The sequence below is a fragment of the Toxorhynchites rutilus genome, chromosome 2 (genome assembly GCF_029784135.1).
Source record: "Toxorhynchites rutilus septentrionalis strain SRP chromosome 2, ASM2978413v1, whole genome shotgun sequence".
Classification (NCBI taxonomy): Eukaryota; Metazoa; Arthropoda; class Insecta; order Diptera; family Culicidae; genus Toxorhynchites; species Toxorhynchites rutilus.
The window spans coordinates 162,635,912-162,693,469 of NC_073745.1; the positions used below are offsets into that span (position 1 = coordinate 162,635,912).

At 40.4% G+C, this 57,558-nt stretch overlaps 1 protein-coding gene across 3 annotated transcripts; it reads left to right on the forward strand.

The window, feature by feature from the left end:
- Nucleotides 1-565: 565 nt before the first annotated feature.
- On the forward strand, nucleotides 566-30,723 carry LOC129765111 (serine/threonine-protein phosphatase alpha-2 isoform). 3 transcript variants are annotated; one of them, XM_055764988.1, is made up of 8 exons: nucleotides 566-931; nucleotides 1,182-1,313; nucleotides 9,389-9,605; nucleotides 10,022-10,307; nucleotides 27,701-27,848; nucleotides 27,913-27,978; nucleotides 28,963-29,036; nucleotides 29,892-30,723. In XM_055764988.1, the coding sequence occupies exons 1-7, from the start codon at nucleotides 877-879 to the stop codon at nucleotides 28,998-29,000; spliced, it is 942 nt and encodes a 313-aa protein (XP_055620963.1). In that variant the 5' UTR covers nucleotides 566-876; the 3' UTR covers nucleotides 29,001-29,036; nucleotides 29,892-30,723. The 3 variants fall into 3 exon arrangements, with proteins under 3 accessions (XP_055620963.1, XP_055620962.1, XP_055620961.1); XM_055764987.1 differs by lacking the exon at nucleotides 29,892-30,723 and having other exon boundaries at nucleotides 28,963-29,101; XM_055764986.1 differs by lacking the exon at nucleotides 29,892-30,723 and having other exon boundaries at nucleotides 567-931; nucleotides 27,913-29,101.
- Nucleotides 30,724-57,558: the final 26,835 nt, after the last annotated feature.

The window sequence follows — 57,558 nt, forward strand, 5'->3', positions numbered from 1 at the left end:
ATTAGACATTCTCCAGAAAACTATCTCAAAAAGAAAGCGTGCCCCGCCAGCGTGCAAAACAGAATAACAATGATTTCGTTAAGAAACTATGAGGGTTTTATTTGTTTTTCCAATAATTTTCAAGTCTATAAATATCTTCGCATATTTTCAAATATCTTAAAAATAGAGACATTTCTTTACATTTGGCATCCCTGATTCGAACGCTAAATTCTGTTTTTGACGTTTTGAAGCATGCGAGTGCGAGTAAATTCAAAAAACTTTGAAGTAGCTCGCACGCCGGATCACACATGACAATAACTGGCATGATGTGTTCACACGGTGTGAGTAGCTGCACTGCAGTAACTGACTAGACCGACTCGTATGCTTGCTCGCACCGTCTGAACCCGGCTTTAAGGATATACTTCTAGGCGCCTCGGTTGAATTATTTGAATATATCGCCTGGCATCCCTGTGGCATAAATACTTTGGTGTGTTTAACCGTTCTATTACTACATTGCAGATTGTCAGAATGACCGAAAACATATCGAGTTTTGGTTTTCGGTCAACGCTTTGTGCTTGACGTCTTTTGCTTCTTTTCGCACTTTATAAGTCCGCGTTGCTGTGTGCTGTGTGGTGGTAGTAATATTTTCGTCATTTTCCGTAACGTGAGAAATCCACGATTTTCTCAGATTTTCATATCGACGGTCCATTACGAGCAACGGTAAATGACGGAATTAATTTGATTGCACGTAGACTTTAGTCTCTGAACAACAGTGGCGCTCGTGTAATTTGTGAGCCTTCGCAAAACAAGATCAAGAAGGTAAAAAAAGAAGAAATAACGGAAGAAGAGCTAGTGTGAGGGAAGTGCGAGAGCAATAAAGGAGTGAATTTCTACAAAATGTCGGACCCAGACGCATTAAACATCGATCATCTGATTGCTATGCTTTTGGAAGGTAAAATTAATCATACTCAGATTCTTTTCCGCAAAAAAATGAATCTTCGTTATATTGGGAAATGCTGGCTGAAACAGAATGAGTATAGTTTTGGACAACGCCCGTACATAACAATATTACGAAAGTGTCGGCACTGTTTCAGGAAATTTAAAGATGCCTCCATCAGATTTGTGAAAGAAAAAAGGATGAAATACAAGGAAAATCTGAAGCAGACACTGATCGCAGATATTTTGCATTTTCCCTTTTACAGTTCGCGGTGCACGACCTGGAAAAAATGTTCAATTGTCGGAAGGTGAAATTCGCGGCCTGTGTTTAAAATCTCGAGAAATTTTCCTTTCTCAGCCAATTCTGCTAGAATTGGAAGCGCCATTGAAAATTTGCGGTATGTATGATGATAGCTGGTACTATATTTTGAGAGACATGAACTTGATTGAGTTTTGTGTGTGCGTTTACGCGAAGAAAAAAAGACTGCTTATTGATGGTGTATAAAAACGATGACGAATGATTACTATGATGATAATCAGTGCAGGAGCATATCATACGTGTGCGTAATCATTGGCACTGTTGTTACTGTTTTCATGTTCAGCTCAGTGTAGTCAGCGATATTTTAACTGTAGAGTAGTTCCAAATGATTAAGATTCTGTTTTATTTATTTTTTTAATCGCGCACCTAGTGACCTTCCAAAACACATACATCAAAAGGAGCTTCGTATGATGGTGCATTTAAAAATATATATATATGAACGGAATGAGATGGATGTTATTTTTTAGTTTGTTTTGAGACCACAAACTCCTCAAATAGACGTCACATCATTTTAAACGTAACATAGCGATGTGATGGCAAATGGTCAGAATTTTGGGTTTGTAATATGTTAACCTTTTTAAGTAGTTAATAGAAATGAAACAAATTTCCAATGTTGAATTTTTTAAGTATATATTTGTTTCTATTATTCCCATTTCGAATACAATAAGAAAGATCAATTGCAAATAACTAGAAGATTATCAATTATTTTATTACGAGACAAAATGCTTCCTGTAAACAATCGCCTTCAATGATAAGCAGTTATTTTTTTTTGTCTCAGAAATATTGTAAGGTAAATGATTTTATTTTGTCCACTTTTTTGAATGCTTCAATTCAACGCACCTCTGTCAAATCAGGTATTCGAATGTTTCAAAACATATAAATAAAACTGTCTTTTTCGCATTACAGCAGTTTTCTAGTATATTTTTACGGATTCACATGTTTAAAAGGATTATAAAATCCACCTTCTATTGGTGTCAATGCGCTCCTCATTTGAGCTAACTTTCAATCAATCACCAGATGATTATTTGGTACGTATTCAGACCGTTTCTGAATTATAAAACTTACAAATATTGTAAACATAATGCTTGTACACCATTTGTATCAGATTTACATAGTTCAACCATGTAATTAATGCATTTAGATGACCTCAATTCTGATCATGAGTTGTCCGATTCGCTAATGTTGTTCTGTCCACATGCTTTCTATGGCAACCGCTTGAGGCGCTGCAGTTTGTTCATTGTGTCCTTCGCGCAAAGCAGAAATAAAGTTCTCTTTGTTGAGTGTGTTGAAGTAAGCACTTTTAAAATGTCCAAGCAATATTCTGAAGAAAGCCTAAATTATGAATGGATCAATATGATGACAGTAAACTCATAAATGCTACATCTACTTGAAAAATCGATTTTTTCATTAAAAAATGGTGATTTCTAAAACCGGACTAACCATGATCATTTTTTGGACAAACCATGATCATAATTTGTCTTTGAGGAAAATCGTTAAAAAACATATAAAACAGGAAGTGGGTTATATCTGTGGTATAACCCCAAGGGTGACGTAACACTATCGTTGATTTAGTGATCATTTGTTTTTAGTTTTATCAGAATCAATTTTGAATAAATAAATATTTGGGGGACTTCGAGAACGAGAGCATTACGTTGAAGGCACAATATTCAGCAAAAGAAGCAATCACACGAAAGTTCTATAATACATAATACATTGCTTGTATTGTGATATGATTTGTATTCCATTTCCAATAGTAAACTGACCAGACGTCAGTTTACTATTGGAAATTACGTTACGCGTTACGCGGGACAGTCCCGCATTTCAACAAAATGTCCCGCGTAAGATTACGTCCCGGGAAATGTCCCGCCTTTGGCAAGAGAAACGAAATTGCCCCGCGATATGTCACAATTTGATCATGTTGATTTTCATAAATGGATGAACCTAAAAAAAAACTTTTATTTGGCAGACTGTTCAAGAGCGCTTCTAATGGCGGGTTTACACTAGGGAGATCTATAGTTATAGATGGATTTATTCACCTGAAAATAGGTGTAAACGGGTGAGAATAAATATGATACACTTATTCGAGGTATATATAACTAGAATAAATTCAGCATATGTGAACGCTTGTGAATTTCTCACTGGTGAGAAATCACTAAAGTTGGATGCAGTTCTACTTCAGGTGAATAAATTCACCGAAAATATGAATATATTCATTATAGAAGTTCACGATAGTGTAAACAATTGATGCGATTTCTATAAATCTCATCATATTTCTTCACATGAATATATCCCTAGTCTAAACCCACCCTAATGCATCCAAAGATTGATACGTTGAGCTGGTTTCATCGCACCGATAGTGGGCTTTTTGTTTAGAGAGTATCAACTGGAAGCGGCAGCAACAAAATTGGAAAATGATTTTTATAAAAGTCCCCTATTGATCCGCAGGGACCAACGTGAGACAGACGAAGAGTTCATCTTTGTTCCCCTAGCTCGATCAGGGCTTAACGTTTTAAATAAGCCGGAAGAACTAGTGTATACTCGACAGGAAGAGGCAGGGTTGTTTGATGAAGTATCGTAAATGAAGCGCTGGGCGGTCTTACGGAAGTTGGCCGGAACCTCAACCATGGCCGAAGAAAAGATGATGTCGGCGTGTTCTTTTACCTTTTCATGGCTCTGGTGGTTGACCGTCTCTCCATTTTGGCCATTCGCCCAGAAGTTTTCTATCGGTCGCAGCTGGGGAATGTTGGGAAGGTTGGCGGTCTTCACGACAATGTTTATCTCCAGCCGATCCATCCTCCAGTGACATTTGGCATAATGGGTTGATCTCAAGTTCGGCATAAAGACCACATCACCTTCGCAACTCCCAGCAAGCACTTCGTACTATATATCTCCCCGTTCACCATATGACTCGAAAGAAGAACGGCTTGGACATTCCCTTCACGCCTGTCAGAGAAGGACCTTCTTCGAGAACTTGATGTGGCTGATATATTCGACATCATCGCTTACCTGAGGAACGTAAAGAACCCGGTCCCCTGCCATTCGTTGAACTCTAGTATCAAGTACGTCTCGTCTTTCATTATGAGCACGAATAGAAGTTTTTCACCAGTGAAAAAGAAGTTTTCACTTCTTTCGCCGGAAAGAAGTTTTTCACCTCAAGTACCTCAAGCTACTCATTCTGGATTGCCTGCTGCTCAAATACGGCCGGTCTTGTCTGGCGCGTCCGCATAAAAATGTCCAATTGAAAAAAAATGATGTTATAAATACCATATCGGCTATATCTGGCGGACATAAAGTGCCTCAGAATGTCCAACTCCTTCACTGTGGGGTGGAGCTTGCAGTATGAAAAACTAATCAAGTTGCTTGACAGTGCTACATCTGCGGAAAAACAGCCTTGAATCATTTTTATTGTAGGCCTTATAAATGTAAGATTTAAGGAAAATTTGTTCCATTAAATTATCTTCCATCGCCATCCGAAATTGGTCTATTTTTTTGAATGCATGCACTAACACTAAAATCGATGAAAAATGAATTGGAATTCTCGGGTATTCCATTCGGTAATTTGAAGAAAATTGTAGAATTTGAATCGTGCTTGCCAGGTGTAAATGCTCTAATTGAGCGAGTGATTTTCAGGCGTAAACAAAATCTAAACCACCGAAAAATCACAACTGAGTGCCGATACTTAGAAAAGAAATAGAACAGATCAGTTCAGGCTCGCTAAACTATGGTTTATTTTGAACAATGATTGGATGGAATCTAGGTCCAATTATGACATTCCATACAGAGTGATCTAACATTCCCGCTCAGTATGGGATGAAGGTGGCCCCAACGTTCGTAATGGTTCAATCATGTTCTACACTGATGGGTCGAAAATGGGAATCAGAACAGGTGCTGGAGTGTATGGTCCGAAAACAAAAATCTCTGTGGCTATGGGAAACTGGCCAACAGTTTTTCAGGCAGAAATAGCTGCAACAATAGAATGTCTAAATGTCTGCCTCAAAAGAAAGTATAGACATGCTAACATCTGTATAGACATCTCTGACAGTCAAGCGGCACTTAAAGCTCTAAATGCCTTCAAGTGCTCCTCAAAAATTGTCTGGGAATGCATTTCCCATTTACGGCAATTAAATCAGATAAGTTCGGTACAATTGTACTGGATTCCTGGCCATTGCGGTATAGAGGGCAACGAGCGAGCAGATAAACTTGCCAGGAACGGCTCAAACTCACCATTCACTGGTCCAGAACCATTCTGTGGACTCTCCGATTGTGTGTTGAAAAGCGAGCTGAAATAATGGGAAGACCGGGAAGTGACAGCTAATTGGATGGCTGCAAAACTTAAACAGGGGAAAAAATTTATCACGCCGAGTATTAAAATTACTCGCCTTAATAAGGAAGACTTAAGCACATTCACTGTTAGCTATTCTGGAGCCCAAGGAAATTTGGTCTGCGTCGCCGATCAGGATTATAAATTTTATCAAACAGATTATTTCTGATTGGCCCCTATCACGCTATAGCTTTCAGTCTACTCCTTCATCAATAAGTAGTAGATAAGCTTGAAGTGTAGTATAAAAAAGGGGTATACCACAATAGTTCAAAATAATGGACGCAGTGGTTCACACCCAACAGGGGAAAAAATTGTTTATTTTAACATAACGTATATACATAGCGTTTCATTTTTTGTGTCCCGCGTTAGACCTCTGACCATCTGGTCACTTTATCCAATGGACAAAATATCTGTTGCATCAAATCAGTCTACATAATTTTTGCGTTCGCTCATCCTTTCTCACAACACCCATTTCTCTTTTGAGAAATTGTCTGGCAAACATCGTTTGCCAGTGCGCGTAGAGCGGGAATTTCTTTGTAAGATTCATTGCACCTCTAATAAATTGCCGAAAGACGTGGTCTTACGTTGATCGCACTTGATTGAAAAATCTCAAAACCAAATGTATTTGGTTGCAGTGTTATATGGATAGAAAACATTAAAATAAACTCTTTCGCTTGAATGTTTTTTCAATTCCCAGTTTATTTTAATGTTTTCTATATGGATAGAAAACATTAAAATAAACTCTTTCGCTTGAATGTTTTTTTCAATTCCCAGGGGAAGTGGCAGATTATTTTTCAGCAATCAGCAATCTTTCCGGAATTTTCTCGATGCTGAATGGTATCCAAACGAAGAGCTCCGCGCGTATATGTGTGTGTGGCGGCTGCTCCGATGTCTTCCCGGGGAACCGTTTGTGGCATCACTCTCCTCTTGATGGATTCCCTTCTGGCCTAAGGTTCACAAACAGGCTCTTGGTGACAGCGTGCTTCCACGCTTTCATGATAAACGAAGAGCTTCACCACAACAGCGACAACATGTCAACCAATCGCTTCCACGCTTTCATGATAAACGAAGAGCTTCACCACAACAGCGACAACATGACAACCAATCGCTGTTCAATTATAACTGAGTGGATTTCCGAGCGGCGCTCGCTTATATACCGATTGGTGATTTCAATAGCCTGCTTTGAAAGCAATTTCAAGGCTATTGAAACAAGTTTTTGGATCAAAAAGTAACAGATATATAACGCGTAAACATTTTATCTTTCGAATGAAGTGTTTATCATACCATTTCGTTCTTTCCTTTTCGAAACTTTGATTTTACACCCCGGTATAGAAATGAAAGACGTAGTCCTACGTCAAAAATAAAAACAAGAAAATTTATACCGTGAAAAGGGTTAGTACTTGGTCGTGTAACCATTGTTACGCCGGTTCGTCATGGATTCCACCAGTTTCTGGTGACCGGGAGCTCTAATCCTATCCCATAGTTGCTGCTTATTCTTCGACTTCTCCGTGTACATCGACCTTTTTACGATCTCCCATAGGCAGAGTTGCCAACCTTCCAGTTTTTCCTGTATATTGCCAGTTTTTTAGGCATGCCAGCAAAACAGCCAAAGGCGAAAAATCTTTTCATTTTATCGTCATTTGCAGGTTTTTTTTCTTCCCAAAATTATATTCTTTTCCTCCAGTGGTGAGAATCCTCCTCCGCTTCACTCACATCGAAGACCTTCATGACGATTCTCGTCTATCTATATATAGGGGAAGACGGACCACTTCCAGTTTTATAAGAAATGCTCAGTATATTGATAAATATGCTACGCAAAAAGCATTAATAGCATATTTTTGTCATTTCGAAACATCTTGCAACATCTGAGTGCACGAAATGTCAAAACTGTAAATAAAACAAAGTTTTCGTCCGTTGCGATTGCAAGTGATCTAATTTTCAAGGCAACCAAAATAAGGATTTTTCCAGCAAAAACTTTAGTTGCCAGTGTCCCAGTTCTTCAGTAGATTGTTCCGATTCGTCCTGCATAAAAAAATATGTAAAATGTGAAATAAAATGCGTGTAAAGTGCAAAATAATGCAAAAGGTGCTCTGGGGGGAAGACGGATCATTTTCGACGGGGTAAAAGCGCCATACGTCGTGATATTGAATGCTGCTGTTCAGTTCCACCAGTGGATTCGAAAGGACTTGTAGGAATGATGATAATTATCAGGGGAACAAGGGAAACCTTCAAAGATTTTATACGATATGTACACTGTGAAGGTTGGATGAATACTGAATATTTTATTTGACGATATTGAAAGACTTGACCAAGCCGGGTACAAGAGGTTTTGTTCCATAGGCTCTATTGTGTCCTGATGGCAGGTTGTGTTGTTCAGGGGATTTTCCATACCCCTTTCGGGCTGGGGATGCTCATTCGATGACGGGAACGTACAGAGTTTTTGGGGCCAGGGAAGTTTTTTATGATTGTTAGTGACCCCTTCCCCTCTCTAAGGGGAAGGTGGGGCTCCCATACAAATGAAACACAAATTTCTGCATTACTCGAGAACTTATCAAGCAAATGGGGCCAAATTTGGCATGAGGAGGTTTTAATGGACATTGAATGTTTCTATAGTGGTTCGATACACCCCCCTTTTAGGGGGCAAGGAATGGTGGATCGACACTCCTCTCCTTCTAAGAAAACTTTTGGAAAACTCTGAAGGTAAATGGGAAAATTCAGAAAATTGAATTTCCATATGTTCTACAATTACATCGTGACAAGCGTTGTTAGTCCATTCGATGTTCGCGCTAACGATATTGATCTAATTTGTCTCTCTTTTATCGATATTCAATTTGATCAGAAAAAAATATGTCAGTTTAGATAATGTTTATGTAGGTTCTGCTATCGAAATGTTGATCAATTAATATTCGTCCGTATGTAGAATTTCACACAACGCTGTAGCTGGTTTTAGGATCAATTCGATAAAGTTTTACATTCCACTCTGCAATCAAGCAATCAAGTTATAAAACGTTTTAATTTTCAATTTCATTGACTTCACTGTAAACGAACGCCAGGATACTTCTTTTGGGGTAAATTTTTAGCCCAGAAAGGTATGACATTAATTTTGCTTATCTCAAATTTACAAAAATCGTTTAGATTCTTCCAGCTTTTTTCCAGTTTTCTAGGACCCATGATCCATGATCTTATCTACCCAGTACGGTCGTTTCGCGGTCGTTTTCCTTAGGTGTTCAGTCGTTTCGGAACTTCTGCGGTCGTGGAGGGCATTAAACATGAAGGTTTTGAATTGTTCCAAGTACTCTGCGATTTCGCGTTGGTTGCTGCCTGCCTTGGACATTTCGCGAAAGACCATCCATTTTTCGTTGACTGCAACTAGAATTCGAGAATTAAAACCTCACATCATTCTTGTTTATATGATAAATACTTACCAGGATCCGAAAAACACAAAATACCATCGAAAAACAATAAATTTTCTTCAAAAATCGGTCGAAACAGCCGAAACGAGGAACTGCTTCTACAAACAAGTTCTGAAGAGTTGAATTTTATGAAGAAGAACAAGTAATTCTTTTAATTTTGTGTTTCATAAATCAGTTGTAGATACATCGAGAAGCAAAACCGCACATTCAACTCATGATAGTTCAGCGTTTCAATTTATCCCGCTCTGCGGAACAAGTTGAAACAATACATATGAAATCAAAAAATTTTGAAAAACAGATAAAAATTTAGTAATTTTGTGATATAAATTTAGATTGTTATAATACAATGTTATGACACTAAGTGATGCAATGTATCAATAATATATATTTCATTCATTCACTTTTTTTCTTTTATAACAGGTGACATTCACGGTCAGTATTATGATTTATTGCGTCTGTTCGAATATGGAGGCTTTCCCCCGGAATCAAATTACCTTTTCTTGGGCGATTACGTTGACAGAGGAAAACAATCGCTCGAAACCATATGTTTACTGCTCGCCTACAAAATTAAATACCCGGAGAATTTTTTCTTGCTAAGAGGAAACCATGAATGCGCGAGCATCAACAGAATATATGGGTAAGTATTGATTATATCCAGAACCAGACTATCGCCAATCACAACAACTATCCTCGTGGCGGGTGGTTAGATCACAAGTGACACCATTTTAAATTTGCTAGTGATAGTAGTGATGATAGAGCAAACAAATTGTTGTTGGTTCAACAGGGAATTGAATATTTTGTAGAAATCCACTTCCACTATAATTGCGCTTAAATCAAAACAAATTCTGCTGATAACCTTAATCAAAGTTCACCTTATAAATTACGATTGCAGTAGTTGTTCAGACACACTATTCGGTCACATGACTATTCCAGAAAGCAAATCGATACTCCCGCCATTCCGTTTGATTTATATGTTTACACACTAGTCAGCACTGTTCTGTGTTCACTGCTCTCACAACCCTTGTTCTTGTTACTTTGTTTTCACCTCGATAGGTTCTACGATGAATGTAAGCGGCGCTATAACATCAAGATGTGGAAAACATTCACTGATTGCTTCAACTGCTTACCGGTGGCGGCTATTGTGGATGAGAAAATATTTTGCTGCCACGGCGGGCTGAGTCCTGATTTACAATCAATGGAGCAGATTAGGCGCATTATGAGACCGACTGACGTTCCCGATCAGGGACTGCTTTGCGATCTTCTGTGGTCCGATCCCGATAAGGATACTAATGGTTACGGAGAGAACGATCGTGGTGTCAGTTTCACTTTCGGTGTTGATGTAAGTATTTCTATCGTGGTTGCTTTTGAAAGGGTTGCATTTATTGCGGAACATAGAATTTTAGTTACAAATCTAATAGGTCTTTGTGTTATCTGTAGTATATCAGTTAATGTTGATTTACAGGGGGAAATTGTCATTGTCATATCATGACAATTGACAGAAAAAATTATTCAAATGAAACTAATGACATTTGTCAAGGAAATTTATCTGGTTTTATTGACCTATTTCTGAATTTGAGATATCTAGCAATCACCGGAAACTTCCGAAATTCCGTGTAGTATGTTGAAGGATGTTCTTTTCCTGTCATTTTTGCCCTTTCGCTAGTATTTCATGCACTTTTGCGAGTATGCGAGTATGCATGGACTTGCGCGATGCACATGCACTTTATCTGCCTCCAACGCTGAGAAGCTTTATTTATACCCTTCTTCCTACACTATTCGTATCTATGTATTGCTGTTTAGCATCGTCAGGTATCAATTTAACCGTCGGGACATGTACCGATTAGAAATTTACCTTCAACTTGACGCGTAATCCATCACAGTCACCATCGAGGGATTTCTCCGGGGCTCTGGAAACCCTATCCCAACCAACACAAATTGAGCATAAACAGGGCTCGCGCTCAGGGGGCTCACGTATTGTTTACTGTCTGGAGTTGTATATGTTCAACATTTGATTGATTATTGAGATTTGATTATTCAACATTTGATGATTATCAATAGTAAACGAATTCGATCGAAGCTTCGTCTGGACTTATCATCTGATCACACACCAATACAAACAATAGACAAAATATAAGACATATATCTCCTCTAACATTCGTGATCTACCTCTGGATAATGAACATCATATCGAGGACGCAGTTAACCAGCTCAGTGTACTCATGAAGAATGCTGCGAAGATAGCTACCCCACATATGAAGGCTCAGAAACACAAAAAAATGTTTCCGCCTCCTTTATGTTGGAGCAGCAGTTGCAGAAAAGCGACGACTAGGAATTATCTGGCAAAACAAACGATCGCCAGAATCTAAAAACCAATTCAATATGGCACAACGTAAACTAAGAAAGCTATTACAAGACGAGAAAAATGAAAGATTCCATCATTACTTAACTGAATTGTTGCCAAATCAATATACTAATTACTCGCTATGCAAGGCGACTGAGAAACTAAAACAACCTCAGTCGCAGGTCCCGCCGTTTAGAATGCCCTCTTGGGATTGGGCCAGAAGTGACGATGAAGAAGCAGCAACATTTGCAAACCATCTTCAAAAGGTTTTCACTTCGAATCAATCGGGACCTAATCAAGAAACGCTCAAATTTTCTGGTGCTACAAACCAAAACAAGATGGAAATCAAACATCGGCTGGTGAGACATGTTGCAAAAATCATATCAATGTGAAAGATGAAATGTACGAACACTAGGGGTATATTTCTTCCGTATAAATAAATACGTCCACTCAGTTTAAGATACAAATCACAAGAGAGCGACTCCGGCCGACGTTTATTCATACGACCCAAACCGATCAACTCAACTTATCGTTCTCTTTCTCTCAATACACACATTTCGTTTAGTGCAACTCTGATAGGGTTCTAATCATTTTCCCGATCAGCACAATCCTTCCTCCTTTAGATTATACATTGGTAATACATTTCGAAACTAAAGGTACATCTAAATAAACAAATGAACACTGAACAAGCTATTATGATCGAGATATACAACCTCTACTTAAATAATTTAGAATTTCAAATATTCGACAATAAAATAAACTTTTCATTATTCTATATAATCAGCAATCGTAAATTCTCAATCATTCCTAAATTATTCGATAAATTCACATTTTTATTTTGTACTTAAGATTCCTCGAACTGCCAACACTGCTTTCATCCTCACATTATTCTTCCTGATCCTTCTGTAGCCTTCCCCAGGACCCAATGATAGCTCACGGTTGCATTCATCGCTACTGGGACGACTGTTGATTGTGGTTTTCCTAATCATCTTTTCTTTTCGATCGCGAATAACTTCGCGTTTCAATCGGGCTAGTTCTTGAAACATTCGGTTGTCTATACTCGATGTCCTTCTTGGCTGCGTTTTCTTCGTCTGGGAATCCCATGAATTCTTCCTCAAAGTCTACCGATTCTCTTTTCCTTTTTTCTCGTTGTATCGACACTTGGAATGTGGACCTAGACCGTCGCGGCTCCACAATCTTCAGTTGATTCCGGTGGGCATTGCAGTTGTGCCTGCCAAAAGAAATTTCAAAAACATTAGTTGAAACTCTTTTGACATATTTCGCATCCACCCATTTTTCAACAGCAAGCTTGTCATTATTTTTATACCAAATTCTATCCCCTAGCGTCAGATTGAGAAATGGATCATAAGAGGGCGTACTAATAAATTTTGAATTATTTTGCTTCCTTTCAGGTACATTTCTGCCTGAAGATTTTTCTAGATCGAGAGAATTTTTATAGCCTCGTCTAGGGTGTAAAAGGTCCACTAAACCCTTTGGCTTAAAGCTCAACAATTTCTCTGATGGAAACCTCACATCAGATACGGAACAAGTATTTCTATAATTAGCTAAAAAATAAGTAATTCGATCATCATCATCAAGTGATCTCGTCAAAGGATCCAAAAGAAATTTCTTTAGTACATCTTTCGCTACTCTTACCATCCGCTCCGCCTGCCCGTTGCTACTAGGGTTATACGGAGGACTTTTCAAAACTTTTATCCCCTGACGCTCCATGAAGGTAATAAAACGGCCCGAATTGAAAGGTGGACCCCCGTCTGTAACCAGTACATCTGGTAGTCCAAACCTAGCGAAGATGGATGTGAATGTCTTGAGAACCTTATTTGCATCCGTTCCCCTTCTCATTATTTCAACTTCAAGCCATTTCGTGAAACTATCTACGACTAACAAATAAGTTTTGGATTCGAAGAAAAAGAAATCAGCGTGGATGCGGCTACATGGACGCTTTGTCGGAATCCAAGATGTGCTACAAACTGGCTTAGGAATAACGGACATTTTTATACATGGTTCACAATGCTTAACAAATTGTTCTATGTCCTTGTTTAATTCAAACCAAAATATAGATCGTCGAGCCGTTTGTTTCATTTTCACAACGCCATTGTGGTTCGCATGAAGTAATTTCACAATATCGTTTCTAAGGGAAACCGGGATAAATACTCGATCTTGATATAGAATGCAACCTTCAATTACCTCCAGATCATAACGTAACGAAAATACGTAGTGCCATGCTTTATTTATTTTCACAGGCCAGCCTCTTTCTATGTATTCAATCACTTTTGAAGTAAAAAGGTCTTTTTTGCTTTCTTTTGCAATCAAAAAGTAGTCCAACGGGAAATCGTTAAAGAAATTTATACTTTTTATGCAGCCACTATCTAGTTTCTTGGGAACGCTGTCGTCCAGCGGAAACCTTGAGCAGAAATCTGCATTTCCCATTCTGGATGAAGGTCTGTAGTGTATGTCAAATTCATATATAGACATTTCCATTACATATCTTTGTAACCTTGTCACACATAGCTGATATTTACCATCTTTGCCAAAGATCCCCAAAAGAGGCTTGTGATCTGTATATATAGTAAACTTTTGACCGAAGAGATATTTGTGAAACTTTTTCACAGTGCATACAAGCGCCAATGCTTCTAAATGCAGAATGGGGTAAGTTTTTTGTGCGGTATTCAGAGAAAAGGACGCAAAGCTAATGGGCTTTTCTTTCCCATCGACAATATGTGCTATGACTCCCCCTAGTCCATAGCTACAAGCGTCAGATACGACAACAATAGGCTTAGCGGGATCGTAAAATTCAAGAAAGTTTGCATTTAGAAGGGCTGTTTTACTTTCCTTAAACGCTTTGTTCCGTCTGCTTGGAACTGTGGGGTGGACTGTATTTTTGTTATGTTGTTCCACTCATGGAGACAACGGGTGCGTGGCAGAAACCATCGTGTTCCTCACGCTTCATTTGACGGGTGGGAGCCCCTGTGGCTCCGCTCCGTGCTGTGAAAGGCCTAACATGTTGGGATGTGCTTTGGAAAGGGTTTGAGCAGTGCAGAATGAACACATGGTGTTTGAGTACTATTTACACTTTATTCATTATAATCATAATCACTGAATACTAATATATACACTTTATTTACACTTATGCGATTAATGTGCATGTGAATGCGCCATTATTCTCTTGCTGGTAGAATTGCACTTCTGTAGAAAATCTGCTGCTGATGTTATGGCTACTTTTGCAATAAGTTGTTACTCTTGCTATTTGCTCTGGATTTGCACTTGCATTTGCTACTTGCTCGACGGTTGAATAACGACTCCTGCTCGGTCGGGAAGCTATATTTGTGTGTAGTGTTGCACCCGAATAGAAAAAGGGGTGGGGACTTACGATTTAAGTTTTTCCCTTCTCTCTTTCTCTCTTCAGTGCGTTTGACGGACTGAACATACTCCGCCGCCGAAAGAAGTGGTGTCGTTGGGGTGCAAACTTGTATGCAGGGATTCAAATTCGAAACATGTCCAGACCTGTCCACGCTCGCGTTGCTTCACTCTCGTGGTTGCCATGAAGTCTGCCGTTTGCTGTTTAACTGCTGCGTTAGCCGTAAGCCTTTGGCGCTTTCGTGGTTCGGAGCCATCTCTCATTTGCATCGAAGTTTTGAGGCTAATATTATTCGTCGGTCTAACTGATTTCTCAAAGTTTCCTTCGACATTAACCTCGCAGGATCGAGGATCTTTTTGCTGGTTACAAAATTTCTGTATTCGTGTGGGTGAGGTTTGTATTTCTTTATCATGCTTCTCCTTTGTATTGATTGCTGCTGCTTTCTGATCATTCTCGACAACATCATCTTTTTGGTGTGCGTCGAGAAGTGTATGGGATTGCACAAACGCTGTTGTGTATGATGTGTTGGCTGCATCGTTATTCTGATTTGCTTCCGTTGTCGTAGACGCGCGATGCTCTCGTGGAAAGTTTAATTTTGCCTTCCTCTTCTCGCAAATATCTTGTCTTCCATCGATATTAGCAATGACACCTGGGAGTGGTTGGTGTAACACAATCGGCTGCTGGGTACTGTGAGACTGTGGTACGATGGATGCGCTTAAATTCTCCATGCACGTATGAAGATGGAAAACTACTTCCTCGTATAAATTTCGGAATGATGTTAACTGCTCGTCCTGAGCTCCATGTTCGGCTTTTGAGATTTTAGTAACTATCTCTTGGTGCCACTTCATGAAAGTGTTGTGGGCCCTTTCCACGTTGTTCCGATATACCTTGATATGTGCTGATGTGAGCTGGGTTTGCCCCATTCCTGCGATCTTGTCTTTGACTCTCGTGATCACGCGCAAAGCCATGTCGCGATTGAAGAACAACGAGTCAGTCTCCTCCATTTTAAAAATCTTCGACGTTGTCCTCTTAGTAGACATTTCACTTGATTGCACTTGTTTGGCACTTAGTTGTCCGAATGTTCGTTTGATCAATTTGCTTGATTTCGATTTGCTTACACCATGTTTCACTTGCACCACTCTGCACCCTTTTTGCTCGTACGTGAATGCAAAACCGATCCGCTCATGGGCGGTTTTTCTCCGGTCACCGATTCTATCCGGTTCGAAGGACCAAATGTTCCGTCTGCTTGGAACTGTGGGGTGGACTGTATTTTTGTTATGTTGTTCCACTCATGGAGACAACGGGTGCGTGGAAGAAACCCTCGTGTTCCTCACGCTTTATTTGACGGGTGGGAGCCCCTGTGGCTCCGCTCCGTGCTGTGAAAGGCCTAACATGTTGGGATGTTCTTTGGAAAGGGTTTGAGCAGTGCAGAATGAACACATGGTGCTTGAGTACTATTTACACTTTATTCATTATAATCATAATCACTGAATACTAATATATACACTTTATTTACACTTATGCGATTAATGTGCATGTGAATGCGCCATTATTCTCTTGCTGGTAGAATTGCACTTCTGTAGAAAATCTGCTGCTGATGTTATGGCTACTTTTGCAATAAGTTGTTACTCTTGCTATTTGCTCTGGATTTGCACTTGCACTTGCTACTTGCTCGACGGTTGAATAACGACTCCTGCTCGGTCGGGAAGCTATATTTGTGTGTAGTGTTGCACCCGAATAGAAAAAGGGGTGGGGACTTACGATTTAAGTTTTTCCCTTTTCTCTTTCTCTCTTCAGTGCGGACTGAACACGCTTGTTGACATTTATCGTTCCAAACAAATTTGGTATCTTTGCGTAATAAGGCATATAAACAACTTAATTTAGCTGACAAGTGTGGAACAAATCTTCCGTAGAAATTAATTAATCCTAAAAATGCTTTGAGTTCCGTAGTGTCTGTAGGAATCTTGGCTCTTTCAATAGTTAATAATTTCTCTGGAGATGGAAGAAGTCCTTCTTCTATGACTAAATGTCCAAGATAAGTTAGAGAATTGACAAAAAATTTGCATTTTTTGAAATTTACTTTCAAATTAGCTTTTTGCAATCTACCAAGTACCAGATACAAATTTGACAAACATTCCTCTTTGGTTTCTCCCGCAATCAGTACATCATCCAAATAACAACGGATATGCTTCAAATCTATTAAAATTTGGTCCATGACTTTTTGAAATATGGCCGCACTTGATGAAGCCCCCTGCGGTAGTCGATTATAAGTGTAAAGTCCCTTTATTGTATTGATTACAACAAATTTCTTTGATCGTTCTGATAATTTAAGCTGGGTGTACGCCCCCACCAGATCAAGGCAACAAAACCATTTGCAACCTGCTAATGACGCAAATATATCTTGTGCTAGCGGTAGCGGATATGTGTTGGGAATTATTTGTTTGTTAATTGAGACTTTACAATCTATCACAATTCTTATATCGTTATCTTTTTTAGGTACAATAACAATAGGGGACGCCCACTCACTAACCTGAATCGGTGAAATAATATTCTGTTTTTCAAGAGAATCCAGGTGCGCAACAACCTGTTCCCTCAATTTAAATGGCACGTCGTACGCTTTTCGAAATATGGGTCTATCCTCTTTTAAGACTAGGTCAGCCTCAAATCCTGTTATAGGATTAGAAAAATCACCGTCAAAAACATTGGGAAAACGAGATTTTATATCCGATTCTATGTTACCCGTGTCATGCTTTGGCTCTGAATTCTGTTTAACATCCTTGACTATTGTGTTGATGCCCAAGTTGTTCCCAAAGTTAGATCTCCAAGTAGGGTAGAAAATGTCCAACCAATTTCTGCCAAACAAAGGGGTAAACCGCCTGGAGCAGTCAAGATTAAGGTAACTTGATGTTGAACCTGATAAGCTACCACCTTCACCAATATTTCACCAAAAATAGATAGTTGCTGACCATCTACTACAACCAACCGACTGCTGCATTTCGAAGCCTCGATGTGATTGAAATATGTTCTGTACGTTGTCAGACTGATTACCGTGACCGCCGCACCGCAATCTATTTCCATATCTAGCGCAATCCCTTCTACCAACACATTCACGAGACATGGTTTGCTGAAACGAGTACTTCCTATCATCATGCAAAGATAGTCATCATCTTCATCCTCTGAATCCTTTATCTGCAAGCGTTTGAAATCATAGCTATTGATTTCAACCGGTGCTTCTTCCACGAAATTTACATTTCTACTATTATTCAATTTGTAACAGTCGCGTTTCACATGTCCTCTCAATTTGCAAAAATTGCAAATCACGTTTTGATGGGGGTTAACCTGACTATCTCTACGGCGATCTGAAAAGCTTGTTCCCGGTTGATCTGTATACGAATAGCGATCTCGTTGGCGATAGTCATAACGATGATTGTTGTACCGTCCGCGCTCATGGTCCCTACTCGAGCTTCTACTTCTACTTCGGAAACGCCTGCCATAGTTTCGCGATCTTTGCCTACCATCTCTGTCCGTATCCCTCCATCGGGTCTGATGCCCTAACCGATATTTCACCGAATTTACCGCTCTTGACTCTTGATTTCGTTCTTCCATTTCTTTCGCACGGCACTTCGCTAACTCCGTCCTAATCACTATCTGCTCAACCTCTTCCAACTTCATGTCATCATGAGTAATTTATGCTTTAAGTCCTGATCTCTCAATCCAAAAATTATTTTATCCTTAACGGCCTCGTCTTTATGTGCACCAAATCCACAGTGGGTGGCAAGTAATTTTAATGCTAATACATAGTTTTCTGCAGCCTCAACACCCTGCACACGCGCATGATACTTATGCCTGTGCATCATATTGGGTTGCACTTTGTCTAGTTTTTCTCCTAACTTAAGAATCATGTCATTGTAATCAATTTTCTCAATGTCTTCTTCAGGGTAAATAAGCTCAATCTCGTCAAAAATGACAGTTCCACTAAGCGCTATGAAAAGATTTTTCTTGTTTGTTTCTGAAATATTGTTTAACTGATAAAGAACGTTCATCCGCTCCATATAGCTAGCAAAACTAGCACCACGTACGTAGTGGTCAACACTCCCAATCAAAGCAGACATGCTGACGGAAAATATTCCAAAATGTAAACAACCAAACGAGAAAAAATGAATAAAACGACTTACTAGATATGCTGCTTCTTACTCTCTCTTGTTTTATGCTCGCAATGCAGTGATCACCAGATGCCTCACCAGAGATAACCTTGCCAAAGAAAAGTATTCGTCGCTGACGCTCGTCTCACCAATGCCCAGCTCACTAACCTTGGCTCACTCGTTGTCGATACAAACTTGCTTCTCTTGAGATATGCTCACTATCACTGACAGCTGCTCAAAATTATACTTTACTCTCAACTGCCTCTCAGCTGAACACTGTTCACTTCACACCGATCCGCGTTAGCGTTGTCTGTATTGGCTGCCTTGCCAGTTTCACTCACGCTCGCATCGAAGCTGAGTTACTGAGTTACGGAATGCTTCCAGTCAAAAGAAATAAAAGCTCTCCACTCCTGCGCCGATAAAATGGCGGACTAAGCGTGACACATAAATTTGCAATGGCGTTTCACCGACCACGCTACAGAGTACACTTAGCGTAATACTTTTTTCCCTTAGGTTTTCACGAATCTTTCCACTTGGAACAATTTTCCGTGCCAGCTACTCGAATTTTCTTTTCAAGAACACACTTAGCAACCAAACCGTACCAAGAATAACGAACTGCCAATTAAACCTATGGCTACGCTACACGGCCTTTACCGCACGCTTCCCACGGCCGCAGCGAAGAAAAATATTTCTTTTTTTTTTCTATTTCACTTACTACAGTATCACTTTTCCGTTTAAATAATTGCTTCTCAACCCGTCGCCACTTGAAATGTACGAACACTAGGGGTATATTTCTTCCGTATAAATAAATACGTCCACTCAGTTTAAGATACAAATCACAAGAGAGCGACTCCGGCCGACGTTTATTCATACGACCCAAACCGATCAACTCAACTTATCGTTCTCTTTCTCTCAATACACACATTTCGTTTAGTGCAACTCTGATAGGGTTCTAATCATTTTCCCGATCATCACAAAAGAGTCACCCGGTATCGACCACATCAACGGACATATGATCGAGGAACTACCTGACCTAGCAATTAAACAACTCACGAGAATTTTCAACGTAATGACCCATATATGATATTTCCCACAAGCATGAAAAATTTCGACCATCATTATGATTCATATGCCAGGGAAAGATGCACAGAAAGTGAAATAGTTCGATAAAGTCTGGCACGAAGGACTGCTCTATAAAATTAGAAATATGCTACCACAATTATATGAAATTATGCATTCTTACATACTGGGAAGAAAGTTACATGTTCGGTATAACCAAACTCTATCACCAGAGCGAGAAATTGATGCTGGCGTTCCAAAGGGCAGTGTTCTTGGACCAATTCTCTATCTTATCTACACAGCCGATCTCCCGACCGCGCCGAACTTAATGACTATAACATTCGCAGATGACACAGCTATTCTCAGCAGTTACAAAAACAGAACGATTGCTTCGCGGAATCCCCAGGAACATATAACGGTCGTGGAAATGTGGCTCCAAAAATGGAGAATTAAAGTAAATGAAACAAAATGTGTCCACGTTACGTTCACGCTTAATCAGAAAACATGCCCACAAATCAAGTTCAATGGATCTGCAGTGTCTCAATCGAATGAAATTAAATATCTCGGTGTACACCTAGACCGCCGCCTATCCTGGAAGAAACACATAGAATCAAAGAAAACGCAATTGAAATTGCAAGCAAATCAAATACATTGGCTAATCGGGAGGAAGTCGAAAGAGAGTTCAAACTACTTCTATACAAATCCATGCTGAAGCCTACACCCAAACTAACGTTGGCAGAAAACATGCCATCTTTGGCAGAAAAGATGCCATTTCCTGTGCATGCGAGTCAAATGGGCAAATAATGAGCTATTTTGAAAGCTTAAAAATGGTTTGTATGTATGCGTGCAGACATCTCTTTCTGTTTTCTTTTCTCATTTCATTTGGGATTTTGCCAAAAAAAAGTCCATACGACGTCAATGGGGATCGAACCTAGGCCGGCTGGAATGAAAAGCTAATTTACACGACCACGCTATTCACATGGCTAATGGTGCTTAAGAAGTTGTTCAGCAAATACGTATTGCACCTGATTATAAAATGAAGTTGGGAGGTGTTTTCTAAGAGTAGAAAAGGAGCGCATGTAGGAGAACAATATCTATCTCGGTCTGGGCCGTGTATGTGGTAAAGCATGCGGAAAGCTTATTTGTCTTTTGTTTCGCTCGCTCGTATTAATCTTATATTGCTGTACCATGTATATTATACAAATGCTTACCAGTATTTGTGAGTCATGACAGTCATGACATAACATAACAGTTATGTCTCATTTAATGTCATAAATTGGGATGACAAAACATGAGCTAAAAATCAATTTTGGGTGTATGTCAACATTGGCAAACAGCTTCAGCAAGTAACATCGAAATCATCGAAAGAGTACAAAGTAAACTGCTAACACAAATTACTGACGCCACTTGGTACATCCGCAATAGTGTCATACATCGAGTCTTAGGGATGGCGATGGTTAAAAAAGTTGAAGAATCATTCAAATCCACTAGCAAGGCGACTCGGTGAACCTATGGTAACACGTCTGAAAAAAAAACCTTAATTATTTGAACATGGTCAAACGTTAGTGTTGTGCTCCAGCACACATGCGAAATTTTAACTGTATGAATTGATAACAAACGTAATACTTTATTATGTTAGAACTGAATGAATAACCAAATATTGTTATTTCTACATCATGGAAGATTCAATAAATGTTTGTATGAAAATGAGTTTTATGCTCATGATTTTCTATGCTGGCTGCAAAAAGATGGCCGCATAGGACCCCCCTGGATTTCTCGCCTATCGAGACGAGCACTGATTATGATGTGTCTACCAACGTGACGCACGACTCCCAGCGATGAAGCGCTGGCAGTAGAATTCGGCGATCTTGGATCGATTTTCCGAGTTCGAGATCGAGTGCTCCCTTGGCCGAGTGGTTAGCGTCATAACTAACATGCCGGGTGTTCGGGTTCGATTCCCGTTCTGGTCGGGGGAATTTTTCGTCAAAGAACTTTCCTCCGACTTGCACTGTGATCACGCGTATTCTAGAGCTTGCCACTCAGAATGCATTCAAGGCGTGTTATTTGGCATAGAAATCTCAACTAAGTACTAATAAAAATGACGCAAGTAATACTACGTTGAGACGGCGAAGTTCCTCTAGGAACGTTAGTGCCATTGAAGAAGAAGAAGAAGAAGGATCGATTTTCCGAATATTGATCTTTTCCTTTTCGATTTGTTCAATCGATTCATTGTACCCGAAAAAATCGTAAAGATCGTTCTTTTTCCTTCGATTTTTTCGATCTCAGAGTTTTTTTTTCAGTGTACATCGATTTTAATCTCACCACCTGACACATTTTATAAACATAATGTCAGCATTTTGGATAGCTTTCGATGATGTCGAATTTGTGATAGCGAATAGGATTGGGCGCTCTTAGATCGATATTTGGAAGATTGATCTTTTCCTTCCACCTTCCTGATTATTCGGATCGATTCTTTCTGTTCCAAAAAATCGCAAAGTCGATTTTTTCTCTACGATTTTTCCAATGTTTTTGATCTTAAAAAAACTGTAAATTTGATTTTCAGTGAACTTTGATTTCAATCTCACCAAAAACCACTGGAACAAGTTATATTTACACTATCACATTTACTAGGAGTGAAAATTGTGACTAGATGGATGGTGACATCAGGTTCAGCTGAAGCGTTCGTTTCTAGAATTGGGAATAATACCAAGATTTCGAATTAATGCCCGACGTATGACACGGTTGGATTCAACGGGATTGTTGTCAGCGTAGTTCTGGATGAATAGCAGTTGTTGAATTTCTAATAATTTTCAATTAATTTATTTAATTAAATAATTCCATGACTTCATGAAACTACATTGTTTTTAGGCTTTCAAGTTTGTGACCTTCTTGTGAACTTCATCCTGAGAATCAAAATGAAATGTCTTTGATGTTTGAATAGAAATAGGAAATGTTTATTCCATGTTTAAAGAAAAGACAACACTTATATAGAACAAGTAAATAAATTGAAAAAAGGCATTTGATTTTCCAAAGATCGATTCTTTGGTACCGATTAAATCAGTGAATCGATTCCTACGCCGTTTAGAAAATCGATCCATCAAGATCGATCTTTTTCTTAAGATCGTCCAATCCTAGCTGGCAACCCTTCGCGCCATGCGGTGAATCTGGGACAGACAAAAACGATGTGCTCCGTTGTTTCTTCCACTTTTTCATCTTCCAGACAATGAGGCGATCTTGTGTGTCCAAATCGGTGTAGATACTGCCTGAAACAACCCGCAAACAAACAGAAACTGCGTTAGGTAAAAATTTACCTCTATATTTTTCCAATTCACCCAGCTCGATAGTGTCGGTATGAGCTTGTGTCCTCATCTACCGTTCTGCCTCCTCATGGCATTGCACTGTTCAGCCTCTTCTTGTTTCGTTGGGTTTCCAACGCCGCGATCTAGGTTGGACCCTTGTATCGTAGTGTCGAATCAAACTCTCCTCTCAGTCGCTTCGCATTGACTAGTACTACTTCTGCATTTGGCGTCAACATGACTTGAATTAACTAAAAAGAGATTGACGAGCATTAAGAACGAGGACTGATAAACTATTCTAGCAAAAGATTATTCTAATTGACGTGAGGAATGAATACAAATCTGCCTCTTCATTCAAACTGACTTCAATCCACCACTACTACAGTTCTTATCGTTATATTTCACACTAGCTGACCCGGCAAACTTCATCCCGCCCAAAATTGTTTTTATTGATAACAAAAACAATTTTTCAAACATTCACGTTTTTTTTTACTATGAGCAAGTCCAATCGACCCCGTTGAATTTACCTTTTACTATAAAATTCCTAGTATTTCTAACAAAACTCATCATTATAATATCAGATTATTTTCAGACACCATTCTCGTTCAAGATTTTTCAACCCCTTGCAAATAACATGTTTCTCCGTTACATGGAATAAATGTTTTATACAGAGAATATAATAGAATAAAGACAGCCCTAAATCGGACAATTCCTTTCTCGAGTTCTGCTCTTATCAACACATCCGGTGATCCTTTTTTTTTGTATAGTTAGAAGAAGATTTAGGAGTGCGTTTCATCACATTAAAATCCATTTCCAGTTTCGAACGAAGATCAATTTTGCTAGCGCAAACATCAAATGGACTAACAACACTTGTCACTATGTAATTGTAGAACATATGGGAATTCAATTTTCGGAATTTTCCCTTTTTCCTTCAGAGTTTTCCAAAAATTTTCAACTGTCATGTTTGGTTGGTTTATTTTTGGTTGAAATATGTGTAATATTTTTATGGGACCCCCTCTCCATTCCAGAGGAGGGAGGGGTGTCATACCATTATAGAAACATTTCTCATAGCCAAAAATTCTCACATCATTTTGACAAACATTTATTGCACCCTAAAACCTTCACATGCAAAATTTAGTTCCATTTGCTGGATTAATTCTCGAGTAATGCAGAAATTTGTGTTTTATTTGTATGGCAGCTCCCCCTTAGAGAGGGGGGTGGAGTATCCAACTATCATAGAAACATTTATTGCACCTTAAAACCTCAATATGCCTAATTTGGTTTCATTTGCTTGAATAATTCCCGAGTAATGCAGAAATTTGTGTTTCATTTGTATGGCACCCCCCCCCCTCCTTAGAGAGGGGGGTGGAGTGTCTAACTACCATAGAAACATTTATTGCCCCCTAAAACCTCAACATGCCTAATTTGGTTTCATTTGCTTGATTAATTCTCGAGTAATGCATAAATTTGTGTTTCATTTGTATGGCAGCCCCCCCTTAGAGAGGGGGGAGGGGTCTCAAACTATCTCGAAAACCTTCCCCGGCCCCAAAAACCCCCTGCATACCTATTTTCATGTTAATCGGTTCAGTAGTTTCCGAGTCCATAAGAATCAGACAGACAGACAGAAATCCATTTATATATATATATTTATATATATTTATATATATATATATAGATTCTGCAAAAGTATGTCATAACGAGACGAGCAAACCACTCGGCTGAATATCCTACTAAATATGCTTCATCGATTTAGTAGTTAACAAATGTACATGTATATTCTGCTTCAACGGGAAATCCGTCGTTCGCGAGATTGTTTCACACGTCAGCTAACGGTTCCCCATGCATACTCAAGATGTTTCGCTTCCAGTTCCGGGACCATTGTTCTGAGTTTTTTTTTATCCAAGTGAGATCCGTAATGATCATGAGAAAGTATTAACACGTTAAGCCCCGGATTGGTCTTGCTACGCTTCCTATTCAACCCGCATTTGAACAATTTCATTGTCGGTTCCCGCTGCTGAAGATTTTTATTGTATTGGAAGAAAATAGTCAGAAATTCTAGAAACTAGAAAGTAGTCGAATATCGACTATATATTGCTTATTTTGTAACCATCAGTCCCAGTGATCAATGTTTTTCTAGCGAAATGCTCAACGTCAATCCCTAGGGACCGACACGGAGCTCAACATGTTAAATCTGCTAATTCCCAGGAAAGAAGGGCCAACTGACGTTCAACTCGGTTGAAAGCATTGCGTCCTGGAGCATTTGTAGCGACAAATATTGCATCAAGATTCAATTGATTAAAATGATGAATCACTATATATATATGACCTTTTGTAACGAGTGTTCTCGTCTTGTCCTCCATCCACAGTAATTAGCGACGGGCCCAGAATCGAGGCCTGTAGAAATTACGCCTCAGTTTAAATCCGCGTTTGCCTCGTACTTGTCCTCCATCCACAGTAATTATGGTGGCAGGCTTGATTATTTCTTAATACCGAACAATTTCACCGGATTCAGGCAGCTCGCACTCCCTTTTATAATCAATGTGTTCGGAGAACAGTGCCTGAACAAAGTGCAAAGTACGATGGACCACTGTATCCAATTTACACAATTGTTTCAGCCAATCTAATGCTCCTAACTTTATTCTGCATCCTGCGGTAAAAGATGGAATAAGCTAACGTGTAGCAGCCACGTCAAATCATGATCCGGAAGATTAACGCGATATTCGAGATGCATTGATATCGAAGTCTGCTTATTGGCTGGAGTTAAGTCCACTACAATACGTGCTTTATCATCCTGGCTCAGGAAACACTCCATTCGATCCCAGAATCCGCTCAAGTATATAGGGGCGCAATAATTTATTTAGGAATAAAAATGGAATTTTGTTACGACACGATTACGGCTACACTCCTTCCACTCCTTCCTTCTGGAATACACTTCACGGTGGAAACGAAATAAACGGCACGCAATTGAATTACGTTTTACGAGTTAGTGAAGTGTCGAAGATAATGATGAGTTTTCAGGAAGAATGAGCATTTTTCAAATAAAAAATCATTAATGAAAATTAACTTCTTCGTATCAAACTGGTATTCAATGTGAGTGGACAACTTTGTTTTCTTCATGTGGTATAACAATCTCATACAAAAAATTCATCTGAAGATAATTTGATATTATAGTCATAAGTTTAGTGGAAAACTAATCTCGTATCCAGATGTCGACACCATACCGTTGTCATCACGTATATGTTTCATTCCGTTTCCACCGTGAAGGACTAAGGGCTTCCTTAGTGCTACATGCATTGCGTTCTAGGATGATAACTGAAGCATGAAAATACGGGATTTGGCGCTACTAGCCTAGCCTCCATCTCGGGAAGGAGATTGATCCGTGGGAATTCTGATGACTCGATGGTTCTGCGGGTAATTCACAAATTCGGAATGTACACGTTTTCCGGCCAACTATCCATAGACAAAACAACATTTCTGAGAGATTTGTTCACGCTGACTTTGAAGGTGACAAGGCTCAATGTGGGATCTTTGTCCTTGGGGACCAACCTGATAATTTTTGGTTCGACATCGGTGCTCAAATTCAAGCATTATCTAGTTAAATTAACGATGTCGTTCTCGGAAGCACTCGAGTCAAATGTGGATAAATAAATGCACAGCAATTCCGTCGGCGGAGTGCCTTTAGTGCCTCGAATATTGGTAGGCTTATTCATCAACCTATCGTCTTCACGTTTTCTTTTCGGAATGGAATGGAATGGAATGAATTTCCGCAGTATCCACGTCCAGGCATGGGAAAAATTGTTTTAAAATTCGTTCAACAACACTCATTCACAGATAAAACTCATCTATCTATTCTCCGATTATGTCTCACTATATTTGAAACAGAAAACAATTACCTATCATCTTCGCAAAGTTCATTCACGAATTCATCGCAAAAATATTGCCTCAATTCCTTTCATCTATTATCAGAGAATTTTGCATTCTCTCATTTGTCTCTCGGAACGACGTTAGATGGAGAGAGAATCAGATTGAAATCTTTTACTCGTGCCAATGAGTGTCTCTGTGATACAGTTTTGATTGAATTCTCATACCAGTAAAATCATTCGTTTTTCATTCAAAAATTTAGGGGGTAATCGAAATCGAGTTGTTTCCTGTTCACTATTGCAATGCCTCCTTTTTATAGTATGAAACGATTTAAACCAACGCCAAAGACCATATCAACGCAAGTTATTGGTGAGCGAGAAGACAGATTCAAGTGCATTGCTTGGCTTGAATGCTAACAAGGAACAGAGAAGAAGGGAAAATAAAATCATACATGCACGCAGATTGGGCTTATTTTGACTCATTCGTTATTTTGTTTCGCACGATTCTTTCAAAGGAGTATTCATGGAATGAATGTTGTTGTTCACTCTTTGTTATGAAAAAAAAAATATATATTTAGAATAACATAAAAATGAACTAAAATATGTGTTTCACCTACGAAATCAAATTGATGCTCATTTAGTTTTTTTTCTCTTTCAGATTGTTGGTAAATTTTTAAGTAAACATGACTTTGATTTAATATGTCGGGCCCATCAAGTTGTTGAAGATGGTTATGAATTCTTCGCTAAACGACAGTTAGTCACACTGTTTTCTGCGCCTAATTATTGTGGCGAGTTTGACAATGCGGGTAAGATGGCACACTGCACCGATCTAAGCGGAAGGCAAGAATTTCATTTATTACCACTTTACAGGAGCAATGATGTCTGTGGACGACTCGCTGATGTGTTCCTTCCAGATCCTGAAACCAGCTGACAAACGTAAGTTCCAATATGGTGGCATAAACTCTGGACGACCCGTCACACCGCCTCGAGGTTACAGTAAAAACAAAAAGAAATAAGCTGATGATAGCTAAGGAAAACTATATTCTATTCAAAAACACAAACAAACGTTTAAAACAAGTTATTAAACAACATAATGACTTAAAATGGTTTAAGCAAATAAAAAAATGAAAAAGCATGCAAGAAATAATTCAACGATAATGTAATGTAAAACCTTCAGAATACAAAAAAAAACAAATAAGTTCGATTCAAGTAACGCACTGTATTCACAACAGCGCAGAAGATTGGATTGCAAGATTTTAACAAATTATAATTGTCATACAGCTCATTATCTCCTTGGAGATAATGGGATAAAACAACGATCCCATTATCTCCAAGGAGAATTTATCGATTTGAATGATGCAAATTGTCGGAGGAATATCACATCATGGTTGTTAAACATTTCTAATTTGCGTCTATTGTGTTCTTTGATGTATAAAAGGTTGACATCTTGTTGACACTTACTGGGGCGTATCTATTTTGAATATAATTGATAATGGGATTCTTAAGAACTTGTTTGATATGTGTTGTGAAAGTTATTGTGTTATGTCCTAGGTTTGTTTGTTTCTTCACATCATGAACAGTACGGAAATACAATCGGTTCCTCATTTATTGCATCAGAGCTGATGATAGACCACCCTAAATAAGAATAGAAAGTGTCAGACTAATGTTTAGATAACAAAATACAACAAAAACATACATTTTGTGGAATCAAATAGAATATATGAATATAAAATAGAAGCCTTTTTTTGTTTGTTATAGAGAAGGATTCTGAAAACAAGGTGTTTTGTACTAATCAAAATTGTAGCAAAATCAACAAGTAATTTCTCATCACGCTACACGTGACTAGCCCATGTTCATCTCAAAGTTCGTGTCTACAAAGTCTAACAAATTAATGAACATATTTTCTCAACTTATTACCAGGTGGTTTTCAAAAACTGGCCAAGAACAGCAAATTTTAAGGGCAAGTGGTCAAAAATTTAACGTTTGCTCCGAATGTGAGTATTGATCTTTTCCTAATTTGTCTCTTTCGGTGTTTACCTATTCCTAATGTGTTGGTTCGTTAATATACCTTGCTCTCTTACCCATTAATATTGTTTCCTCATGTGATGTTTTAAGAAAATTATTGTAAATATTGACTATTTTTGGCTCCATGGTGTCGATGATTCATTCATTATTTTTAAAACATCAATCGCCTTGCCGACTGCTTGTTCGCCTAATTTGTCTACCGTAAATAAACGGAGGTGGAAATCATTCATTTTCACAGGAGAAAATCTTCAGATATGCTTCGATAGTTCAATTCGGATCAGGTATTTTTTTCAGTTTATGGGTTCATCAAACGACATATACAATCACGGCAATTTTCAAAATTGCATTCTAACAGATGATTACGAGAACGCGGCACTTTAATTCTGCCATTAAAAAATATCGACATTCGGTCTATTGTTGTTATTTTAAATTTTGTGTTGTACTAAAACATTTTTCGAAGCTTCTTTCGAAACAAGCACTCCTCCAAACAGCTTAGCGTATGAAAGATTTAGAAAAGATACTAACCTTCATAATTGGCGGTACTTGTACTGTACAGAGAGGGACGGACTAGGAAATTTTTGGAATAGAAATGACGATCTGTGATCTTTAAACGAAGCCGTCCCTGTTCGTGCAGTAGGTACTAATCAATGCATACATACATTTTTCTTGTGTATATATCCTTTTCGATACATCATTTGAGTCAATCACTGTCTCTCTATGAAAGTGTTACGAGAAAAGCAAACGAGAAGAAGGATAACAATACATATAGAAATCAATTTCTATTAAAGCAGATCTAATAATAATATATGGTTGCAACTTGACAGCCGCAAGCCAATTGCTAGTCCAAATACGAATAACTAGTAATACCATCAGTTACGAAGAACAAACGCCTGCAGTTCACCACCAAATTATGCTACACGTGAAGCATCCTGCATCATATTGACCGAAAACGTTGCAGCAATATTGGGTAACAACATATGCAAAAGATGGATCACAGAACATCAAACAATTGCTGCTGCATCGAAGCTAGAAATTAAAATCTTCAGTAAATAATGTGTAGCATCTTGGTTCTAATAAATTTATTAGACGATAACAGTTCAGTTATCATCGTCCGACTTCTTACGCGACTGCTTTAATTATCAGAACAGCAGCAGTTGAAGAGATATAATCTTCCAATGACTGAGAGGAACCAGAAAAAATATTTTGAAGCAACATTTAAGCTAAAATATTTCTATCAATCATCACAAAACCAGATAATAGCAGCTTGTGATTGGCATTATATAGGAAACACACATATTGAACAACTGAAGCTAGAACCTAATATAAAGTTTGGCATCAACGTTAGTAAAGCGATAACTTCCTAATTTTTTGCGTTGTTATCAATGGACTAAGAAATATCGTCATGCAGAAGTTGTAGTTTACTGGACATTCAGATGAGGTTATTTACGCGATACTAAGGCTGATGCAACAGTTGTTCTAGCATAATACTAAAACAGTAAGATGATTCTTGTGATCACTATTTGTGTGATTGATACATTAATAGGTCGAAACGAAAAAGAAAATTTGCATTACAGATAATGATTGAAATCAAAACCAATTCACAAAGATCAACATGATTACGAAAAAAAAAACTACTGGTGTAATAAAATATCTTAAATCAAAATAAAGTAGTGTGGAAGATAACAATATCACTTCCTTATTAATGTTAATTTAGATCGAAGATTATTTTTTATTGAAGAGCACATCGTGGTCTGATCTCAATAGCTTATGTGCAATTCCTATCCGGAACACGTCAAAACGGGAATGTGAAGCAAGCTGGAGAAAACCTGAAACTTGTGTAGAAAACTTTCATCCGATATGCTCGTCATCTCCCGTGGCGCAGTGCCCATCATCATATAAAGAACGTTGCGCGCTGATTCACTTACTGATACTGTGAAAACGACGCGAGCTTCTCTAGAGACTGCTGATTTTCGACCTTCTTAGCAACAATCTTGACTGTGCAGAAGTTTTGGATAAGATTCGAATCAACGCTCCAGATAGATCAACCAGACAATTTGTTTTCATCCGGTAAGCAGCACATCATACTCTATACCAGGGATTCTCAAACTATATTGGGCAAGAGACCCCTTTTCCAGGATGAAGTGGTACCATCGACTCCCAAAACATTGTGATTGATCAAGTGAGTAAACTTAGTATCATTTTCCCGTGATCGTTACGTAACAAAATTCCATTTTTATTCCTGGATAAATTCACGCGCCCTTAACTTCGATTCTGGGACCGAAAGAGGTGTGTTTCCTGGCCCAAGATGTTAAAGTACGTATTGTAATGGGCAGTAAGCAGGCACCGCTTAACCCTTTCGCTTTTTACTATCTATTATATCATTATTTGTTCATCTGTCTTTTAACAATAAAACAAAAATTGAACGGAAAAAAAATATTCATGACTATAATAGTTACAAGCTGATGAAGGGAGGGGGCAGCTCTTCTGGTTATCTGAAACAAAAAAAAATGGAACAGCTTCGGAATCAGCAAAGATGCCACTATCGCATGAATCTCTGACAAGTCAAAAACATGTTTTTTGACAAAATGGCGACGGTTTGAAGAAAAAAATGCTGTTTTTAACGTTTTTTCTTCTGTTGTCCGATTTTTTTTTAAATAGTGAAACTTAAAAAATATTATTTTTTATGGGTCATACGATAGAGAGACGCGTACAGATTGTGTTCATAAAAATACGACACAATCGGTTCAGTAGAACTTGAGATATCGTGTACGCTAGTTTGAAAAAAAACTAGTCTTTAGAACGCTAGTTTCTAAAACGCGTTTGAAGTTAATTGTTAGGGCCGTACCAGGTTAGAAACCGCATCACTAAAATAGATATAACTCGATAAATAATGGAATTTGCCTAAACATCAGAAATATTATAAAATTTTGATTATTTCAAATTTCTAGACTAGAATGCTGCCTTAATATATCTCGAATATCGCGTTAATCTACCGAATCATGATTTTGTCATGGCTGGAAATCATAGGCTTATTCCCTCTGTTATCGCAGGATGCAGAATAAAGCTAGGGCACCTCGATCATGCTATGCTATGAATTCTCCAGCACGCAGTGCATTCAACTGAGTTGAAAGTCGGATTGTCCCTCGTTCCCGGTAGGTTAAATACTTCCTCGTGATCATAAGGGATCTCACTTGGATGAAAAACTCAAATTGGAATCAAAACATTTTTAGTATGCAACATTTAAAAAATTTTAGTATGCAGGGGAATTGTTAGCTGATTTGTGGAATAACCTAGCGATCGATGGATATCCTGTCAAAGCAGAATATGTTAAGTCCGTAAACTCCCAAATCGACGAAGCGGAATTAGTACGATATTAAGCCGAGTGGTTTGCTCGTCACGTAAGGACATCCCAAGACCTTTTGCAAGTAGTAAAATATAACGACAGGAACTGCTGCATTGTAAGAAGGAGTAGTTACTTTTGTGTAAATCAACATCAATTTATACCAGTTCATGTTCTTCTCAGCTAAACGCCAGTTGGCTTGAAAGCGCCAATCCCAGCAAATGTAAGCATTACTTTTCCGTCTCGGTTTGTTCGAAATTCTATGAACTTGACAAAAGTTCTTCCGAAGTCACTACTTGCATATAAAGAACTTCCGTCTGAACATTTGATTCCGACTTGTGCAGATATCAGATTTTTTACGTTGATATTCTCATTGCTTTAAAAAAGCTAAAAAAAATTCAAACGACTTTGAACTTGTGTAAAGATTAGCGTTACGTAACATATGGGGGGGCAGGGTTCATCTTTTTTTACATAGGGGGAGGAGGGGAGGTGGTTCAATAACATCATTTTTTGCGTTACGCAATTTGTGCACAACGCCTAATGATCAAAAGTTGAATTTTAGTCTTTCCGACATTTTTTATGGCGAAGACTGGATAACATAGTGTACATTAAAGGAGGCTGTCTCGTTTTGGCCAACGCAGCCTACATCGAGTGTCACAACGACGTGGCCCGCATTGTCCATTGACAACTGGCGCTCCAATATGGTTTATTGGAAGATAACGTATCTTCCGGTACCTGCCCTGGAAAATGACCAATTAAAGTTGTACTGGGATCGCACAGTTCTGACCAGCCTCTCGATCCACCACAACTGTCCAGATTTCAAACCATTCTCATTGTGCAAGTTTCGGTGATTCGAACTTTAAATAGTCAATAACGACGTTGGTCACGTCCTTATAGTCACCATGGGAAGGGAAGGAATGTTGTTATGATATTCGCCGCGTGAATCCCAGAGTGGTCGCCTCTATAGCGGTATTCCCTAGCGATTATCATGGAAGGGATAGTTGTTAGTGGGGAAAAGTAAGAATCAGGATTCACTGAGGTAAGTGATGTGATCAGGTAAACACGAGGTATCGACCACTCGACGAAGCAAAAATCGGATATTCTTATATGTCACAACACACGGAGGATATTATCTTTAAGGGGGTATTCTAGTGTAGAGACACGAATTTCGGACGTTTTTTCGAGCTCCGTAAAAATAAAACAAAGAATATCTTTACTATCTATTATATCATATTATATCAAAATTTGAACGGAGAAAAAACATTCATAAGTAGAATAGTTAAGAGCTGATGAAGTGAGAGGATTGAAAAAAAAATTGTGTCATGGCGTACACGATTCCACGTTTCCCGATTTTTTAAAAATAGTAAATCCCCAAAAAAAATCTTATTAGAGGTTCATGCGATAGAGAGATGCCCGCAGATTATACCCATATAAATTTGACATGAATCGGTTCAGTAGAACTTGAGATATCATGTACGCCAGTTTGAAAAAACTACTTTCGAGAAAAACGCGTTTGAAGTTCATTGTTATAGCCGTACCAGGTTAGATACCGTATCACTAAAATGGCTCTAACCAGTCTTCCATGTTTCACAAAAAACACTGCGTCCGGAATAAACATGTCCACGCTGCTGTTCACAGTTTTGTGTTTGAGTACAAACATGATTTTTTCGTACCTATGTTAGAAAATGTGACATGTTTCTATTCGTGGTATGTTTGGACATACGATGTTTAATCCCAATGTTTCACATGATGTTCGAACATGGTGTACAGTTTCTCTCGCATTTTCACCCCAATTACCGGCAGTGCGTAGAGTAGAAGAAGCGAACCGGACACCACACCACCACCATTCAACGCGTGGTGTGTTGGTATGTTGACATGGAAAAAAATGCTTTCCTATCATGGCAATGGTTGATTCGTTTAAAACATTGGGCAAATAAAATAAACCTCTTTATCTGTTCTGAACAAAATAAACGTCGATTGATATCAGAGTTTTTTACAATTAATATCATTATTTAGTGCACGCATTTATATTCATGTAACATTCGCTATTATTAGCTATTTGAACAAGTACTAAAATTGAATTATTCAGCAGTGACATATTAGGCGTGACGCTAACCACTCGACCACGGGAGCAACAATTTTGGCTGGATCTTTGAATACAAATGGCCAATACTGCTTGTTCGCGACGATCGCGACCCGAGCTATAAAACGAGCGGAGAAGAGGAGAAGAAAGGATGATGCAATCGCATGCACACATAGCATATGTAGTGCAGTGTAAGTGTAGCTTTTAGTTTTTTCCTTCATTCAGTTTGTGATAACATCGAGAAATCAATGGGGTGTTTTAGCCGCTGAAATTTCTCTGCTGGTTCTGCTGTGTGCCGCTGAAGGTTGCATCTAAAACTAATTTTTGGGTATTTTTTTGGTCAGCATTTGTACGACGTCGCCTGCTATGCAGTCGGCTCCCCAGACTTTAATTGCCAACATGCACGCAAAAAAAATAGAAAGCTTCTTTCTATTCAGAGAATGTTTTCTCTGAACGAAACCAAGGATTATTTAATCAGACTTGCAAAATGTGCATGAACGATCTATAAACTTTTACTTAGTCGCGGTAATACATACACACACTCTTTACAGATACACGGGCCGAAGGTTGTGCAGTCCACTGATGATTCAACAAGAGCCAAAGGTTGTACCGCTCATGACAACTCTACACGAGCTGATGATTGCGCCGGCTAGTGATCATTCTATCCTGGATTCCTCGAGTCGAAAAAGACGCACCACGGTAGATATGGGGTGCAGACTAGGGGGTCGTTGCTGATTAACGGTCAGCTGCATCCCAATAGGAAGTATCCCATGTCGGGCACACGTACAGAGCACTGAAGACTGCAACATCCCAATCATGAGAACACTTGTAATACTAACCTCGAGCCAACCGCGAGTAATCGGTTACATATTACTAACATAATTGTAAGCAAACATTGTCAAAATATTGAACTCCCGGCCCCGTTAGGCTGACGCCATATGAGCCTTAATAAAAATATATATTTTGGTGCATGAACGTATAGCCTCTTAGTTCGTGCAATTTTTGAAATGCGAACTAAATTTCAAGTTCGTTTCTGTGAAAAAGCATTCTACGAAGAAATGTTTTGGGATGAATAATTTCTTTCCGTGTATGAAAAGAAACGAAACGAAAGCAATGAATACTGCGACATAGGGTGATATGTTTGTACATGATGTTCTTGAATTATAAACATCATGTTTGTTTTCACATGTCTATGTTTGTGTATCATTGTTCGTGTTGGGGATAGACACTCAACACTAGCGAGAATCATGTTCGAATTCAAACAAAAACATGGAATTTTCACATCGCGTGGACATGTGTAAGTGTTTTTCGGGAGACTGGCTCTAACTCGGTAAATAATAAGATTTACGATAAGTCCTCCTGGGTCCTTCTGAGTCCTCTTGTATGCCTTATTTACAGAAATATGAAGGAAAAAAAATTGTTTTTTTTTCAAATTTCTAGACTAGAATACTCCCTTAAGTCACCTGAGAAGGAAAAGCTGTAAAATTAATTGGATCGATTATGTAATATTATTTAGCGAAATTCAATAGCGACGGCGGAGAGTTAACTTTGGCAAACCTGAGAAGATAACCGAGAGAACTCCTCCAACATCAATCGAAGTTAGCATTATTCATCACGCGTACGCTTTATAGACATGGAGATATGGAGAAGGAATTGGCCAATATTCAAAAGTCAATCATCGTTAGCATCGCGCGATTGTCCGACAATTTCTACGTCAGGGCAGCACGAGCATGCAGATACGTGCATTCCGCAGTCTCCCTTTGGCATTATCTGACTCAGTTACCGTAAATAACAAATGTATTCCCAGATAATTTTTGAAGAGCGCTTATCACATTGTCGCACTTGCCACGTACCATTATGACTAGATCATCGGCAAAGCCCCGACTTCGAAACCGCTTGCCTTTATGCTTCTCAGAAGGTCATCAACTACTAGCGACCAAAGGAGAGGTTATAGAACGCCTCCTTGTGGACAACCCTTTGTTGCAATTACTGATGATATCGACGACCCACCCAGCTTTGCCGTGATTTGTCTATATGTGAGCTTGCCATAGATCCATTCGAATACAGTCATCGAAGTATCTTATTTTCATAGCCAGTGCCATTGATAGATAAGAAGCATTTTCGAAAGCACCTTCGATGTCAAGAAACGCGCATAATGCGGTTTCTTTGAAGAGAGCAATTTTTCGATTTTTGTCACAAGCGTGTGTAGTGACAAACTGTGGCTGTGGCTGTGACTGTGGATTTGCCTGATTGGTAGGAAAACTGGTATTTAGATAACAAGCATCTAGACATGAATACGGACTTGTATTTATATACAGGTCGGACTCGATTATATATAGTCGACCATTTTTTTTCAACAATTATTTTAAAATCCTATACATAATCGAATCTCATGAAAACAATTTTTTCATTAATGTATGAATGTCAAACATTAATAGAAAAATAGATTTTTTGTGATTCGATTGTGTATTGGATCCGAAAATCAACGTTGAAAGTGAAATTGCGATTATATATAATCTAGTCCGACCTGTAATAATTTCCTTAGTTTGCAATCGTAATAATGATAAACTAAATGGTATAAATGCCTTTGGGAGTGATTTATCACGTTTCCCCGCTTTTGGAATTAAAACTACTTTAAGAAGTCTCCACATCAAAGGAATGTGCTCTCGTATCAGACTTGCCTTAAAAATATCGATTAGAGAATTCCACCGCTTTGAATCTCTATTTTGAATCAGGGCTGGAAAAATCTCATCTGTACCTGCAGATTTGTAAGTTAGAAAGTATCGCACTGCGTTTCCTACTCTGGCCCTCGTGAAAGCCAATCGAGCAACTATGTTTGCGACTTTCTTTGCACTTTCTGGTTCTGTGAGACACCTTCGAGTGCATTTTATGTCGCGACTATAGTCAGGATTACTATCCGAATGAACAGATGTAGATCCCGGGAATTATGTCTTCATCAATAGTCAATTCAATTTTGAGGGAGTTTTTGTGAACGAACCGTTCTCCTTCTTAAGGGAACCAAACCAGTTCGAGTGAGAGTCAGACAGAGTCTTATTGAGTCTTGCGACGATTTGGGTATTTTCAATGCTTTCGCAGTTATGTATCCAGGATTTTAGTTTAGATCGTCTTAGTTCTCTGCTGTTTTCAGTTAGGGCTCTCTTATAGGGCCCTATTCCAGAAAACGAGCGCTCGTCTCGTTTGATTTCCTATTCCAGAAGCCGAGCTCGACTAAAAACAGACGAGTAGCTCTTCTGATCCCACTGTTCGACCGCGCTCACTGAAGTCGTCGTCTTTGTTAGTTTGACGTGTTTTCACACAGTTGATTTAAAACATCGGTGTAGTTTTGTTCCACTTTCATCTTCAGAAATTTCTTGACGGGTAAACTAAAATTGCATAAGCAATGTATGTTTTAACTGCAACCATAAAATTTAATTCAGTAGTTTGAATTTTTTTCCGGGTTTAAAATGGAAATATTACAAACACCACAACCAAATGAAAAACATTGATCTTCATAACCAGGGATGTCAAATGTTTGTTTCAAATATATTAAAACGGCACGAACGGCAAATATATTAAAACTGCACGGTCTTCACAATTGGTTTAAAAAAAAGACGGGTGGGTAATGTCGGGGACATAACCGGAGTGACGTAGGACTATACAAAGGAGACAGCTTTTGTTAAATATATATTTTAAATATATTGTTTTATTTTATTCTCCTACGTGAATACCTACCTATCTACCTGAAAAATGGATTAGTTTACTGTTTACTCTTTATGAATATGTTGATGGTTCTGAAAAGAACCTTTGGTGTTGTGTTTTTGTTATCACTCGATATTCCCATCTTGTTCGGTTAAACCTTCCTGTTTAGCTATTGCGTTTGCCACAGCTTTCACAGTTGGAAAATTTCTTCCCATCCAGCTTGTGACATGTTGTTCAGTAAATTACATTTAATGCGACGTGCCGGTGAAACACTTTGCCACTCACTGAAACTAATTGTTGCCTTGATGAGCGCCGAACCGAAGCTGCTCTGTTCTTGATGCGTGTTTTCTGATTGTCGTGAGCAGCTTTGCAAGCCAACTCGAGCACTCCGACGGCCGAAACTCTATAATCGCTGTTAGGTATACTGGTGCTCCGGCACCAATCCGTTCGGCCTAGTTACCCTTGCGGAGCAATCAGTGAATGCGACCAACAGGGAACTGGAGACCTGCACGGTTCGAGTGAGACTTTGCCTTTCCCTTAACTTGTCCTCCTTTGTTACGTCCACGATGCCGATGCCGTACAACCACACGGGTTTACGGTTTGGAAGAAAATAAGATATTTTTTTGGGGTCCGCGTGTTTTATACTCTAGCGGTACACACTCACAGGATAATCGGCAGACTCAGCCAGAGGGGCGAGTCCAACGAGACGAACGAATGAGCGTTAAAAGGGAGCGATGGCAAAAAAAATACATCATACTGATTTTAACCTCCGACCGAGAAGGTCGCTTTTATTTTCAGCTCAGCAGTTTGACGTTTTGGACAAGCGGACTAGGACGTCTCTCGTTGGCGAGTTTTGAAGCAGCATCGTTTTGATTATTGCAGCGCGGCAGCAGAAGAAGAAGCAGATAGCAACGGCTAGTTTCGACAGTTAGGAGCGGGCGCTTGCCGGCAAACCGGAGAAGCGCGCGCTTTTGCGGCGTCACCGACGCCACGCCCCCTTTTTCCTTTGGGCAGTGGTGCCAGTTTTTCTTTTAGTATTGTAGTTATTTTTAACATAAACAAAAAAACTAAAAAAAAACACGCATTACGGACGGTGAAGTGACTGAAGGAAAACAAATTCAAAAGTTTATTCCCCTAAATTATTCGCGATTATTGGTGGTTTTTGTAAGAGCTCTATAAAGGAAAAAGTGACAGATTGTTTTTCTAGATAATATCCCAAAGTGAAAAGCCCTCATAAGTGTTCTCTCTTTTAAATAATAAAACGATCTGTCGGCTATACCTAGGGGGTAGCCGACAACAGCATGGCTTCCATGGCCTCCGGGAGGCCGGGCTACAAATTTGTACGAGGGTAAACCTACCCAACGTACTGCTCCAAGGTGGGCCGACCCACTGAACGGCAACCTACAGATCCTGTTACTTCGTGCCACAGGAGAGAACGTGATCCCGACTAACCCGTTCGTCGTAAGTAAGACGATCGCCAACGCTGTAGGAAAGAAATACTACACAGCGCGACCGCAACGGGACGACAAAAAGAGGACGCAGTATATCCTTACTGCCAAGGACGAGGATATAATTGGTAAGCTCCTCTTAATCAACAAATTAATCGACGAAACCCCTATTGAAGTGATCTATCATCCAATCCTAAATCAACGTAAATGCGTTGTTACTTGCCGTGATGTAATTGACATTAAAGAATCCGAACTGGTGACAGAGCTTTCCGATCAAGGTGTGATCGATGTCAAGTGCATCACCAGGAAGGAGAACAATATTGTTGTGCCAACTGCCACTCTTATTTTGACGATTCGTGGAACTGTTGTTCCCGATTTCATTAATTTTGGATTTATTCGGGCTGGGACTAAAAATTTCTATCCCAACCCAATGCAATGTGATGGGGACGGGGAACTTACTTCGACAAGTAAACGGGTTTAAACTGGTAACTTCGGGTTACGCGATTCGAAAACCTTTTCTTCGAACTGGATGCAGCAAAAATGGCGATTTTCTTCAACGAAAATCCTATTAGACGGGAATTGAAATAAAACTGTTCTTCTCCACTAAGAAAACAGTTGATACGCTAAACTAATTGTACGCGTAATCAGCACGACACAATTTGATAGAAAAAATTCTCGAAGAATATTCGAGAATTTCACACTTTCGGGGAACGATTGAAAATACCGTGCGTTTTATTCCTTACGTTTAATGACAAATTGAAAGGAAGGAAGGAAGGAAGGTATTGAATTAGAGAGACTTTAAACTCTGAGAGTTCATTCGTCTCTCACAGACAAATTGGAACAGATGGTATTACATTTTATATTTGAAGAAAGTCAATGAGAACTAGATCATGAGAGAAAAGTTAATTGCACACAATTTCGTAACGGTTTATCGATTTCATAATCAGCTCTAACATTACCGGCCACCTTTTGAAATCAAATTTCAAAACTACTTTACATGAGATGGAAATTTAATCTTCAGTTGCACACTCTAATGGGCAAATTTTGGAGACTGCACGCTTGAAGATTCCACTGGGCATGCGAAGGGTCGCAACTCGGGTCACTCCATCAGGTCCTGGATGTACTTCGAGAACGCGGGCGAGAGGCCAACGAGCTGGAGGAAGGGATTCATCCTTGACGATGACGATGTCTCCAACGGTAATCTGATAGCGCTTCGGGTTGGCACTGTATTGTTGGTTTAATTCCTTCAAATACTCATTCCGCCAGCGGTACCAAAAGTTTTGTGAATATTTCTGGAGCTTCTGGTACTGGTCGAGACGGTTCAGAGGAACATCACGGATATCTGCTTCAGGTAGTGGACGGATCATGTTTCTCACCAAGAAATGTGCCGGAGTTAAAACAGAAAAATCGTTGGGATCGCTCGAAAGCGGTAATAGAGGGCGAGAGTTCATGCTACCTTCAATTTTGATTAAAACGGTTGTTAGCTCTTCGAAAGAAAGCAGTGAGGAACCGAGTTGGCGCACCAAGTGGGTCTTGGCTACTTTTACCGCGGCCTCCCAGAGACCACCGAAATTAGGAGCGCGAGGTGGTATTAGGTGCCGTTGGATGTTATCATCGGATAGATGCTTGGAAATCTTTTCGTTGTTTACTCCTGGTTTAAGCATAGTATATACTTCGTGCAAGGTATTTTTCGCACCAATAAAATTCGTACCATTGTCCGAATATATATGCTGCGGCCTATTTCTCCTCGAAACAAAACGGTCTAGAGCCATCAGGAAAGCATTCGTGCTCATGTCGCTCGCCAATTCCAGATGAACAGCTTTCGTACTCAAGCATACGAAAATACATATGTAGGACTTACGGGCTGCAGCTTTTCGATGGCTTGGTTTAAGGAAAATGGGTCCACAATAATCGACACCTGTGCAGATAAAAGCTTCATTTGCTGTCACTCTTGCAGCTGGCAGCTGGCCAATTGGTTGTTGAATTGATTGCGGGTTAGATCTGCTGCATTCGTAACATTTTCGAATGGCACTACGAACAGCTCTCCGACCATTTATTGGCCAGAATTCATCACGTAATACAGCGAGTGTGACCATAATTCCACCATGCATGAGCTTGCGATGTTGGTGTATCAGAAGAAGTTGCGTAAAATGATGAAATCCGGGAATGACGATCTGATGTTTCACATTATATGGCGCGTCAGATAGGCGCAACCGGCCACCAACGCGGATCAAACCATCAGAATCAATGAACGGGCTTAACAAATAAAGTGAGGATTTTCCTGATACCATTTGCCCTTTTTTCAGGCGCTTTAAATCTTCGGGGAACGTTTCAGCTTGAACCAGCTTCAAGATGGCTTTCTTGGCATTCTGGAGCTCGGCGACAGACAAAACGCTGCTGACATTACGTTGTTGTGTATTTCTGCGAGAGTTGTTATAAAAACGAAAACAGAATCCAACTGCACTAAGTAGGAGTGAGTACGACGAAAATCTGTCGATCAACGATTTTGACTGGAGCACTTGATTTGTCAGGATCATTTTCGAGCTAAACTCCATTTCCTCGGACGGTAACTGGTTTTTTTTCGGGATTTGAACCGGCCACCTTGATCTATTTTCTTTTAACCAGCTAGGACCAAATTTCCACAGTTTGCTTGCTACTAATTCTTCTGCGGACATTCCTCGGGAAACGAGATCAGCGGGGTTATCTTTTCCAGCTACGTGGAGCCATTGCAATCCGTGAGTTGTGGATTGAATTTCCGAAATGCGGTTTGCAACGAAGGTTTTCCAGGATCTGGGGGGAGATTTCATCCACTGCAATACTACTGTGGAATCGGTCCAAAATACCACAGTAGAGAAATTTATATCTAATGCCGTTGAAATTTTCTCATATAATCGAGAAGCGATGAGAGCTGCACACAGTTCTAACCTTGGAATACTGAGCGGTTTCAAGGGTGCCACCTTGGACTTCGATGTCAACAAACTGATTTTAACGATACCGTTTGCTGTTTCAGAACGGATGTATACGCAAGCACCATATGCTACCTTCGAAGCATCTGCAAAGCAATGCAATTCGGCGCGTTGACATCCGGGAATCAGAGCGTATCTATCAATACGGAAGTTGGAAAGCTGTGGTAATTGCTCGGCGAATCGAATCCACTGCTGATGTATTTCTGGAGGAACTTCCGTATCCCACTCCAGGGCTAGCAGCCACAGATGTTGCATGAGAATTTTTGCCTGCACAATGACGGGAGAAATGAATCCAAGAGGGTCGAATAATTGAGCAATTGCAGACAGGATGTTGCGCTTCGTAGGTGCCTGATTTTCGATGATGAGTGATGTTTCAATTTTGAAAACGTCTGCCTCAGGTTCCCAACTGATGCCGAGAGTTTTGATGGTTTCATCGGGTCCGAACTTAACAGATGATTCAGTTCCAAGGAGCTCAGGAGGAAGACCAGCCAAAACCGGAAGCGAATTCGAGCACCACTTCCGCAGTCGGAATCCGCCTTTCTGCAAAATCTCCGTTAACTCCGTACGTAATAGAATTGCTCCTTCGATTGTGTCGTCACCGCTGATGAAGTCGTCAACGTAAACATTTTTCTCCAGAGCGTTGCTTGCTTTCGGGTAATCATTTCCATGATCTTCAGCTAACTGTAACAGGGTTCTCGTAGCGAGGAACGAATATGGTGCGAGACCATACGTAACAGTGCATAACTCATAAGTCTGCACGAATCCGTTACTGCCAGGTGGCCACAAAATCCTCTGCAGCGAGCGGTCATCGGGATGCATAAGTACCTGCCGGTACATTTTCTCCGCATCCGCCACTAATGCGATCATAAACATGCGAAATCGAAGATGTATGTCGAGAATGTGGTCCTGCACGACTGGCCCAACTACCAACGCATCGTTTAGTGAGTGTCCGGAGCTAGTTTTCGCTGATCCATCGAACACGACGCGAACCTTGGTCGTTGAACTTGATTGGTTTATCACGGGATGGTGCGGAAGGTAACATCTGATAGAATTAGCTTCATCATCATCGGGAACGGGAACCATGTGACCCAGGCTAATATACTCATTCATGAACGCATGATACTGAATCTTCAGTTCTTCATTCTTCTGCAGTCGCTTGTCCAACCAGCTAAGGCGCCGCATTGCTATGGCTTTCGATTCGCCAATCATCTTATTGAAATCGGGATGCTTGAGCATTCGAACAACATATCGCCCAGAGGGATCACGGGAAACTGTATTCTGATAGAAATTTTCACAGTTTTGCTCGTCCACGGAGTAATTAGAAGCGCTCACATCTTCTAGCTGCCAAAATCGCTGCAGCAATTCATCGATTGGTACAACTGTCGCCACATGACAAGTTGCTATCGCTTGTTTTGAATGTTCACGGTTACTCTCGATCTTTCCTGACGCAATCCACCCAAACACGGTTTCGATAAACAAAAGGTTTGCTATACGAAACTTTCCTTTCCGCAAGAAGGAATAGAAATGAGCAGCACCTATTATCATATCTACTCTACGAGGAGTTCCAAAATCGGGGTCGGCTAAGGCAATGTCATCGGGAAGCTCCAGTTCAGACGTACTGAACGGTACGGATGGAGTATCGCATGTAACTTTCCGCAATACCAAAAACTCGAGCACTTCATGGAAATCGGATACACGTGATCTAACTTCAGCAGATACTTCATGTTTTGCATTTGTAACGGTCCCATCTACACCGGCAATTGGCACGTTGACAGACCTACGGCTCAAATGAAGTTGTTGGCACAGACGCTCGCTAATGGCATTTGGTTGAGAGCCGGTATCCAGCATGACACGGGCGACGTGCTCTTGACCGTAAGCATCTACTACGATCAACACAACTGTGGTCAGAAGAACGCTGGCAGGATGGAGTACTGTCTTCGCACACGGGGAACTGTCGGTAGGAACAGCAGAAACGGTGAGAACGCTGGAGGGACCCGGATTGGTAGCCCTAGATGTGAATGATCCTTTAATAGCATTCTCTTCGGGAATGGTCGAGCTTAGCTCGTATGGTCCAGGATGAATCATCGAATGATGACGCTTCGAACAATGTTTACACGTAAACTTCGATCGGCATGAGCGAGCGAAATGGTCGCTACGGAAGCAATTGATACAAAGCTTTTTCTCAATCACAACCTTCATACGACTTTTTGCATCCATGTTGTTGAAGACGGAGCAATCAAACAGGGGGTGTTTTTGCTTCTCACAGGCTGGACATAGTGGATATGTTTTCGGCGAAACTTCTGCAGCTGCGTTGGAACTCACCCGGGGATTACTGGGACGCTTCGAGATGGAGGATTGATTCGCTGACTTCACTTGGTTGTGGTGTGGACGATTAACCGATATCGTCTCTATTATGCGGGCTCGTCTTTGAAGGAACTCAATCATCCTGTTAAAAGTGGGTTGATTTTCGGTGGCGATAAACTCTTCCCACGCAGCTAGAGAGGCATCATCTAGTTTATCCTCTAATAGCTCCATCAGTATTGAACTGAAATGCTCGACGGGCTCACCAAGCTGCTCTAAAATCTTGGTGTGACGCTGGAAATCGTCCACAATTTTGTGGAGGGCATCAACGGACTGGTTGGAAATCTTCGGGTACTTCAACAGAGCGCGGATGTGCTTCTTACGCAGTAGGGCCTTGTTTGAATAGCGCTGCACTAACGTATCCCAAGCGACGGTGTAGTTATTAGCAGTAATCGCGATGGACTGGATCAGGCTTGCAGCTTCTCCTTTCAAGGACGCTCTCAAATAGTGAAATTTTTGGACGAATGAAATCTCCGTGGACGCATGGATCATGGACCGGAACGTGTCATGGAACGTCAACCAATTGTTGAAGTCGCCGTCAAACTCGGGAAGTGTGATGGTGGGAAGCTTCACGTTGTTAGGACCAGGTGCCTCACGAGCCGCAGCGGGGTACGCGGGTGCGACGGGAGCAGCAAGGGGCAGCATCGAAACCAAAGCAGCCTTCGCTTCGAAATATTTTTCTTCCATCTGAACTCTAATTTGTTCACTTATCGCTGAAAAATCTTCACTATCATCCAGTTCTTCGTATTCGGATTAAACGATTTCAAACGTTTCCCAAATCTTCTCAAGGCGTTCCAGCCGATGAGGAATTTCGCCTTGCTGTCTCTCGGGATCATAATTCAGGATAAACTGGATCACTCTATCCATAGCTTTGATGGAATTTTTCTGCTTCGCTTCCTTCGCCTTCAACCTCCTTTCGTCTGGCATTCTCCGTAGATAGTATTTTCGGCTTCCGGAGTGATATTAGACACGACGGCGATGAAGCTGAAACGGTCGAAAGGGACCAGGAAGCACCACAAAAAACCACGTAATCGTATTGGAGAGGTACTCACCTTATACCTCTCAAAATGAGGCCTTGTATTATTGGTAAATATCAGCGACAATATTTCAAGAACGGCTATGTTCGTTGGCAGTCTAGGTTATGCGCAACACGTGTAACGGGACGGGAACGATTCTTCCAGGATGGATCCTGGTCACTGGCACCAAAATGATGGGGACGGGGAACTTACTTCGACAAGTAAACGGGTTTAAACTGGTAACTTCGGGTTACGCGATTCGAAAACCTTTTCTTCGAACTGGATGCAGCAAAAATGGCGATTTTCTTCAACGAAAATCCCATTAGACGGGAATTGAAATAAAACTGTTCTTCTCCACTAAGAAAACAGTTGATACGCTAAACTAATTGTACGCGTAATCAGCACGACACAATTGGATAGAAAAAATTCTCGAAGAATATTCGAGAATTTCACACTTTCGGGGAACGATTGAAAATACCGTGCGTTTTATTCCTTACGTTGTGCTTTAATGACAAATTGGAAGGAAGGAAGGAAGGAAGGAAGGAAGGTATTGAATTAGAGAGACTTTAAACTCTGAGAGTTCATTCGTCTCTCACAGACAAATTGGAACAGATGGTATTACATTTTATATTTGAAGAAAGTCAATGAGAACTAGATCATGAGAGAAAAGTTAATTGCACACAATTTCGTAACGGTTTATCGATTTCATAATCAGCTCTAACACAATGCTTTAAGTGCTACAAATTTGGACATACTAGCAAACGATGCAAACGCGAGAACCCGCTTTGCCGAAATTGTGGACAGGAACATCCAGAACAAAAGGATGGAATTAAAACCTGCAACGCTTCAGCATTTTGCTTGAATTGCCAAGGGGACCATTCCTCTTCGAATAGGAAATGCCCCGTATGGCAAACCGAGAACAACATCACAAAAATAAGAATCGATTATGGTATCTCCTACAAAGAGGCGAAAGAAAAATACAACGGTCAAAATAATGGACCAACTTTTGCAAGTGTTCTGCATGACAGACTCTCCAACTTGCAAAAACCAACACCCAGCTGCAACTGCAAATGTAACTGCGCCTCGGCCGCTTCGGCCTCTTCTAGCCGCGAAAGCACTCCCCCAATTGACACTACAATCGATACTTCTATGACAGAGTCGACAACCGACAGCTCAACAACGGAATCCGAAACCGAATCAGTCATTTCAATGGACACTTCTGATGTTCCAAACAAAAATAAAAATAAACGGAAAATGGCGAAAGGATCATCTTCTGATTCAGATAAAAAATAACAAGGACAAGAAAAGAACAAAAAACGAACAAATAACAACACAACACCAACAAAAAACAACAACAACAACACACATCAAACAAAAAACAACAATAACAACAACAGCAACGCACATTCAACAAAAAACAACACACACACAACAAACATTCCAAAGACTTCTACACCAAACAAAAACGACACCAACACTTCAAAGAAAGCTTCTCTTTCCAAAGGTAAGGAACCATCGAACTAATTCTCTTTGAATAGTTCAAACATACACACAATTAAGACTTAGGAATTAGAGTTAAAAACACCAACACATTCACTCCAACACAGAAATTCGGGATACAATGGAACATCAGAAGTATCCGACAAAATATTCTATAATTGAAAATGCTTATTTCGAACTCTAATCCCACAGTCATAGCCCTTGAAGAAACTATGACACCAAACAATTTCAATAAACACTTCATCTCAAAATATATCACATATTTCAAAGAGGGTCCCAACCCCTCAAAACACGGTGTTGCAATCGCAATCAAGGATGGCACTCCACATGATCTTCTTCCCATTACCACCGACCTTCAGGCAGTGGTAGTGCGCATTAAACACCCCTTTCCAATCACCGTCGTTAGCATCTACATCACTAATGATGCCGATCCGAACACTGTACGCGGCCAACTGGACCATCTGTTCGCCCAACTTCCCGCCCCAATCATGCTTATGGGTGATTTCAACGCCCACTCATATGCCTGGGGAGGTGCATACCTCGATCGAAAAGGATCCATCATTGAGGATTTCATATCCGACCATTCTCTTCTCCTTCTCCAGAATCCATTATTCTGGTACTACTTCAGCCATCGATCTCACTATAGTATCAGACAAACTCTCTTCAAAGCTTTCTTGGAACATCCACGATGATACTTGCGGAAGCGATCATTTTCCAATCTTCACTTCCTTCGGCCAAACTTCTCCAGAGTTTTCAACAAGGCCAAGATGGAAATTTGAATACGCTGACTAGCCAGCCCATCAGTTTGACATTGAAAACCGCCTCTCCGCTAAACGAGATTGGACAGCCGAGGAATTCTCCAAAGTTGTCCTAGAAGTTGTAATGGTGCACATCCCCAGAACCAGTGGTATCCCTGGCAGGAAATGTGTCCCATGGTGGTCGCCTGAGCTGAAGGCAGCGATCAAAGGTCGACGTAATGCCTTACGCAAATTATGAAAGGCCCATCCGGACAGCCCACTGAGGCCCACTCTGCTTACAGAGTTCCAAAGGGCTCGCAAAGAAGCTAAGACTGTTATCAACACAGCCAAGCACAACAGTTGGGTTAAATTCGTCAGCGAAATTAATCCCAACGCGTCAACAAAGGAGTTATGGAGTAAGATTGGCAGGCTTCATGACAAGAAAAGGAGCAAAGAATATAATATTCTAATTAACGGTCAATACACCAATGACCGGAAAACCATCGCCGAGGCGTTTGGAGATTTATTTGCATCCGCCTCCTCCAATCAAAACTACGACCAAACCTTTCTAACCCACAAAACGGAATGCGAAAGAATTCCCATCGATTTTCATACCGATGTGGAATTTGACTTCAACAAAAACCTCTCCCTCAAAGAGCTCGATTGGGTACTGAACAAAGTCAAACAAGGATCCACAGGACCTGATGACATCAGCTACCCTATGCTTAAGAATCTACCCCATCTCGGGAAAAAAGCACTTCTGAAGCTCCTCAACAAAGTCTGGGACAGTGGAACCCTCCCCAGTTGCTGGAAAGAGGGTTTAATGATCTGTATCCCGAAACCAGACATGAACAATCATCTTCTTGACAATTTCCGCCCCATCACTCTCCTAAGTTGTGTTGGGAAAGTCTTGGAAAAAATGATCAATCGACGCTTAACGACTTTTCTAGAGTCAAATAAGCTGATTGATCCCAGACAATTCGCCTTCCGTGCGGGAAAAGGTACAGAAGATTGCCTTGTAGCAATCGAAAAAATCCTAGACGACGCAACTGAAAAATTACACTACATTGATATTGTTTCCCTGGATTTATCCAAGGCCTTCGATCGGGCATGGAGGTACCCAGTGCTGAAAAGCCTTTTCGACTGGGGGATTCGTGGGAGATTAGGTCTCTTCATTAAAAGTTTTCTAGAAAACCGGTCTTTCAAAACCGTTATTAACAATAACCAAAATTCCTTAAAAATCCCAGAAAACGGCTTCCCACAAGGCTTAGCACTTTCACCAACCCTCTTCAACATTGCCATGCAATCTCTATTCGAGATTATCCCGGACCATATAAAGATCATAGTCTATGCAGATGACATCACTCTTATCTCTACGAGCTGCTTCGGCTTAATTCAGAGAAAGAGGCTTCAAAAAACCTTAGACTCCATCCAAAACTGGGCTCTAAAAACAGGTTTTAAAATTTCCCCGGAGAAATCCAAACACATACATATCGGAAAAGCTCTCAGAAGGAGAACCTATCTTCAGCTCAACAAAATCCCGATCCCTACAATGAGGGCATTGAAAATACTAGGGGTTACTTTCGACAAGAAACTCAACTTCCTATCACATTCCCAAAAGACCAAAATAGCCACCAGAAAGAAACTGAACATCATCAAGGCTATCGCAGGCAACCTAGCCTCTGGTCATAGAAAGACGCTGCTAAATGTTGTAAATGTTTGGTTGGTCCCACAAATCCTGTACGGAATAGGCACCTTCAGCCGTGGAGGGGACAGGGTGTTAAACACCATTCAACCAATTTACAATGAAGCAATTAGGCTCGCAATTGGCGCTTTTCCCTCCAGTCCTACTCTTGCTGTAATGGCAGAAAGTGGGCAACTTCCCTTCACCCACCTGGTAACAAAAGCCATCACCAATAAAGCCATCCGTCACTTGTCACTCCCCGAAAGCGACCACAATGTCCCATTAATACATAGGGCTAAAACATGGTTCAAAAATCTCACGAACAAAGATCTTCCCGATATATGCGAACGTTCATCTGCGACGGGAAGAAATTGGAACGTCAAACCGCCGAACATTAACCTTGAACTTCTCAAGGCAGTTCGGGCGGGAGACCCTTCTCCAAAAGTCAAAGCCTGCTTCAATAACCTCGTTGCATCCAATTTTCAAATTAATCACCAGGTATACACAGATGGTTCAGTCAGTGCCGATGGAGTTGGATGTGGAATCTTTGAGAGTAGATACACTGGTAGCTTTTCTCTTCCACCGCAATGCTCCATCTTCAGTGCGGAAGCTTTCGCCCTTTTAATAGCTACCCAAGAATGCACCCATGATTTTCTTCCTACCACAATATTCTCCGACTCAGCTAGCTGTCTCCACGATCTTCTGAGTGGAAACAGCAAACACCCATGGATTAAGCAAACAGAAGAGGCTGCTTCAAATAAAAACATCTCCTTCTGCTGGGTTCCTGGTCACTCAGGAATCCGCGGAAACACAGCCGCCGACATACTGGCCGGCAAGGGCAGCAAAATAGAACCCCCAGACATGCCCTGTCCTCCATCTGACATTGTCCGCTGGGTAAAACAGCAAGTCCGTGAAAGCTGGGACATAGGTTGGATAAACAGCCGTCCCACCCATCTTCTTCAAATTAAAAATTCCACTCTTCCTTGGGAGGACCGTCTCAATAGTAGGGAAAGGCAAGTCCTTACCCGTCTTCGAATTGGGCACACCAACTTCACCCACTCACACTTGTTCTGCAGAGCCGAAAAACCCCAATGTGCTTGCAACGAAGCTCCGGTTTCCGTTAGCCATCTTTTACTTGAATGTCAACATACCAAAGATGCTCGAGTCCGACACAACATAGGTCAGAGTCTCCGAGATATCCTCAGTAGAGACGAGACCCAAGAAACCAATTTAATTGCGTTTCTGAAAGAAACCGACTTCTTTGGTAAAATCTAAATCGAAATACTAAATACCTTGGAAATTGATTATTAAAGTTCGCCACTTCACAGTCATGTATGCGTGTTTATGTGTGTATACACATGTATGTACGGGTCGGAAGGAAGGAAATCATACATGTGTATACACGCATTCAATAATAATAAATAACAAATAATATAATATATACGTTCATACTCACATCTATCTTCTATCCATTACATTATACTTTAATCAACTTCCTATTCCTACAGTCAAACTCACCAAGGAGGATAAATTCATTAAATAAACCTCTCCATTTTTCAGCTCTACTATATACCATTAAATTCAAAACCACTATATTTTATTATCTATTCAAACTGTATTTCATTTCATTCGATCTGGCGACCAGATACACCTCGCATGACCAAACAACGTGCTCGATGTCGTGATAACCTTGGCCACAAACGCAGAGATTGCTGCTGGCAAGATTGAAACGGAAGAGTAGTGCATCTAACGAACAGTGATTGGACATGAGTCGGGAGAAGGTGCGAATAAAGTCCCGACTCAAATCCAGACTTTTGAACCACGGTTTGAGGCTAACCTTTGGGATAATCGAGTGAAACCACCGGCCCAATTCATCTTCATTCCACTTGCGTTGCCAGTTAGCGATGGTATTTTTGCGAACTAAAGAATAAAATTCGTTGAAGGCGATTTGACGCTGATATATATCGCCTTCAATTGCACCTACCTTTGCTAATGAGTCAGCCCTCTCATTACCCGGAATTGAGCAATGTGAAGGGACCCAGACAAAGGTAATGACATAACAGCGTCTGGATAAAGCACTCAAAATTTCTCGTATTCTCTCAAGGAAGTACGGCGAGTGCTTTTCCGGCCTCACTGAACGGATAGCTTCGACAGAGCTAAGACTATCCGTTACAATGTAATAGTGTTCAACAGGTCGTGAGGCGACGCTGTCCAGCGCCCAGTATATCGCTGCCAATTCAGCAATATATACCGAGCAAGGATTCTGAAGACTGTGTGAGGTGCTAAAAAATACGTTGAACACTCCAAATCCTGTGGACTCATTCATAGAGGACCCATCAGTAAAGTATATATTATCACAATTGATACGCCCATACTTTGCATTGAAGATTGTAGGAACGAACCCCAATCTAAGATAATCTGGATTTTCATGGATTTTCTCCTTCATGAACAGATCGAAATGTACAGAGGAATTGATGTAGTCAGGAAAACAAACACGGTTGGGAATATACGAAGAAGGATCAACCTGCATGGAGATGAATTCATGATATGAACTCATGAATCCGGAGTGAAAATTTAGCTCGATCAGCTGCTCAAAATTTCCGATCACCAATGGGTTCATGACCTTACACCGGATGAAGAACCGAAGAGATAATAAATTGAAGCGATCTTTTAGTGGGAGTACGCCTGCCAAAACCTCGAGGCTCATGGTATGCGTTGAGGGCATACATCCCAACGCGATACGGAGACAAAGATACTGAATTCGCTCGAGTTTAATGAGGTGTGTTTTGGCAGCTGATTGAAAACAGAAACTGCCATACTCCATCATTGAGAGAATAGTTGTTCGATACAACATAATAAGATCTTCGGGATGGGCTCCCCACCAGGTGCCGGTAATTGTACGGAGAAAGTTTATTCTTTGTTGACATTTTTTACTCAGATACCTAATATGGGCCCCCCAAGTACATTTGGAGTCGAACCAGACCCCAAGATACTTGAATGACATAGCATGAGTGATCGGTTTACCCAAAAGTTGAAGCTTTGGTTTTGCTGGTCTATGCTTCCTAGAAAAAACCACCATCTCTGTTTTCTCCGTGGAGAATTCGATCCCTAGCCCAATGGCCCAGGTTGAAAAATTGTTAAAAGTATCTTGTAAGGGTCCTTGCAGGTCGGATTCGTTTGATCCTACGACAGACACCACTCCATCATCTGCAAGTTGTCTTAGGCTGCAATTTTGTGTAAGGCAATTGTCGATGTCGCTTACATAGAAGTTGTACAAAAGGGGGCTTAAACATGAGCCCTGGGGGAGGCCCATGTAAGAGACCCGACTTACTGCCGAATCTCCGTGAGAAAAGTTCAAATGTTTCTCACAAAGCAAGTTATATAACATTTTATTCAATAGAGGCGGCAGACCCCGAGAGTGTAATTTGTCTGACAAAACCTCTATTGAAACAGAATCAAAGGCCCCCTTTATGTCCAAGAATACTGAAGCCATTTGTTTTTTTTCGGCGTAAGCCATTTGAGTTTCTGAAGAAAGCAACGCAAGACAATCATTCGTCCCCTTGCCCCTGCGGAACCCATATTGTGTATCTGAGAGTAGGCCATTCGTTTCAACCCATCGATCAAGGCGAAACAAGATCATTTTCTCCAACAATTTCCGTATACAAGACAGCATTGCTATTGGGCGGTACGAATTGAAGTCGGACGCGGGTTTTCCGGGTTTTTGAATAGCTATAACTCGTACTTGTTTCCAATCATCTGGAACAATATTATGCTCCAGAAACCGATTGAATAAGTTCAACAAGCGATGTTTCGCCACATCAGGGAGATTTTTCAGCAAGTTGAACTTAATTCTATCCGATCCCGGAGCAGAATTGTTACATGAAAGGAGAGTAAGAGAGAATTCTACCATCGAAAACTCGGAATCAAGATCGCACCTATCTTGTGGTATATCTCGAACAATTTTTTGCACAGGAGCGGAATCAGGACAAACCTTCCGTGCAAAATTCAAAATCCATCGATGTGAATATTCTTCGCTTTCATTCGTTGAAGAGCGATTTCTCATGTTTCGAGCCACTTTCCATAATTTTTTCATTGACGTTTCTCGTGACAAACCTCCCACGAAATTTCGCCAATAAGCACGTTTTTTCCCTTTGATCAAGTTTTTAAATTGATTTTCAAGGTCCAAATACGTCTGAAAATTTTCAGGGGTTCCACGTTTCCGAAAAGCTTTAAATGCATTCGATTTTTCTACATAAAGCTTGGAACATATGCTATCCCACCATGGATTGGGAGGCCTTCGACGAATAGTGGAACCTGGGATGGGTTTCGTTTGAGCGCGAACCGCGCTGTCATAGATCAAACGAGAAAGGAAGTTATACTCCTCCAATGGAGGTAAACCATCTCTGGAATTGATGGCTAGAGCAATCGCGTCCGAATATTTTTTCCAGTCAATGTGTCTTGTGAGGTCATATGCCATGTTTATAGATTCAGAAGAATTCGACCCAATGGTGATGGAAATTTTGATTGGCAAGTGATCACTACCGTTGGGGTCCTGGATTACATTCCACTTGCAATCTAACGATAGTGAATTCGAGCAAAGCGAGAGGTCAAGAGCACTTGGGTTAGCAGGAGGTTTAGGCACACGTGTTGTTTCTCCAGTGTTCAAAACGGTCATATTGAAGTTGTTACAAAGGCCATATATCAACAATGAACGATTGTCGTCGTACTGTTCCCCCCAGGCAGTTCCGTGAGAGTTGAAGTCTCCCAAGATCAATCGTGGCTCAGGAAGGAGTGAGCACATGTCATCAAGTTGTTTGCGGCTAACCGCAGCTCTCGGAGGCCAATACAAGCTGACAATACAGAGGTCTTTGCCTCTGATGTTTGCATGACAAGCAACAGCTTCGATCCCTCCAATAGGTGGAAGGTCAATTCGAAAAAATGAGTGGCACTTATTGATCCCCAATAGTACCCCTCCGTATCTGTCATCACGGTCCAAGCGTATAATATTAAAATCGTGGAAAGAGATATCATCTCGCGAAGAAAGCCAAGTTTCGGACAGAGCAAAAACATCACAATTGAAGTTATGAATTAAAAATTTGAATGTATCCAATTTAGGGATAAGACTACGACAATTCCACTGAAAAACAGTGATATCTCCGACCTCTCTATCTAAATTAGACATCAAGAGAGATAATCATTGCAAGGAGGGGCCATGTTTGCATCAATTGCTGTAAAATTGTCTTTAATACTGGAAGCATTGAGATGACAAGGGTTCTGATGGAGTCGGAAACATTAAAACACTTGAAGATTTGATCCAAAAGGTCAGACAACTTTATAAATCCCGATTGGGAAGTTGAGCTGGACGGAAAAACAGGGACAGTTGGGGTTTTTGATGTCCCCTCGAGTGCTGGGTCGTTCGAAGGTGAACTATTCCCACGGAAGCCAGGAGGAACCTGATTTTGCTTGTCCGCTGCACTCGATTTTTTAGGCAAGCTAACTGGGGGACTTGTTCTTGAACTTTGGAAGTGGTCACATTTTTGCGCCGGGGATTCCCTTTGAAAATAAACGGTGTGCCCCCGCTAGCTGTGTCCGCTTCCATTTCATCAACTGGCAACGTGGAAAAGCTATTGTGTGTTGAGATTGGTTGTTGTTGTTGTTGGGCCTGTGGAGAAGCGCCCTTTAAAATTTCCGCAAAAGTGCGCTTCGAGCGTTCCTTCAAAGAGCGCTTCTGTTTCTCCCAGCGACTCTTGTAAGTTTCACAAGCTGAGAGCGCGTGTGGGGATCCTCCGCAATATGGACACTTATGCTCAGTCGCACTGCAGGATTTCCCCTCATGTTGCTCTCCGCAAGTGGCACAGCGCTCCTTGTTGGCACAATAATCTGAAGTGTGACCAACTGACTTGCATTTGTTGCAAGTCATGGGCTTTGGCACGAAGAGTCGCACAGGTGGTCTCAATTTGTCCACCATAACGTAGTCAGGGAGGGCGGCACCAGCAAAGGTGACTCGAAACGAGTCTGACGGCGTAAATTTAGTTTGGTCCCCATCATGGGAGAGTTTCCCGAGTTGGCGACAGTCCAAGATCTTTACTTCCATTGAGGGAAGCTTCTTAAACTTGCCTTTTCCTTCTTTTTTTTATTTGTTCGCTCGTCAGACCCGTTTCAGTTATCACCCCCTCAATTTCTACGTTATGGGAGGGTATAAATGTTCTATATTCGAGAGTGAAGTGTTGGTCAGCAACAATCCGTTCATTCACGACAACCCGCAATTTGTTCGGTCTAACCCTGCGAATTTCAGATACAGAAGTGTATCTGGCCAGATCTTTCATGATCTGAATCACGTTAAGGCTTTTTCCTTTTGGTTTTGGCCGGAGGAAAACAACCCACGGGCCAGTTCCAGGTGCATCTTCTGGATAAACTCTGACACGTGGAGCGGAAACAACAGAGGGAGAAGACGAGGACGAGGATTGGGTTGGATCGGAAACATCAGAAGGGGGAAGCGAAATCGATGATGGGAGAGGGGGAGTGGAAGTAACAGTCGGTTCAGAAGGGAGACTTGCTATTTTCTTAGAGGGGGGCTTGGAAGGATGAGCAGATTCGTCCCCAGAAGAATTATCTTCTTTTTGAGGGACTCGTTTATGTTTTTTCCCAGATCTTAAATGGGATTCATTATCGGAGATCTCCATCTCTGGAGATCCTCCACTATCCTCCATTTTACAAAAATTTCTGTCTTATTTCTAAAATATTATTGATTTTAACAATATTCTCGAAAAAAAAAATAACAAAACAAAAATAAATTATGATAATAATATTAAACAATGAACAAATGAGTTGAATAATAATATTAATATTAAATATGTGTACCTTAAAATAAAAGTTGTTCCGATACTGCGCTCTACTGCCCTAACCAGGGAGAGACAGAGGCTACGCGCTATGGATCAACACAATAGCGCAAGAATAGCTCACACGGTCACGTGATGATAATTCCCGTTAACGACAGCCACACGATGGCGATCCCGTTATGCCGATGTTCAACAGCCGCCAAGGGCTGCAAGCTGCAAGAGCGCTGCTTCCTTTGTTCCACTTCACAAAAGGTCAATTCGAAAGCGGACAGCAATGACCTTCACTCGTACACTATACCAATCGCACAATAGTAAAAGTGGCAACGCACAATAACGACACTGAACTTTACTCGTCAAGAGTTGGATAGCGAATGACTGCAAAGTTTAAAGCCTCTCAAAAACAAAGAAGATAAGATAAGATAAAAATACATTCATTACGATTTGTTCGCTCGTTGGATTCACATGCAGGCTAAAAAGGGTCCTTTTCAGGATCACAAAATTATCTTCAATCTAAAGAGTTTATTGTTTTGTTATCACTCGATATCCCCATCTTGTTCGGCTAAACCTTTCTGTTTAGCGATTGCATTTGCCACTCGCCACAGCTTTCACAGTTGGAAAATTTCTTCCCATCCAGCTTGTGACATATTTTACAGTAAATTACATTCAATGGCACGTCGCATTACCACTACTCAGTATCGGATTGGAGGTAATTTTAACCTGTAATTGAACATTTGCGATGACAGTGGTACAGTGTCGACTTTCAATGTGGGGTCATAATTTGGACCCCGAACTCTATGTTTACAAAAAGGTCCAACTAA

Excerpts from the sequence above, each read along its gene's own strand:
- LOC129765111 (XM_055764986.1), top strand. The coding sequence starts at position 877 with ATGTCGGACCCAGACGCATTAAACATCGATCATCTGATTGCTATGCTT. Across the intron at positions 1,314-9,388 it reads AGCGCCATTGAAAATTTGCG|GTGACATTCACGGTCAGTAT; the intron begins GTATGTATGATG and ends CTTTTATAACAG. Across the intron at positions 9,606-10,021 it reads AGCATCAACAGAATATATGG|GTTCTACGATGAATGTAAGC; the intron begins GTAAGTATTGAT and ends TCACCTCGATAG.